The sequence below is a fragment of the Amaranthus tricolor genome, chromosome 16, assembly GCF_026212465.1.
Source record: "Amaranthus tricolor cultivar Red isolate AtriRed21 chromosome 16, ASM2621246v1, whole genome shotgun sequence".
Taxonomy (NCBI): domain Eukaryota; kingdom Viridiplantae; phylum Streptophyta; class Magnoliopsida; order Caryophyllales; family Amaranthaceae; genus Amaranthus; species Amaranthus tricolor.
The window spans coordinates 6669917-6742005 of record NC_080062.1 but is presented as its reverse complement, the minus strand read 5'-3'; the positions used below and the strand labels follow the sequence as shown (position 1 = coordinate 6742005).

The following is a 72089-nucleotide window of genomic DNA, read 5'->3' as shown; positions in this document are numbered from 1 at the left end:
TGCAATCTGCATCGACCCTCAAATCCATTCCAGACACTCAGCTCAGCCTCCATACAGACAGCGGCCCAGCAGCAGCAGCCTGCTGCTCTACGCCCAGCAGGTTTCGAAATTCCAAACCTAGTTTTTTTTTTTTTTTTTTTTCCTACATTACTTTTGATTTATGTTGAGTAGTAGATATATGTCTAATGTTGAGTTTAGTGGTTGATTTATTTAAGTTTGGTGCTTGATTTATGTTGATTTATGTGGAGTTCAATGGTAAATTTTGATTTATGTTGATGTATTTGAGTTTAGTTGTGTTTAGTGGTTGATTAATGTTGATGTATTTGAGTTTAATTGTGTTTAGTGGTTGATTAATGTTGATGTATTTGAGTTTGGTGCTTGATTTATGTTGATTTATGTTGAGTTCAATGGTAAATTTTGATTTTTGTTGATGTATTTGAGTTTAGTGATTGATGATGACTAGTAAATTTATCACAGTGTATTGTTGAGTTGAGCAAATGGATAATCAAAATGATGGAATTGATGGTGCTTCTATTCAACCTATTGAGCATCATATTCATGAATCATATGGGGAATTTGAGGGTAATGTTGATGTTCAGAATGAATCTACTGAACAAAGTAGTGCTAAAAGTAAGAAATTAACTTCAGAAGCATGGACTTATTTTGATCTCGTACATGTGAATGGTGTACAAATGGCAAAATGTAAGACTTGTAAGAAAATACTTTCCTACAAAGGGAGTAGTGGAACTTCACATCTTCATAAACATGCTAAAAAAACATGTTCAAGTAGACATTTAAACCTTGCATCTAATCAATCACAATTAAAAGTGAAAAGAGAAATCGATGGATCTACTTACTTAGCAGTTAATGAAAGGCCAAAGAAAGTGGTTTTTGATCAAGAAGTATCAAGGAAAGAATTGATGAAAATGGTGGTAATGCATGAGTATCCTTTATCAATGGTTGACCACATAGGTTTTAGAAACTTTGTGAGGAGTTTAAATGACAACTTTAAGATGATTTCGAGAAACACATTGAAAAATGATGTGATAAAAACGTACAACACCGAGAGGAGCTCTCTTAAAGTCTTGCTTGAGCGTAATGAGGGTAGAATTGCAATAACAACTGACATGTGGACCGCCTCTACTCAAAAAAAAGGTTATATGGCTGTGACGTCACATTTCATTGATGAAGAATGGGTTTTACATAATAGAACCCTAAGGTAATTTATTTTCCTTTCATTTAAATTTCATTGCCAAGTTATGTGAATTTTATTTAATTTTGAATCCATGTTGGTGTGTGAATTTTGTTTAGGTTTTGTTATGTTCCATACCCACATAACAAAGGGGTTCTTGCCAAGATATTATTGGATTGTTTTTCCCAATTCACCTTGGAAAATAAAATCTCTTTTATTGTTGTTGATAATGCTACCACAAATGATGCAATGATGAATGTCTTGATGGATAAATTAGAAAGTAGTTCTTTAATGTTGAGTGGAGATTTTTTGCATATGAGGTGTAGTGCTCACATTCTTAACTTGATTGTGAGAGATGGTTTAGATGTCATTGATTCTGCTATTTGCAAAGTTCGAGATTGTGTTGCATTTTGGATGTCTACTCCTAAAAGAATTGAAAAGTTTGAGGAAGCTTGTCGCCTTTTGAATGTGACTAAACCTAAAAGGGTGAGTCTTGATTGTAAAACTAGGTGGAACTCCACATATGATTTGCTTGACACTTGTTTGCCTTTTAAAGAAGTTTTTAATAAGTTGAAACTTCTACATAGAAGGTTGAATTTTGATGTGCCTAGTGATCATGATTGGCAAATGGCTACTCTTGTTTGTCAAAAGTTGGAAATATTCTACAAGGCAACTAAGGTTTTTTCTGGTAGAAATTATCCAACTTCAAATTTGTATTTTCGTAATGTTTGTGAGATTAAACTTGCATTAACTAAGTGGAGGGAAAATGACAATTGTGAGATTATTAAAAAAATGGCTGAGAAAATGGTAGAAAAGTTTGACAAATATTGGGATCATACTAATGAGCTTTTGGCCATTGCGGGCATTTTAGATCCGAGAAATAAGATGGATTGTGTGGTGCATTATTTTAAGAAACTCTATGGAGATGATGCCAATGCTAAAGTGGAAAGAGTAAGAAATACTCTTTATAATCTTTTCGATGAGTATAAAAGTCAATGTAATGTGAATGAAAGTTCTCCAGTGGAGACACAACTTGAGGATCTTGGTGATGAGGATGATTTCGCTAGGACTAAGAGACAAAAAATTGATTATGTGCCCATTAAAAGTGAAATTGATCAATACTTAGAGAGTCGTACTTTGCCGGAGAAAAATGATTTTAATATACTTGCATGGTGGAAGATAGACCAAACCTACCCAACTTTAAGAAAAATTGCCAAAGACATTCTTGCAATTCCTGTTTCATCGGTTGCTTCGGAAAGTGCATTTAGCACGGGTGGAAGGGTAGTAAGCGCTCACCGGTCTAGGCTTCATTCTCAAACAGTGGAGGCTTTGATGTGCTTGCAAAATTGGATGGTCGATGATGTCAAAGGTAATTTTATACTAATTTGCACATTTAGTCCATATTTTACTAACTAATGTAATTACATTTTTCGTTATTGAAGTTAATTTTGAAGGAACTTATGCTTGTTCAACTATCAACGAAGATGGTGAGGATGTGGAAATATTGGACAATCTTGATATGGTATTTATTTTGCGTTATAAATTTATAATCTTATATTGTAATTTTTAAATTTTTATAAATTGCATCTATTAATTAATTTTTTTTTGGTTTGTAGGATATTGACGATGTTAGTGTTGAAGAATTTTGACAAATTGGAAACATTGGATGATTAAGATTTAAGAACATGAATGATTGACGAAGTTATTTTGAATGTGTTTGTTGGATATTTTGAAGATAATTTTAAGTTGTATAATGTTTTTTATGGTGATTCATTGTGAAATTATATATATTATTAACATTAGTCTATTAAATATCGCTTTAATTGCAATCTAAACATATTTAAAAAAAAAAAAATTAAAACTGGACCCGTTTTGGACCCGGATCCGGTACTGGATCCGCAGTACCCACGGATCCGGATCTGGGTCTTGTAAAATTGGACCCGCGGATCCGGGTCCGGATCTGGATCCTGCTCTTGAAAACGGATCCGGATCCGGGTCCACCTGGACCCGACCCGGATCCGACCCGTTGCCATCCCTACCCCTGGGTCCGCCCCTAAATATATGAGGGCTTTTTAAACAATCTAAGGTATAATTTCTTTAACCTTTTAGTTTTTCAAGCTTCATGGTATTTTAGGGTTTATTCAAGCTTCAACCTTTGAACATATGTTGTGTATGAGTTTGTTTTTGTATATAAGTATGAATTTTAAAGTATAAGTTTATAATTTGAATGTTGGGTATAACTTGAAATGTTGTATATAAGTTTATTTTTGTGTAATATAAGTATGAATTTTAACGTATAAGTTTTAAATTTGGAATGTTGCATTTAACTTGAAATATTATGTAAAATGTCATTGTGTATAAGTTATGCAAGTATAAGTTTATAACTTGAAATGTTGTGTATATAGGTTTGTTTTTGTGTATTATAAGTATGAATTTCAAAGTATAAGTTTATAACTTGAATGTTGTGTATAATTTGAAATGTTGTGTATAATCATAGGTTGAGCTTTTATGGATTATTTTTATTATGTGAATCTCATTTGAAATATTGGTAATTTTACTAGTTGATGGATATATGATATAAGTAAGAATTATAGTATTGATGCATGTATATGAATTTTAAGTTAAAGGCATATTGAAATTGTGTTGTATTTGGTTGCAAATGGTAGTAGGTTGTATAAGTATGAATTTTAAAGTTTAAGGCATATTATTTTTGTTGTAATATTAAGCTTGGTATGTATGTGTTTTGTGTAATTACAGTGTTGAATTGCGTTCCTTGACATGCATCAAGTTATCAATGAAATGAAGGATAAGTTAAATCGTCGCGTTTCAACTGAATTTTTGCGTAAGGTATTTAGATTGTGTGTGTGTGTGTGTATATATATATATATATAAATGATGATTAATTTCGATGATGATTGGGAAAATATTGAATGATTATTAGTGTAATAATTATTATGTATATAGTTATTAATATTTAGTGGTGAATTAGTATAAAATGAAAAAAAAAAAAAAAAATGACTATATGTTGCGGTTCTCCTAGAACCACAACATATAGTCTCTTATATGCTACTATAATATTGTGTCATATGCTGCTATCATAAGTGTTGTGGGTCAAAACTGCAGCATATAACGGGGATAAAGCCGCAGCATATAAGCTTTTTTCTACTAGTGAATAAAAGAGAAAACATAACGAGTAAAAGAGTTCTGATCAAAGAGTAAGTGAGAGAATATAGAGAGAATATAAATTTTTCAGTGTCCTTTTTAATGTTAACTTTTAATCTTTTTAACACTATTATATTATATTTTTAACCAAAAAAGGGTGAGATCATATTCAAAATTAAAAATAGGACAAAATTTTTAGAACTGGTTAAAATATAAAATAGGACAAATTTAGTGAACTAAAAGAGTATAATTATTAAAAAAGATAATCAAAGTTAAAATCTTACACGCATATATAAATATTTTTTTACCTTTTTACCAATCGAATTACAAACTCCTCGTTGTAGAGTAAAATGAGCAAAATGATCTGGTATACTCTTTTTTGTATCCTTGCTCACCTAATATTTTCTTACCTAGTTACCTATTATTTATGACGAGTAAAAGTTTAATAGTCGCTCATCTAGGTATGTATTTAAACTAATGATAATTTTAGATCATGAAGAGATTGTGGTACGGTTTATTTTGATTTCAATGTAAGTGAACATTATAGTCACCAATTGGATTAATATTACACGCATATCTTGCATTATGCAATAATAAGAAACAATCACCGAGCATCAATGGTGATATTATATTAATATTAAAGGATTATTTTAACTTTATGAGGGGTAAAGATTTAGATTACATTACAAAATAGGTAATTTTGATTATATCTAATTGAAATATTTTTTATAAATTTATTATATTTATTTATTTTAGAAAATTATTACAAATTAGACTTCAACAAATTTACCTATTATGTAATCTAAATATATGCGGATGGGGCATCTGTTAAAATATCTCAACGATCCGTTTGATTGTTGGTACTAAACGATGGTAATGAAAATGATATGTAGTGTAAATTTTCATAAAATGTGATTCAAAATTTTCTATTATCACTTAATATCACATTTTCATATGGTAATACATTAAAATGAACTTTGTGAAGAAATGAGATAATTATAGGAGAACAAACATGACTATTTTACTTGTAAAGAGATTTGCTTATTAAAATTACACTAGTTTTTCATTACCATTATCATTTCCATTATTTAATACTCCATCCTATTCATCTTAAGTTTCCTATTTACTTTATGCACTTTATCCAATGTACTTATTTAATCCCTAATATATGTTATCATATATAATTAAAAATTATGAAAAGTTGATATTAATAAACTTTACATTAAAACGAATCAAATGAGATCCCACATGACTATATTTTATTTTATAAATTAATAATAAAATACAATTTAAAAATAATCAATAAATAATGTCTTAAAAATAAATGAGACACCTAAGGAAATATGTACTATCAAACAGATCGTAATAAGTAATATTATTCCCAATATAAAACTCCCTCACTAATTTATTTTTTATTTACCAATATATATAAATAGAAGGATGACCTATAAGATTTTGCACTCTCATATATTTGGACAATAGCATATTATTTTCACAATAATAAAGATCAAAAAGCATCAAGTGTATCTTTTCCCTTTATACTATACTCTCATCCTCCATTCTTTTTCATTCTTTGATTCCATCAAAACTTTTCTTTTTCATTCCTTCAAAGCTCTAACATTAATGGAATAATGTGAATTAACTAGAGATGCTTTACCCTAATCCCTTCTCTCTCTTTTGTGCTATCATTCTCTGTTTTCCTCTGGCTCTTGTTCTCACCATTACTTCTCATACTTCCACCGTTATCATCCCTTCCATCACTCACAACCGTGTCATTTTAGCAACCATTCTCCCTCCTCCACCACCACCATCTCCGCCACCTCCGCCGCCGCCATTCCCGCCACCTCCTCCTAAAACTTTTTCTAAACCCCAACCAAAATTATTTCAATCCAATAATAGCAACCAAAATACCAATGAAACAACTTCTAACAATGATTTATTTCCTAAAATATCATCGTCACCACCACCACCTCTACCACCATTACCTTCTGATTATTCAGAAGATATAGAGTTGCTCAAACGAGCTTCTCGGGTTAATCCTAACCCCAGAAAAGGCCACCCGAAAAAGGTGGCGTTTCTATTTTTAACTACTACTCCACTCCCATTTGCATCACTTTGGGAGCTCTTTTTTAAACAAAGTGGTAAAAAAGCTAATCAACAATACAATGTGTATATACACGCAGACCCTAAAGCCAGATACAACCATCCATTTACAGGTGTGTTTTCTAAGCGCGTCATACCATCTTCCAAACCCACGCGTCGCAATACTCCAACACTAATCACGGCGGCTCGCCGTTTGTTATCTCACGCGCTTTTAGACGACCCGGATAATTATATGTTCACACTTCTTTCGGGCTCGTGTATTCCTCTCCATTCATTTAACTTTACCTACAACACTCTGGTGAATTCCGACAAGAGTTTTATAGAGATTTTAAGCAATGAAACTACGGCATACGGGAGGTGGACAGCGCGTGGGGAATTCCAAATGCTTCCTGAGGTACCCTTTGAAGATTTTCGAATAGGGTCGCAGTTTTGGTCACTCACGCGCCGTCATGCGCGCGTGGTGGTGCAAGATGTGAGGTTATGGCGGAAATTTAGGATGCCATGTTTAACGGTTAGCACGTGCTATCCTGAAGAGAATTACTTCCCTACGTTGCTGTCTATGGTGGACCCTAATGGTGTTATCCCTGCCACGCTTACTAACGTCAACTGGGTAGGACAGTACGATGGTCACCCGCGGACTTATAATGTATCAGATGTAGACCCAGGATTGATCCGATGGTTGAGGGAGAGTAGACCAAGGTATGGTGATTTGGGGATTAACGGTTCTGATTTGGCTGGGATAGATAGGTGGGACCCGTTCTTGTTTGCTAGGAAATTTGCACCAAATTGTGTAGAGTCTTTGTTGAAATTAGCTAAGGGTATCCTCTTCAAAGATTAGGATGTCTCAGAAATCAAAAAAAAAAATGAAAAGAAAAGAAAAGAAAAGAAAAAAGAAAGAAAATGCAAGTGTGAATTTTTTTTATATTTTTAATTTTTTTTTGGTAAAGTTTAATTAGTGTGAAATGTGAATGAATATGTATTAGAAATAAAAGAAAAGACAAAGTGTTTATATTTAGTTTTTATCTTTCTATGTTTAGATATTTTTAAAGTTAAACTTTGTGCTTTTGAAGGAGTATGAGTATGAGTGAATGTAAATGACTTTTACTTGGAGGCCAAATTGGAATTTTAGATTGGCTGAAAATTTGTAAATCAATCTTGTAAAAATATTTTAAATGAGAAAAGTGGAAAATCTTGTCTTGTTCTAGTTGGATTAAATGCTAATTTTTTTTAGAATTTTAATTCATTCAATTCTCACTTAGTCTGTTTCCTCGCTTTTTATCTTTATAATCAAAATAAATGAGAAAAAGTTGTATAACTAGTTGAGTATTTTATGATTTTAAATAGGGAAATTCCATATTGTAGCATTCAGTTTTCATGAAACGCTAGTGGTAGCATTTTTGTAAGATTTTTCCACATGGTAGCATCTAGTTTATACACTATCTAACTGCCGTAGCATTTTCCGTTAAATTCTTGTTAATTTCCGTTTAATTCATCATTTTGTAAGATTTTTCCACATGGTAGCATGCAATTTTTGCTCCCAAATATTTAATTCACCATTTTAACGTTTTATTTACCGATTAATTTATCAACGCCCTTAAATGTTGTAACGATTACGTAGATATGTATTAGTGCTTGGAATGTATCTTTTGAACTTATGAAATGCACATTTTGAGCTTATAAAATGCGTCTTTTGAATTGTTTATTAGTGTTTGTAATGCACCTTTTAAACTTTATAATGCCAATAATTTAAATGAAAATAAAATTGTTACAATATTTAATGGCGTTGATAAATTAATCGGTGAATTAAACATTTGAGAGCAAAAATTGGATGCTACCATGTAAAAAAATCTTACAAAATAATAAATTAAACAGAAATTAACAAGAATTTAACGGAAAATGCTACGGCAGTTAGATAGTGCATAAACTAGATGCTACCATGTGGAAAAATCTTACAAAAAGTGTTACCACTGACGTTTCATGAAAACAAGATGCTATCATGTGGAATTTCCCTTTTAAATATTCATTGGTACATCTTGTTGGGTTTATTTTAAAATACTATTCAATCATCCTTGAATTATCCTTATTGTTAAATGATAATGAAATCAAAAATGATAGGATAATGTCTAAAACTCTAATTCAGACAATTAAAATAGAAATATGAGGCAAATTCATTGAGATGATACGATAATTTTTAAATATCAATTTTCAGAATTTTTACATCAATGTTGCTTAAAATCTTAACTAATTAAAAATTACATTGTCTTACGTAGAAACTCTAATTACAGATCTTATATTTACATATATATTACCTGAGAAAATAATACTTTTATAATTTTTATAAAATAAATTTATAGATATAAAATTCGAATTATACTTTTAAAAACAATGTAAAATTAAAGAAAATAAAGTCATCAAAATGAAACGTTGGAAGTGTATTCTTTTTAAGATATCGTATCTTATTAAATCGTGAATGATGTATGTTAGATGATTAAAATTGAATCGAGCAGTTTAAAGAACTGAGGGAATCACGAAACGGAGTCCTTGTATCCAGACCAGAATACTATACCTTGATTTTGGTGTGCCGTACCATTGTTCTTAGTTCAAGTTGCTGCCGACCAAATTTTAATGAAATATTTTTGGAGTGTTTGAAAAATTAGTTTATTGAGCAATTTTAGCTTATTTTGATGTAAATACAGGATTGAGTGGTCAAAGTAGCTATTAACTAATGCTAGTATTTAGTGAACTAGCTGGTTGAAAGAGCTTATTGATATGAATAAACTGTTTTTAAACAAGCTGCTCATAGCAACGACTTTAAAATCAACTGGTCTAATCAGCCACTGTAATCAGCTATCAACTATCAGCTACCAGCCGTTTGCCAAACACCCTTTGATGTCTTAAAAACTTCATTCGTTCTGACATACTCAAACTCAATTGTGTTATATTATGTTAGAAAATATCACTATTAATAGCAAATATAATGGAACGGAGATGCCGGTATATCCTACATCTCAAATCTCAACTAGAGTGAATTATTTGTAAATAGCACAGAGATTAAAAAATTGAAAAAGATTTATACAGCTTCATAGGGGGACCCGGCCATCCCTAAACCTATCCAAAGTTATTATGGTGAGCTCAAAAACAATAGATGTATAAAACTTGTGGTTTTCAGATACTTTTACGGTCCGTTTGGTAGATGATATTAAACAGTGGTAATGAAAATGAAAATTAGTGTAATCTTGATTGAAAAATCTCTTGTTATCCTAATGGTCATGTTTGTCCAACTTCAATCATCTCATTTTCTTTATAAATTTCATTTTAATACATTATCATTGGGAGAGATGGTATTAGGTGGTAATGGAAATTTGCAAATAAAAAAACTTTTTTGTGATCAAAATTTTATTACTATGAGAATGATATAAAACTTGTAATGAAATTTTACACTATAAATTATTCTCATTACCACCATTTAGTACCACTAACTAAACGGCCATTAGAGTCCTAGTGAGCCACAAACATGTTTGATTGAATTATTTTGAAATTTTTTTTACGTTTCTTTTTCAATATAAGTCCTGCTAATAACTTAATTTAGCTAAGTAGCTGAATATCTCAAAATGCTCTAAAATCTACAAATTCATCTTTCCAACCAAACAAAAGAAGATTAGCTATATAAAGGGGTTGTTTAGTAAATGATGGTTAGCTAGAGTAATTGGCTAATTTAATTAGTCAAAAATATTAGCTGATAAGTCAAATGTTTCAGCTAATTATCATAGAAATATTTAGTGAAAATTATTTATTTTTTATTAATTATTTATTAGAGATAAAATATTCAAAAATCATAAAAATATATTTTGATTTCAAATTTAAAAATTTATCAAACACTTTTTAGCTGATTATTAACAATAGGCCAATAAAAATAATTGATTGACAAAAAAAAAATGCACTGATGGAGATAATGGAACTTTTCTTCCTTCTACATATTTATCCAATGATTCACAGTGAGTGAAAAACTTCAATTGACTTGCATTTTTGATGTTATTGCGCTCTACTTATTGCGGTTACTGATTTGCCATACTTTCTATTTTATTCCTGTTGGGATAATTTATCCCACATCGATAAATTGAAAATGGTGTGCACACTTTATAAGCTATTAGAGACCTTCTTCCCATTGCCATATGGTTTTGGAATGGTATATATCTCCTTGGCTTATGAAGTGTGTGCACTTGTGTCCCCCCGTTAATATGCTGGCATTCACAATAAGTCCAGCCTAATTTAACAATTCCGTTTAATTTAAGTGATTTATTTTAAATGATAAGTAAATATTAAACAACTAAGAGCGAGTATTTTAACAACAAAAATAAATATTTTAGTTAATTTAATAAGACTATTAAAATTAATTTAAAATTATCTCATAATAAACCCTCTTAAATTAAATTTTTTATACACCTGTTCTCCATTTCTTTAGTTGCATGTCGATTCACACGTACAATAATAATGTCAAAAGCCCAAAACTTAGAATATACTTGCATTTCAACAGAAAATTGATATTTTTAATATTTTCTCTTTTCTTTATTTTTTTTGTTTTTTCTTTTTTGTCTAAATTGACGTTTTATGGAAACCGAAAAGTTCTAGTTTTGACATTAGACGGCCTATTCTTTCTTCACTCAGCCTTGAACAAAAAATGACAAAAATGTTTTGTAAATATTTCTAACTTGAAAGCAATTTTCTACCTGACTAATTGTAATTGGGTATCACCGTATCAGTTAAAACAACTTTTTTATTGCAATCTTCCTAGAGCTTAATAATTTCAGCCACAAATTATTAAAAAAAAAATAAAATATTGTAGGACAAAAAAATTAATCTTATTTGTAAACAGCTCGTCTTAAGATCGTTTCGCCATGAAATGAACCCATATAATTAGCACATTTCTTTAATTGATTACTTCACTAAATATACATGAGTTAGCCAAATAAAAATAATTTCACTATCGTTTTATTTAAAAATTTGTGATTTATAAATAGTAAGAATTGAACATTGATAAAGTTGAAGAAGAAAAATCTTCAATCTTTAGGTTACTTAAACCCATGATTATTGATCAAAAGATACTCTATGCACTACATACCCTCATTATACCCGGTGTGCTCAATTTAATTTAAAGCGTAGTTGAGATTCGAACTCGTAATTTTTTCGTTATATTGGCTAATGGTTAACAACTTAACACCTAACTCAATGAGATTGACATGTATGGCCCGTTTGGTAATCAGTACCAAATAGTAGGAATGAGAATGATTTGTAGTGTAAATTTTCAAAATATGTATCATGTTATTCTCATCATAATGAATCATAAAAAAGTTTTTTCTTCACAATTTCCATTACCACTTAATATCATTATGACACTGCATTAAAAGAAATTTTGTCAAAAAAATGAGCTCATTGTTGGAGGAGTGTAACAATGATCATTAAATTTGTCATGAGATATTTTAAACAAAATTATATTATTTTTTTTATTATCATTCTCACAATTTAATACCGATTATCAAACAGTCTGTTAGTATTTTCTCGGTGAACGAACTTGCAAATTTAAAGAAAATTCTAAAAAAGGTAGTACTCTCGCCTAAACCTTAAAGTTTTGGAAGTGCTCTGTTATTGGTTCAATAATTCAAAACACCCTGATTTTAGAGAAATGAAGCTGCAAAAACTGAAAAAAGTACATAAATGAAACTAAAACTTCCATGACTTCCATAACTGCACTCCAGCTTTGTTTGTTGTGTGCGTCACAATGGTTTGAACGCTCACAAATGTTTCTTTGTACTTTTGAGTTTGCCTTTTAAGGCGTTTGCTCGTCAATTGAGAAAAAAAAAAGAAAAAATTATATTTAATCGGGCGTCTTTCAATAAGATTGTGTCATAAAACAATTTGAGTTTTAGCAAAGATTTAGGTAGAGTCGTGCTTTTTAATGGAGTAATTATAGACTTTAATATAGAAGAGAAAGATAAATTAAGTTTTAGTTGAATATTAAAAGAGGGGCCACAAAAGGTCATGGGTCAAACTATATGGAACGAACAAAAATAGAATATGAAGCAAAATCAAGTGGATGGAGAGAGTATAAGACTTGGTCAAGCAAAATTGAGTGACATTTAATATATGCTTTCAAGAAGCTTGTTCCAATATAACACGAAATAAAATTTAATTCAATATGAGAAACGAAACGAGAAATATTAATTTAATGTTTGTAAAACTCTGGTTCAATTGAAGTTAAGATAGAGTCACGTTGTTCAGATACATTAATCATAAGTAAGAAATAAAAATATAATCTTAACGCTACTCAGAAATCCAAAGTCTTGTATCATTAACGTAAAACATAATATAATATTAACCGAATGAATAAAAATTCTAAACTAAAATATCTCATTCTACTTTAGTGTTTCGAATCATATTTTCATACCATTTTGAAACGAACGGTTCAAACTTCCAAACACAGTATGAGGTAAAGTTTCGCGTTTCACGCTTCAATGACTTGCTCCCTCCCAAACGAGTTACAAAAACTCCATACAGATTACTCGGAAATCATATCTTTACATTCTTCGACTCATACAACCAACTCCTCGTAATATATATACCAGTTCACTCAGATTCAAACTCGAATGTCTAATTCCGTTTATAAATTTACGAAAGCATGGAAGAACAAATTTATACTCGTAAAAGATACGTACATCTTCCATTATAGCATAAAGATGAAAGAAAACGCCTTCGAAAAAAAGTACTCAAAAGACAAATACATTCATAAAGCCCACATCAGTTTTAGTACATAGATCACATTAAGAAGACTAAATATGAAACCATCAAAAATTCCAATGCATTCCAGATAAACTTGCAAAAAAATGGCAGAGCGGCCTTGCAGCCAACTTACATCGACAGACTTCAAGCTCAAGAGATACGCATGCACTTTGCGAGGTAATTCGCCAAAGAACTGATCGGCTTTTGATCATCATCCAAGATTCCCGCTCCTCCACACTTTACCTTAATGCGAGCGAGGTAATCAGCTGGGACCCACGCAAAACTTAAAATAACATCCGTCTGCCCCTCACCATCAGGGCCTTGCAACTCCATCGACTTTTTTATCCATTCGGGATGATAAGTCACTCGATACCAAGCCGATGCCTTCTTTTCGTAAACCAAATTCTTCTCCTCATCGCAGAGGGGCTCAAAATCAGCACCAAGTTTATCAAAATGTTGCCTAAACTCTCGCTTTAAACAATTGTACGCGTGCTTGAGCTTCTCCTTGAGCTCACCTTGCTTTTTGCTATTCGACTTGGACATTGACCATATATGCCCGGTCACGATCTCCTCTTCTTTGCTGACTTTGTATTGTGCCAGAAGACCGCAAATTTGTACTACATAGGAGCACTTGAGAGCCCATGCTTCTTTTACGAAATCGTCTGAACCTAGAACATCGAGATCAGTGTCGTAAGTCACATCCTTAAGACTGAAGTTCGACTCAGAAGTAGGGTCGGTTTCTTGATCAAAATACGCATCCTTAATTCTCCTGTACAATCTACCGAGAATTCTGTCAGACTTGTAGGAATGGTTTTCGGGTTTTCCCATGAAATCCGGGTACATCTTGGGTTTTAAATCATTAGGCATTGTAACCACCTTTCCGGTCTTTGGAAAATCCACAGCCAACGCAGCAAGTTCTGCTAATTTAAGACAGTTTTCGTCCAATGCTCCATGTGGACTAAGGTCAGCATGAACTACATGGGCATTGCAGATTGTACCCAAGTTTTCATTAACCATGTTTTTAGTGAAGAAATCTATTATATCCTGTAGAAAATTCAAATAGTGTTTTAGAAATCAAATGAAAATTGTTAGAGTATATAACATATCCTGGTGCCTCAACCATTAGCTTAAGCTTTGGGTTGAGATGGTTCTTTGAAATGGTATCAAAGCCAACGTGACAAAAGGTCAGGGGTTCGAATCTCAACCACCCATCATTTATAGTGGAATATTCAGCGCTAGTTATGAAGAAGGCATGTGTTGCATCCACCCTTCTAACCCAAAGGGCTCGTGTGAGGGGGCGTGTTAGAGTATATAACTTATTCTGGTGCCACAACCGTTAGTTTAAGCTTTTGATTGAGATGGTTTCTTGACAAAAATTTAGAATAGTGTTGTAGAGCTAGACAACAAGAGAGAGAGATTACCATATGCGTCACTGGACGAGGCAATTTCCTCGCCACAGCAGCCGTATACTCCATCGGTATCCAGCTTCGCTTGCTAGGCGGGATGAGGCACGGATCCCAAGCAACGAAGTATAGATCACCATCTAAATCACTACCCGAAGCTTCATTTGTGTGCGGCCTCTCCCCCTTTTGAGGGAAGACAAGACAGTCAAAAAGATGATGCAACTTCGGAGAATCTACCGCCTCCAAGATTCTTACATCCCCAGGATGAAGGCAAGGATTTTTCGCCACAATAACCAGCCCCTTAACAATCTGCATATTGTTCTTCATTTCCGAAAATCTTGAACCGTGTTTCGAAAAGCAATTTTCGAGAGAAGGATTCGACACTTGAACAAAACACTGTCCTTGTTCAAGCACACCTTCCTCATCCAAGCACCCCATTAGCCACCTACCCGATTGAACGAATATTCTTGCCTTTTCTCGTAGATCCCCAAGCTGTGCTGCCCTAATGCAAGTAAGCATGCCGCGGAGATGAGGCTCAGTCTGTGGCTTAAAACCGGCACCCAACATAATTGCCGCTGTATTACCCTGCTCAGCGCATGAAGCTGTAAGGACATCAAAGGCTACTTCAGTATTCACCAGCATCTGATCAAGTTTCGATACCATCGTTTCCTGCATTCTCCAGAATACGTCATCATCAACCTGAAGCGCTGATAGCAAAGTCACTATTTGGCGGTTTAGAAACCCCGGCTGGAATCTTGTCCATGAACAGACTTCAACAACTCGGTGTTGCGAGTAAAACTTGTTCATGCTTGGCCGGAGATGAATCTTGATCTTTTCGTTCTTTGCAGGCCAGCACACCACAACACCTTTGCAACCTCCAAACCGGACCTGATATGCACAAGGCGGGTTGTCAGCTAATTGCAGTTTTTCTGCAACCTGAAGGGCAAGATCCGGTGTTATGATTCCAATTCCATCAGAGAAGACATAGTTATTCCTTTCGATGTCGGGGAAATCTGGGTCAACTTGGTCCGAAGACACTTCAACAGTAGCGTAAGTAGACGAGAAACACTGACCCATACGTGCAGCACACTTGGCAACATTCCGGTCGGTGAATCGCCCCATCCAGTTTCTAATGCTTTTTACAGTTAACCTCTCGTTCGTCTTGTCTTCAGCGAAAAACCAAGCAGAACGATCCCTCAACTGGTTCGAGGAAAACGCCAAGAAGGTATACATCCTTCCACACACAAGAAAACCTTGCTTTAAGAGAACATTCACCCTTCTGAAAACCGATGTTCTCTGGAGATAATTATTCGATGTCATCATCTTCACAATGGGAGGAGCATAGTACGACAGGACGTTCGAGTTCAGCATTTGCTGACCTTCATCCATGAACGTGACCCTCAAAAACCGATCGGATACATCTTTGTATTGCCTAAGAACCCGATTCGAAAGTTCCACTTCAGGTGGAACACAGTAAGCTTTCGTTGGGGTGATAATCAGCCTCCTAACTTCTACAATGTCAGATAACTTCGATGGTTCTTTAACCAACCTCGGATTCCTAAGCAACCAGTCTTGTACGAGCTTTAGCCGCTTGTAACCATCAAACACGGAGCGCTTGTAAGAACAGATGTGCTTTAAGGCAGCCAAGTTAACATCAGTTGATTGGGCTCTAAGCAGATCGAAGAATCTCTCGGATAGCTGGTGCGGATTTATGATACCCTTATGCACAACAGCATTAAGCATAAAAATGACTTCAAATGGAACACCCTTTTCATGTTGAACACAGAAGAACGGGTCTTTTATCGGCATACCAAAACCATGTTCATCCTTGACCTTAAGTCGCTGCTTCGGACGGTCAACTGGAACCCGTCGTTCTGTTAGATACTTTAAAGCTCTCTCGAGCCTTGGGCCATTTCGAGGTGGGATTGAAATTTTATATGAATTACACCAACCAATCACCCCATCAGGAGTGAAATCTGTTGTCCTTATCCAAGGATCATCATCATCTAATAGATCAAATGGAACCGACTCATATATATCGTCATCAGCTGTACGATAGTAGATCAAGGGAGACGAAGAAAGGTGCATCAAGATAACGAGTGATGAAATATCGGTATATCGTCTAATCTCGTTAATCTCTCTGACAAGAAATTCCATCTTGAAATCACATTTAAGTTTAGTATTTTTTCTCTGATCTTTGAATGCAAAAACAGTTTCCCTAGTGAAACAAAACTTGCAGGTTCCATCAAATGGATCGACAAGTAGATTCACCCCAGTTGGAGGTCCTTTCCAACCCACGATCATTTCGTCGCTACTAACAAGAGTCCCGATATCAAAACGAACATCAGTTAACTTATATGGGGTAGTCGTCCGCCTCCTCTGATTGATGCGGAAGGGGTTCTGAGGTCCTGAACTTACTTTAATTACTTTCCCATACAACATAAGATCCCCACATCCAGCTGCATTTAGAACCAAATCTACTGATTCAGCGGAAGCAAAGTGCACGAAAGCATGGGGCTCCACCTTCTCATAATCGTCAGCATTCTCTATATCTTCGGGATTTTGGATTCGAAAGTCTGGATACGACTCTAGAGGAGTCCACGACTTCTTCAATCTACACCTCCACACTAGCACGCCCAATTCATCTTCGAGGTAATCCGCAAACATTTGAGCGGTGATACCATCACAAAACCCACCAAAACTGAGTTGAGTAACAACTGAATCCCTATCCTTATGCTCTGATCCCATTTTACTAGAATATCATTTATTCTACTGCATAAACACCAAAAAAAAAATTAATGTATGCCCCTTTTTATCAAGATGTGAGTCAAATAACCACCAACAGAAAGAAAAATTCATTTAAATCACAAGCCAAAAGCCTCACATGTAAATTCCTAAAATTTAACAGTGTGGAGGTATAATTGTCAATAAAACAACTCAACCAAAAGTTTAAACTGATGGTTGAGGCCCCAGGTAGTCTAACACGGCCCTCACACGAGAGCCTTTTGGCCTAGAAGTGTTAATGCAACACGGGCCTTCCTCATACCTGTTGTTGAATATTCCACTTTAAATGGGGATAGTTGAGATTCAAACCCGTGACTTTTTGTCACGTTGGCTCTGATACCATGTCAGGAAATCAACTCAATCAAAATCTTAAGCTGACGATTGAGGCTCCAAGATATGTTATATACTCTAACAATGATAAGTACAGTGAATTCCATCTTATAGGTGCAAAATCCTCATATGTAAATTATTAAACATTCAAGGGTGTTTGATTTGGTGAAAATATTCATAGGAAAACAATTTTCCATGAAAACTACTATGCTTTCTGTAATACTTCACTGCGCTAGCTACATAGCGAAGTATTCGCCTTGCTGCACCAACACCAACGGAAAATGCTATATCGGACCTAGTGTGTGTAAGATAGTTCAAAGTTCAAACCTCCTACAATGCTACAATACAACCTTCCACCAGCATTGTCAATGCCATCGAAACACTGGAGCTATTCATTTATATTCATTGGAGTAGCCGAAACTTCATAATTTGTAATGTGAAATTTTTTTAAAAGATCATAAGCAAACTTCTCGAGAGCTTTTTAAAGAGGAGTTCGCTACTATAAAGAAACGGAGGATAGTATTTTCCAATGCAAATGTAAATGATAATTAATTTTCTCTTGTCTGCTTTGATGGAAAACTTTTAAGAGAATTATTGGTTTCCTTCCAATTTTGAAGGAAAACGTTTGCAAAGTGATGGAAAAATGCACTCTTTTCCATTTTAATTTCCTTGTTGAATCAAACAAGGGAAAATAGGTAAACAATTGTCCATGAAAATGTTTACCCAAAAACCAAACACCCCCCCCCCCCCCTAAATAAAGATACAATATTTCACATCTCTTGATTTTTTATATAATTTCTAAGTTGAATTTTTTTTTTCTAACTTAAACAATTGGCACAGAAAAATCAAAAATGAAAAAGGAAACGACTCATCCAAAATTACAGAGGAAAGCATATTAAATTAAATAAGAATTTGATGGGGATGATCATCTTTTTTCAAGAAATGGTTACCCTAAACATAAATCTATCAACATTTAGGAAAATAATTAGCTATATGAACAAACAATTGTCAAAAAGAAAGCAAAATCATGTCACAAACCATCAAAGTTACTGCCATAATTCAACAAATATCCAATAAAACCAAAACAAACCCTAAAGCAAGAAGAGAAAATCAAATAAGAAAATTACCCAGAAAATTAAACATAACAAAATGCAAAAATCAAAAGAAATGTAAGTAAAGATATGAAATTTTTCACCTGGGTTTTTAGAGTTGATCAAGAAAATGTAGGGTAGACAGAAATGGTGAAATGAAAGATTCTGAAAATGGAAAAAGAATGAAAACCCAGAAGTAAAAGTGTGGGAGTGGGACTATCAGTTTGGGAATGTTTTGGGTATCTTTGTAGTTTGCTTCCAACCTAAGATTAAGTGACTCTGAGACTGTGAGAACCGATTTCCCGCCCCCCATTAAGCCATCTCTATTGTACGGAGGTGTTCATTCCGGAGTTTGGTTTAATTATGTGTTTTTGATCGGTTTAAAATTAGGTTTATATTGATTTTTTTACATAATTATAAATTTATTTTTAAGTTAGTTTAATTCGTATTTAATTGCAAGATCGGGTGAATATCATTTCATTGGATTTATTTTGAATACATATACTCTCTTGGAATTTCAATTTTTGGGTATTTTGTCAAATGGACGTTGGTTATTGGTTTTTTTGTTGTATTGTTTGACCATTTATTAATTATTTGCTTTTAAGCTAATTGGATAACGAATTCAACTATTTGGGGAGATAGCTGATATAATTAATTATTGGGTTTTATTTGTTTATTAGAGGAAAATTGGTCAATAAACCAAAAGTCGTTAATAAAAACTAACAAAGTTAACGTTTAAATTTGACTTAAAAATTGGATTTTAAGCTGAATAAAAAATGGTCAAATAGGCTTTTTGCCCACAAAGGCAACCAAAAAGTCAACATATATTAGCTATTAGTGGTGTAAACCGTAAAGGATAGTGGTTTGTTTGGCAAATAGAATTAGTTTTAACTGAAGTTATTGCCTAGTATGAAAAACAGAAAATATTAATTGATCTGCTAGTTAATAATTCAATGAAAATATTTATAAAATCCCATGCAATACACGAATTTCTTAGCACAAATTTTTTAGTATATATATATATATATCACTCGATAATTGTGCTAGCTGGATATATTTAAATTTGTTTCTACTTCTATTGTAGAAAATGCATAAAATTTCCTTAAAATGAAATTTCTTGGAATACATCCATACAATGGATATGATATGCTTTTAAGATATGTATGAAAATGAGATAAACTATATACGTATTTAATTGGTATAATATCAAGAACAGATAATACATGATTATATAATTACTAAATTCATGAAATGCATGCACAATTACACAACATGCCATCTATACTACTTAATATAAAGCTATAATTCCTTCTTATTTCATAATTATAAACAAATACAAACATCATTTACAACAAAATTACGAATTCATTAAACTCTTTTCCTGCCTTCCTTTCTCACATATCTAAATAAGTTTAAAACATTAAAATTAACAAAAAGATGAGTGAAATAAAAAAATTAAAAAGGATAGTAATAATTAATTTTATAGTGTTTGCATTGGCCCTTCATCTTCAAATTTTCCAAACGCAAGCAACTCATGCTATTGATTTACTCATGTTTAATGACTTGAGAAAGGGAAAAAGCTTTTAAAAAATGATAAGTGTTATCCATGGAACAAAAATTAAACTTTTGTAAATTGATCTTAAGAAATTTTGTAATAAAATTGTAGCTTGCAAGTGTGCAAGAGATTCATTTTAATATAAAGTTTCAACAGAATTATGTATTATTGTAGATCAAACTTGGATTGGGCTATAAATTGTTCAAATCTAATCCGATTTACAAGTGGAGTTTTTAGAATTTGATTTTAGGTTTCAATACATCTATTCAGATTTATGTCTACTCAAACGCTATAAATTTATTGACTCTTATCAAACTCTAAGATTCTTAATCAGTTTTCTCATATCTTCCCATTTTATTTTTTAATTATAATGTGTTTAATAGAAAAATAATACCCGTTTGACTATGAAAATAGTATAGAATAAATATAACTATTTCATGTAAAACAAACAAAAATGTACGATATTTCATGAATGAATGATCTATTTCGTGGATGAGTGCATGTTCCATGAGCATGTGTTCTTTCACTTTAAGCTGATATTTCTGCAATAAAAGGAGAAACAAATGTAATATAGTTTAAACAACTTGACACATAGTTTAGCTTTGGCTCTCCTTAATAATTTATGATTTTAAAAAGTTTCATAATTTCACTATTTTATAAAGTAAATTGGATTGAAAGGAGTACTTAAACGAAATTATTCTTAAAATATTTAACATCGTTTTTAATAATGCTGACAATTTGTTTTCAAAAAATTATGTCGCAATCATTCTTATTGGATGTCTTCGAAAATCTGGTCGAAATGAATACTCATACTCCTATTTTCTCAATATGCACACCGAGAAAATATTTAATGTCGTATTTGCTGGTGTTATTGTGCTAACCTTTTTTCTCAAAATTAGTCCTTGCGATCACCCTTAAACGACAACTAGTTTGAAAATTCAGTAAATGAGTATTTATATGTTGATTTTCCTTACACACAAACATAAAAGATTTTTAACATTGTTTTAACTTGTGACATTATTTTTAAAAAAAAAAAGAATTTCGTGCTCACTCTAATAGGGCACCTAATTTGAAAATCCCGTCGAAATGAATACTCATATGTCAATTTTCCTGACATAGAAACTGAAAGGATACTTAAAGATATTTTTACCGATGTTAATAATTTTTTTGACACTCAATTGTATTCATTGTAAAGACTTTTTTTAAGAAAAAAGTAATTTTAGAAACTAAATTTAAAATTGAAAAAAAATATGTATGCATAAATTTAGAATAAACAATAAGTTTTAAAAATATTTAAAATTAAAAAGTTCAAATGTGACCTATGTAAAGTAAAAGTTAAAATTCATGTTAAATAGATCATCTCCGATCAAAGCCACATAAATTCGGCAACTATAATATTTACACTTGTTGATTTATCATGCTTATAGTTTCCCAAATATTCAAACATTTGTTTTTACTACTACTTCTATTAACTAATATTGTCCTATTTGATTGTTTGATATTATTCATTGATTACACTCTTAATTTGATTTTATTTTTAAGCTATAAATTAAACATAGTCAAGTGAGGTCTTGTTTGATTCATTTCGATGTAAATTTTATTAAAATCAACATTTATAATTTTTAATTAAACAAAAATTTAAAATATTTACGATTGAATATGTACATTGACAAATACAAAAAACTAAATGTGACAATAATAGTGAATATGAGGGATAACACCTTAAAAAAAACTACTTAATCTCTTTTTTTTCAAAAAACTACCTTCTATTAGCCAACGTTTGCAAGACGTTATCATTTGACGGAAACTGTTAATTAATCGTTAAGTCGAGGTTTGACTAAACACATGTTTAGCATGTGATGCCACTTTTTATTCCGCCATTATTTCTCTCTCATGAAGGTAACAGATTCCCCCTGTCATAAGGTTCAATTAGTTACACATCACATGCGAAATACGTGCTTGGTTAACTGTTGATTTTCGTCAAAAAGTAGATATCTTTTGCAAACATTTATATCATATAAGTAGGTTTTTTTTTAAAACAAAATAAACATTTATAAAATATATCATTCATTAGTTAATTCATCTTACAATTTTTTTTTAAAAATGCCTTTTAATCCTACATGAGACACAATTATTAAATCATCATCATCACCATCTAATAAGGCCACCATAGTCATTTATTCCTCTTTATCCACAATTTTTTTACTCTATTTGTTTCTCCTTTTCCCCCGAAATATTCTCATAATTTCTTCCCCCGAAATATTCTCTTAATTTCTCATCCTCCCATTTCATTCTTTTCTGTTTCTAACAAACTATGAAGTTCTGGAAAATCTTAAGCTACTTAATCTTGCAAACTCTTCCTGATTGGCGCGACAAATTTCTTTCTTACAAAGATCTTAAGAAACAATTGAAGCTTATTTACCCCATTAATGGCGATCATGATTCTTCTAAGCCTCTCAAACGACCTAAACTCACTACCGAAGATCAAAATAGTGACTCCGTTTTGAATGAAGTCAATAATTTTATCGCTCTTTTAGAGGCTGAAATAGATAAATTTAACACATTTGTTGTTGAAAAGGAAGAAGAGTATGTTATTCGATGGAAAGTAAGTCCTTTCTTTTCATAATTCTTGAATTTTACTATTTTTTTAGGGTTTTTATCGATATAATTGTGAATAGTGAATTTATTTTGCAGAATTTGAAATACTTAATTGCATGTAGTTGTAGTATATTAGTTTATTCATTTTTATTATTATAATTGTTATTTCATAGAAGTTGGCGGCAATTAAAAATGTCATCTTTGATTTTTATTTATTTAATTTTGTATGGAGAATCTTTGATTTTATCTTCTTTACCAAAAAGGTATAAACAGCATATTTTAATTAGGGCATAGTATTGATAATTGATTTCTATAATCAGGAAGTTTTTGTTCAGATAAGTATTTTTTTAATTGTGCTTGAAGAATTTTTAAATTGGTGACGGTTGCGTTTACTGTTTTCTTGCAACATCCATTTTTTATAGAAGGAAAGTGTTTTTGAGCGTTTTTTTGTAGGCTGTAGGATCCTTGCCGTGTCGAAAATTTCCTGAATTATGTGACTCCGAAGGAAGTTGTCACCTAGGTGAATGATTTGGGATCTTTCTTACGAGGTTTACTCTGGGGGGGTTGCTATAATCCTCGCATAAGAGGGCCCTTCACGTTACAACCAGGAGAAAAGGAGTAGTATATGTTTCTATTCTGGTAAAGGATATGAAGGATTTCGATTTAAAGGTTAGAGTTGTTAGAAAATTTAAATGAATGGAGTTAAAGGTTTCACTCGGACAAAGTGATCTATTAATTAAGGTAGCCGACCCAAATATTTTGGGATTAAGACTTTGGGATCATTGTCGTAGTGGTTCTATGTGATCGAATAGTGGAACTGTGGAAGTTGAGGGGACATGGTGATTTTAGTTGCCGCTGTGTGATCATTTTTTGTATTTTGAGGACCCACTTGTTTATGTTTTGAAGGATGTTAGTGATCGTTGCAATGTTTGGAACTTGTTGAGATATGTTTATCAAGAATGGGATGCATTTTTTGTTCCAAGTTCGGGAGAGACCCTTTAAAATAAACAAGCTTGAGAAACAAGGTAGGTGAAGATAGAAATGCCAGGGCTTTGAAACAAAGTTTCACTTTTCTCATGTAAACACACAACTTCCCATCATCAAGGTAGTTATTTGTTCCATGTAATTGTTGTCTTCACACTGTATTGATAACTTACGCAAGTTACTGGCCCAATTGTCTTCTTTCTTGTGATGTTGGACTCCTTTAAAAATGTTACAATACTTGATCTAACATTCCCCTACTAAACTAAAAGTCCTAAACTAACTATTACAAGCCAAACTAAATTCAAAATATTACAAATCAAACAATTTGAAATGACTTAAAAATAAAACACAACTAAAGTATTAAAAGTCTGAATTTAAAATAAAACAAGTTATAAATAAGTGGGGAATATATAGCCAGGAGCTTGTTATCATGAACTCATATAAGCGTTACCTTTGTGTAATGTTGTTGATGTTTATGGATATGATAAGCTAAGTATAAAAATATCTCCCAATGTTGAAGTATTGGTGGAACTTGACTTGCAACAATTTTTTATTGCAAGGTGTTGCAATATGTTTTAGTTGACATTCAAAGATGCATGACATCAAAATGGAAAAAGAAGAGTGAGTTAACTTTATTTTTGGATTTTGGTAAAGTAGCCTTTTTCTTTGTAGACTCTACTATTCGGGAAATTTCGTAGTTCATCAATGTAATTGTAGGAGCTCATGAAGATGATGCCAGCTAGTGTCATGTGACCTTTGGTGTGAGATTCTTAATTAGACAAATAAGTTTTTTGAGTCCGAAGAGGAATCTTTGGCATTTAGAAAGAACATAATATGTCAAACATATAGTTGTGGTGTATGATGGAGTGACAGATCAATCAAGTTTTTCTTAAAATAAGGATTGTAACAATTAATGATTGATGGAAAATTGTGATGACTTGTAGTGTAGGAGTGTTGTTTCTCTCTAGTTTTATGTGATTCTTTTTGGGTTGCTCCTGTTCCATGTGAATGTTACTGAGTTGCTTTTATGATTAGAACATTCTTAAAGTGATAAATCTATATTCTCTTTGCTTTATATTTTCTAGAGTGTCAAAAGGGTGTCTTTATGGAAAGTGGAATTTCAATTACTTAACTTGTTCCTTTAGTGAATGAGAAATCATCTTTTTTTTATAATAATCAAAGTGCATTCTGTATTCGTTTTGATCAAAGAAACCCCTTAACCCTCGAAAGGCCCTTTCATGATAACATGTGGGAGCATTCATCCATGCACACATCAATTCACGAGTTATTAATGCCTGGATATGGAACTTGGCCTGTGTTTGACTATTTGAAGATTTATTATTTCCTAGTAGTACAAGATAATGGCCACTTTATAATATATCGAGCTTACCTCCGCAGATTCCTGTTACTTGTGTTTTAAAACATGGAGTAACAATCCTTATAATTTGTTATTCTGAATTGCTAGGCATTAAATTCATTTATTATAAGTTTTAATTAAAATACATGTTCTAAAAAACTTGAATTTTTATGATAAAGTGGATATTTTTCATGTTAACATTTCACATTGCAATGCTCACAAAGCGTGCCATAACACATAAAGGTGCCGCTTCCACGACATTGTGATTGTTTCGGGCTTTCAGCAATTGCTACGACATCCGCAATTTTTCTATGATCCACAGTCCACCTTGGATTATGTTGGTCAAGCTCTAACAATATATCTTCAGTTCAATGTTTATAAACAGCATATACTCATGAATAGCCTCAAATTTTGTGACTACTTCAAATGATGTTGCTGGATATATGCCCTTTCCGTATCCTTAGCCTTGCTTTAGACAGGTGTTGTATTATTGTGAGTGGAAGGTTTGTAGCATGATTTCCCTTGATAGAATTTTCATATGGTGACCGTTATGTATTTGATTCTCGGTGCTTGCTTCTTTGTGTAAAGAAAGAAAAATGAGAGATATTATTTAGTATCACACTACATGTTAATCTAGTATTTCTTGGATCTTGGAATATCCATTCCCAAAAGCGGATCTCCTCTTTTTTGTCATTTCATTTACTAGTTATTTGAAGTTGGGCTTGTCTTGATGTGACAAATCATGCCTAGTCGAATTGTAGAAGTTAGTATTGTATGAATATTTGTCAGAAGCGTGCACGACCTGAACTTGTTTCATTTTTTTTTTGAATGCAATGTGCTTGAAATCTGACTAAAAATCTACTTGTAAGTGACCTCTATGTTGGGATGGTTCGACAAATTAAAAGATGGTGTGCACACTTTATAAGTTATTGGAGTCATTCTTTCCATGGCCATATGGTTTTGGGATGGTATATATCTCCTTGGCTTATGAAGTGTGTGCACCTCGTGTTTCCCCGTTATTATGCTGGCATTTACATTAAATCCAGCCTAATTTAACAGTCTTGCATGAAATTTAGTTCATCTGCTTACTAGTTCTCTTTGTTTATCATGCAGGAGCTACAAGACAGGTTGGCAGAGGCTAGGCACTCGAATGAGGAGCTGATGAGAGTTGGAAGGGAGGTTGTAGATTTTCATGGAGAAATGGTTCTGTTGGAGAACTACAGTGCCCTAAACTATACAGGTGTTTAAATCATCTTTTTTCCTGCCTTATATCTTTGAATTTTATTACTTACATATCAATTCCTTTAAACTTCCCCACTATGTTTTGTTTGATACAATGCTGCATATTTTCCTTGGCTCATCGACTGTTTGGTGTTCAGGTGCGGAGCAAAATCAGGACCTGTTTACTTATATATATAATTATTGAAAAAAATGGAGCCCTTTATTAACAATTTGAAATAGAGTTCAAAAAAAAAACAATTTGAAATAGAGAATATTCTAAATTGGTAATTTTGAATGGGCTAAGAACCACCCTTGTTGGTGTTTAGATCTCTTTGCTTATGATGGTTGAATTCGATGTTTTCCTCCCTTTGTATCGTTTATAATGTTTTCTGCTCTTGTAAGTTTCATTAACGAAAGCCAATATTCTTGGTTTCTTATAACTCAAGAAGGTAATATGTGTTTGAAATTTCAGTCTAGTTACTCCAGCCATTCTTTGATTGCTGTCTTGATTTCTTTACTTTAGTACCTCATGTGGTTTGTTCTCAGTTTCTTTTTAAGCACTCTAGGCTCTAATAATTACTCTCCTCGATGCTTGACAGAATTTCATTTTTGGTTTACTGGCCGTCTTTTAAGCAGTTTTTCTGTTAAACTGACATTTTTAAATAACCCAACGTCGCCCCCCTCTCCCCTCACAAAATTAAGAGTGATCAATGAATCTGTAGTTACAAGTTTATGTTCATTTTGGAGTTTTATTGATGTATCACAAGTCACAAGGGAAATAGTTGTCATGTTTGCATCAATTTCTCTGTAAATTTTCCTTGAATTTGTCAAATTAATATCCTTATCTCACAGTTATACTGCTGATGTCTATGCACATCACTATTTCCTTGCAGGTTTAGTGAAGATACTAAAGAAGTACGACAAGCGTAGTGGTAGTCTAATACGCTTGCCCTTCATCCAAAAGGTTTTGCAAGAGCCATTCTACACAAATGACACCATCTCCAAGCTTGTAAAAGAATGTGAAGCTACACTAGATCGTCTTTTCTCTCAAAACGAGCCACAAGACTCATCCCTAAAAACCGTAACCATCTCAAACGAAGCTTCTGCGTCAGACGCTGGTAACGGAAGCAAAGAAAGCCTGCTTACCGATAAAGACTTGCCTGAAATCGAGCATATGGAGAATATGTACATGAAACTTACTCTCTCGGCTTTACGAGCCTTAAAAGAAATCCGGAGTGGAAGCTCTACAGTGAATGCATTTTCATTGCCCCCATTGGACAGTAGCACGTTGGAGGACGAAACTTGGAAGAAAATTCCCTTCATAGAGCAAGCTGCCAAGTAGGGCAAGCCGGACTGCCGGAGCACTCCACTCTAGACCGCCACACTGCTTGATTCACCTGACCTTTTTTCTTTTTGCGTCCGCGTTTTGATTCGAAATTTTCACTAAGGGTTTGCGCGAGTAGAAAACTTTCACTATAAATGTTTCATGTACCATAAGCCCATTGACACTTTAAGGTTTCATCCAAAAGGGTGTATAAAAAGTATCTGAAGATGTTCATTTTGCTACATTTTGATCGTTATCTCACAATTTTCTACTTTTGTCTTCTTTTTTTTGTTAATGGATTCTTCTGTGTTGCAGTCTCATTGATAAGAACTGTAGAATTTTCCTTCACTATTTCAAAACTAGAATATCTATTATTTCTATAGGATTAAAGATTTCATAATCTTTTAATTTCAGATGATAATGGATTAAAGTAAAATGATTTATTAAATCATGTGTATTTTTTTAGTTTTTTTATGTGAAACTGCACATGACATTTTCTATCAAGGGTCAACTGCTTACAACCTCTTTATTAGGTCATTTAATAAATTGGATTAATGTAATGTTGTTTAGAATTTCAAGTTTGCACTATTTAATATAAGCAAAGACATTATATCAACAAAGGCGCCTGTAGCTCAGTGGATAGAGCGTCTGTTTCCTAAGCAGAAGGTCGTAGGTTCGACCCCTACTTGGTGCGATAATTTTTTTACTTTTTACTTTTTTTTTTTTTCTGTTTATTTTGTTTGTATTCATACAGCTTGTGCTTTACTCTTTAATATTTAATCATATTATCTTTAATTCCTATTTGCGTCTTTCTCATCTACTCTCCAACTAACTAATTTCTAAATTGTAAAATAATACATAAATGATCCATGATTATAAACATGATCAACTTAACCCTTTACCCAACTCATCCTCCAAATATAAATACACCTTTTCAGATACCAATGAAACATCGTTTCGTTCTGCTAGAATATACAACATATCTTGATACACTCTGCCACGTTCCATCATCCCGACTCAAAATATGTCTCTTATAGGAGAAGCACCAAATTTTCTCCAAGTCTATTCCGATGGAACTGTTAAGCGTTTTGCTCCGGACATTGCCATAGCCTCACCGGAATCTAACGACAACTACAAGTCCAAAGACGTAGTCATTGATCCATCCAAACCAATCACCGGTAGAATTTTCCTTCCTAACACACCAACCATAAATGCATCTACCCATAAACTTCCTATTTTGTTGTATTTTCATGGTGGTGGATTTTGTATTGGGTCAACAACATGGCTTAACTACCACATCTTCCTAGGAGACTTAGCTTCATTATCCCAAGCCATCATCCTTTCAATTGACTATCGCCTTGCCCCTGAGAATCGCCTTCCAATAGCTTATGCTGATGGTTGTACCTCTCTCGAGTGGCTTATAAAGAGTGCCAAAACCGAACCATGGCTTAAACGAGCTGATCTTTCTCGTGTTTTCCTATCAGGGGATAGCGCGGGAGGGAATATTGCTCATAACATAGTCATAAAAGCTACTAAGAGAGACGATCATGACAATGATCATGACTTAAGTAGTGTCCAAATCAAGGGGATATTATTAATACACCCTTATTTTGGTAGTGAGAAGAGGACTACCCAAGAAATGTTGAACGAAAGTAATGTAGAGGTTCAAATGAATGATATGTTTTGGAAATTAAGCATACCCGAAGGATCAAATCGCGATTATTTTGGGTGTAATTATGAGAAGATTAAGCTTAATCATGATGAATGGAGTTCATTCCCTAGGGTGGTCGTTCATGTTGCTGAATTAGATTTTCTTAAGGAAAGAGGAGAAATGTATGCTGATTATTTGAAGAAAAATGGTGTGAAAAATGTGAAATTGATTGAAGCTAAAAATGAAGGTCATATATATAATGTGTTTCATCCCAAATCAGATTCAACATCTTTGTTACAAAGGCAAATGGCTGAGTTTATTAATAGTTTGTAGGGTCTAATTAAACTAATTATTGCTTAATTGCTCTATAATATGGCGAATAATGTTATAATTGTGATGAGTTCTTGATTAAGTTGTTGGTTAATAGAAGGTATATGAGCATAAATGAGTAAGTAGACATGATATTCATTGGAAAGTTGGAATAATTACTATAAATTCGTTTGTAATACTTGAATCAAGCAATAAGATCTTAATGTGGTGAGAATTGAATATGTTTGAGATGGGATAAACATGTTGAAATTTTAATTTTTTATGCAAAATTATCATCTAAGGATTATGTAATAGGAGTAACATTTTTGGCTTTGCCCTTATGATTATGCAAGTATGTGGTTGATGTTGAGGTTGAGGTTAAGTTTGAGGTAGGTTAATTGTAGATTTGTAGTAGTAGTTATAAGACGCGTAATATAATATTATGGGTTTTAAATAATTTTTATTTAGTAGTCAACTTAAAATGAAACAAATGCAAGGAAGATAAACAAAAACAATAAAGATAAAACATAAATTTAACGTAGTTTACTAATAATGTGTTGGCTACGTCCACTGGTAGGGAGATATTATAATTTTTCAATATGTGAGGAGAGAATTGAATACATAATACAATTAGATGGTTAAGAGGGTTTTTATAGAACCCCTAAAAATCTAATCATAATAGATTTAGCTCATATTATCACAATCTCCACCTTGTGTTAAATGATCCCATAAAAACATATCTCAAACTAGATGCATAGATGATGCTAGACTCTCCCTCTGCCACCCTGATTGTCTCTAAATACCCAAATTGCTTTTATGAGTCCAAAATGCCTTTAATGGCCCTCAAAATCGTGTGATATTCAACAAGTCCATGTAGGTACACACATGGTGAATATATTCGCAGAATTTTTAGCAGTGCCAATCTTCATTCCCTTAATTCTCTCCTTAATTCTAAGGAAATGATGTCGTAAATTAATGTGCTTAGTCATGTCACGATTAGGGCTAAGCAAAGTTTTCAAATGAGATCGATTGATCGATCTAAAGTGATCGACCGATCGATCTCATCAAAATCTCCCAAAATGCTCATGTCAAGGTCCTCTTGCCTCCTTGCCTTCAAATGAGTGCTTGGGACTATTTCCTATCCTCAGTTTAGCTCTGTTCCCTCTCCAAAACCTCTGGGGGATTAGGGGCGCATCGTCCCTAACTTGCTTTGCTCGGGAAAAGGTGATCAATCCTGCAAAAACGAGAAAAACACAATACACCCTACACAAGGGCGATCAAATCCCATAAAACTAATAAGAAAGAACAACAACAACATGAGAATGTAAACTAAATAAGCATAAAACAAGGGTAAAATGAAGAGTTATCAACTCCCCCCAAGTAAGCCCTTGCTTGTCCTCAAGCAAGATGAGCATTAAAGCAATCAAGAAATCTCGCAAAATCACAACACACGCATGTAATAAGCATCCTTATGGCATAAATGATGAACACGCTTGCATTGATAAGTTGGCTTTACAAAAATGAACATCAAAAACCCAACCATAGTCATAGAAAGTACAAGAAGACACGAATACACTCTTGAGCAGTTGGGCTCATGGCTCTATTAACTTGAAGTGACAACCCGAGGCTCCCGAGCTAGTCTCTAAATGGCCCACACAAGACACACCAAACAACCAAACTGAGCCAAAGCTCCCAAGCCAATCACAAAGATGCAAGCAAACCTCACTATAGGTATATGCAATCCAAATGACAACCACACTCAAATGTGTTTAGGCATCACTCTTGCTCAACCTATGGCTCAATGTAATGTGAGCCTCTAACACAAAGATGTATTTGTGTTTCGTACCTCGGTACTCGGGGACTCAAAAGCTTGGGCTTCATTAGATGTAGATGGACCAACCGAAAAGATGTGAAATGATAAAGGCTAAAGTGTGGTGAAACAGAGGAAGGGTAAGGAAGGCTAAGCTTACAAAATGGGGTAGCATAACTAGCTAGTTAACCCAAAACAAACCAAAATGACCTATGATTTCACAAAACTTGGCATTTATTAACTACTAATAATTTTCTATACAAACTTTTGACCTTTATTTTTCTTTTTCTTTTTTTATTTGTTTTTCATTTTTTTTTCAAATAATATAAAAACAAACACAACGCTACCAAAAGCGGGTAGAGAAACCAAAGGGCTCTTAGAGCAATACAATACCAACTAATATATACAACCATATCTAAAGTTGAAATATCACCATGATATATACAAGTGATGACCTCAAGAAAAACTCAAAAATCAAAGATAAGCTAAAGACCTATGCCAAGTGTGATAAACCAACCATTAACATACCATCAACCAAACCAACTAGTATGCTACAAAAGGGGTAGGGTGAAGGTGAAGAAAAGTGTGAAAATAGAGGAGTAAGAAGGAAAGTGGAAGGTTCAAACGAGATATGAAAGAAAGTGGGGTATAATGTTGGCTAATATGGGAGTAAGAAAGAAAGGGAATAGGCGTGATCCAAACTAGCAACTAGATCCATACAATGCCCAAGTCCCTCAAGTCATGCCTAGTGCGCTACACATCAAACATCTCAAAAATAAGCATGTATCATATAGAGAAGGCTCAATCAAACCTCACAAACAGGTCATTTGTGTTTGCTCAGCATCAATGGCTGCGCCACTAACCCAAGTGCGCTTCGCGTTGCCTAAAGAGGGTCACCTAGAATCCTACTTGTGCCAAATCAAAGGAATGGAACTGCAAGTCAAAGAGTGACATCCATGCTCTCACACTCAAACAAAACCAAGGTCAGGGGTTTAAAAAGCAAAATGCATAAACAAAGCCAACTAATGCAAGCATATTACCATTATCAAATCGCATTCGAGAAGGGCATAAATAAGAAGGAGCATGCATAAATAAGAGCAAGAGTAATAGCAAAAGACATAAAATAAGAAAAATAAACAAACACGATAAATATGCACAAAAGAGAAAGTGCATTCTCCCCCAAGCAAGACCAAGCATCGTCCCGAATGCTTAACGATTCGAAAGAAGGTGCAAAAGGAAGGGGTGGCACACCCAAGCCAATAAGGATATAAAAGACCCTCTAAAGGGTGGGTGGGTAGGTTAAAAAAAATATCAAACCATGTCATAACAATCCAAGTAACCAAGCCTTCCAAAAAAAAAAAAGACACAACTCAAAAACATGAAAACTAGAAAATGAAATTTGGTTGGGTTGCCTTCTAACAAGCGCTTCTTTAAGGTCATTAGCTAGACCTTTTTCAATAAATATCTAGTTAAACCCCGAAGGAGTTTATCAAACTCACTCCCAGTAAAAGCAGAGATCAAGACATAGTAGATTAGAAGAGAATAGGCAAAGAAGAAGGCCAAAAGCAAGAAGGCACATAAAAGTGGCTTATCATTACATGATGAAAAGCCAAAGGAAAAGCCGACAAAAGGAAAAGAATAGGAATCAGTTGGTATGTCATGACATAAGTCAATGTAAGTCATAACATGACCAATCGATGGCAAGGCAATAAAATCATCAATATGAACATGAGCAGGAGTGGCGGGAAGCACATCAAAGTGACCAAGAGACATAGCGTAGAACTCAACAGAAGACGCAAAAAAAACATGTACTTGAGACTCATCACTTGTGATACCCCATATTTAACATGAAAAAGGATTGATAGACTACTCATATCAACAAGGTGCATCTTCATTTCATGGGCGCCCATTTGCTAAGAACTCCACAATTAAGCGTGCTTGGTGGGGAACAATCTTAGGATGGGTGACCTCTTAGGAAGTTTTCTCGGGTGCGCACGAGTGAGGTCAAAGTGCGCTGAAAAGACTTGTGTTGGTTTGTGGGGCTAGTCTACAGTCTCCATGAATAGTCACCGGTGGTTCGTTGGGCCGGGGTGTTACATTATTAATGTAGACATTAGTCTCTTGGTCACTAGGCTCGTATAAAGGATTAGAATGCACAAACATAGGAGACTCATTAATGTGAGGCACACATGGCACCTCATCAAGAGTCTCACAACAAAGTGGTGCAAACATACATGGCATAGAAAAGTCATGCTCAAGAGGCATAAAAACATGAGACTCACAAATGGGGATGGGGGAGGACTCATGAAAATAATGCTCAACATCACAAGACTTAACTATAGGAGGGTCACATTGTGTAATGACATGAGACTCACAAGCAACATGTGTATGCAAAAGAGACTCATCAAAGTAAAGAACATTATCATATGACATATAATCCTCCTCTAAATTCAAGCCATCACAAACCATATCCACACAAGGCTCATTGTTATAAGAAAGAGAAAGTTCACTAAGGTCTTGGGATATGGCCTTACACTTCTTAATAAGACCCTTAATAGAATTTAAAATTGTATCATTAGGGTCTAGCCTACAATCCATGAGTGGCAAGGGGCACAAAGAAGGAAGAAAGGACACTAAGTCATCATTCCCTATATTTAGATCACCCCCCAAGCCAAGACTCTCATAAGGACTCCTATTAAAATTGTTTATATTAACATCAACCCTTCGTGCCAAATAAGAGTGTTCAGTCTTGAAATGGTCAATGCAAGTCGGTTGAGGTATGTCAAGGGAGGGCGAAGAGTAGTGAGTGTTCATGGTAGCCATTTCCAATTCATATGTGTCCTTGGACAACCATTCAAAGAAGTCCCATGCTTGCTCAATTGGTTGAGCGAAAAACACACCATTATGCATACACTCTACTAAATTCCTATTTTCAACATTAAGGCCCTCATACATCAAATTACACATCTCCCACATTTCAATACCATGGTCACAAGGGAGAAAGTCACCGAGTCTCCAACAATACCTCCAAAAAGGTTCATGTTCAAATTGGTAAGTGAAGCTAGCCATTAAAGCAAACAAGTATTTTGTTTTTTTTTATATACAATCAACACCTATGAAAATCAACTTAAGTCTTACAAATCTCACTCCCCGGCAACGGCGCCAAAAACTTATTCACACAAATTTATCTCAAATAGTGAGTTACCGCAAGTGCACGGTGTTGTAGTACATACGAGTCGAACATAAGGAGTGGAATGCGAGACTTAAGGCCTCTTAGGTACTGGGATAACATAAGATATAGGTAGATGATGGTTAAACTATGATTGTAATTAACAAAAACAATAAAGAAAGAAAACACCGAGGTAGGGGCTGACTTACATACAATGGACTTCATATGACAAGTTAAGGGTCTACTTTGGGTTAATTGTAAAGGTGTGAATTCAAATACGAAGTGTAATCCGATCCTGGATCGGGCTTGGGATCACATCCGAGAATCTTATTCCCCTCACTCTCGTTCCCATGGGCAACAAATATCCAACAAATCGTCAATCCTTCCCTACTCTCGTAGGCGAAGGGTGAAACTCCCAATCTATAGGGTGAGTGCAAGGTTCAACTCTCGTTGATCCCTTGCCCTCAACTCCGATCATTGAGAGAGGTCGGATCTCCTAGAAACCCAACTCTCATTGGTGTTTAGAAGGCGATCAAAGTGACCTTAACACAATAAACAGAGTAACCCCCTTCTTGGGTTCACAATCAAATCAACATCAACTATTAACTACCAAATCAGTCCATATGCAAAGATTGGGTCAACCTAACCCTAAAAGACTACTTACTACTCATACTATCAATATATCTAGCAATGACAATAAATGCTAACATGATGATCAAGCAACTGAAATTAAGCAAAAACATAGTATAACTCAATAATGGTGAACATCACAAACCATTATGAGATTGCAAAATAACAAAGGAATAATGTAATTAAAGCAAGAAGGAATACACCTACAAAGTTTGAAGGTGATCGATAATCAAAGATATAAAACCCAGAAATTGCAATAGCTTCAACTCTCAACAATGGAGGTTGAGATGAACATAAACCCAAAATGGTGAGAGAATAGAAAGAATACTTGAAAGAATCAAAATCAGAAGATAACCTTGATTACAAATTAATTGAAAATGTTAAAAGATAAAATCTAGGGTTCTTTAGACTAATGAAAAATTGAAAACCATAGTTTGTATACGAACTCTTCATGTAGGATAGTAGTCTTGACATCTAGTTGCTTAAGTTCTTAAATCTTGTCGTGCAACTATTGCAAGTAACACCTAGAGGGAAGTGTGTCGAACCACTAGTGAGAAAATCTCATTATAGTTTACGCCTTATTGTTCTATGAACTCTCTTGCAACTAGTCTTGCCTTATACCTGATACCCTTAGGCGATGATTTTTCCTCTTTCTTCTTAAAGAGACATTTACAAGTAGCAATTTTCTGGTCAGGTGATTGTTTGACAAGTGATCACGTGTTATTTTTCTGTAAACTCTCCATCTTATCAATCATAGCAATAAGTCACTAAGTTGATTCAGATCCCACAAGAGCTTCTTTACAGGTGGATCGCTCAGATGAATCCACCTCCTCAAAAACTTAAAATGCACATGCTACAATATAAAACTTCATGTCACAATCCATTAATAATTAGCTTTATTATTTAATTTAAAAATGTCAATTTTAGATATTAACCTAAAGATAAAAGAATAATGATACTTCAATATTTTTAACAGTAAAAATAATAAAAGTATAATTGAACGGACATAGTAATAATTAGATTTTATAAAGTTTGAACTCACAATCAAAATCACACTTAACTACAAAAAAAAATCAAATCAACCTCAACCGTTAATTCCCATTTAAAATCATAAAATCTTGAACACAAATTTTTATACGAGACGATTTCACTAGAAGACATGTCTTATATTTAAATTAAATAGCCTAATAATAAAAGTTACTTTGAGGTCGTATCTCCCTGAGAAGGTGTTAGTATAAATCTTGAAAATTAATCCTGCCGCCACAAAGGGCTCAAACCCGTCAATTTCACATATTCTCTTTATATTAAACCCTTCGTTTTTATTTTCGCTGCCTTCTCTCATTTATCTCTACTACTATTTCCCCTTTTTCGTCTAACATTTTCCTTTGCAGACTTTTGATAAAACCCTAACCCTAGCTCGTCGAATTCTTCACTCGAAGGTTGGTTTTCATCTTTTTTTGCTGCTGTTTTAATTTCGATTGTTTTTTTTGGTTTTAATCAGTTCTAGTTGTTTTCTTGGGATTGAAAACCCTAATTTGGATTTGAATCTGAAAAAGCTAATATGTATTTTTTGTACAGAACTATGGGAGAAAACAGAGAAAACGAAGCTTACGAAGAGGAGCTTCTTGATTACGATGAGGAAGAAGAGAAGGTTCCAGATTCCGGAATCAAAACCAATGGCGAAGCTGGAAAAAAGTTCGTCTCTTTTTTTAATTTTTGTTGTGTATGTTTATGTAATTCAGTAATTGTATTTGATTTCTATTTAATGTTAAAACTTTCCTTTTTTGTTTGGAAGATTCGAATTTGTTTTTGTGGGTGGATTTCATTGTCTATTGTTGCTTTTCTGAAATTCATGAAATTTAGTCGTTTTGACAAAGTTTTAACTTAGAGTTTATGATTTTTTTTTGTGGTTACAGTGTTTAAATAATATGAATTTTTGTGGTTGAATTAGCAAATGAATGAGAATTTTTAGGTGATTCCAAAACTTTATTAACCGGCTTTGGTTGAAACAAAAATTTGTCTCAAAAAGTATTGTTCATTTTGTGTACTTCAATTTACTGTTAGAATATCAATGAACATGTCTTTTATCCTGTGTTGATGTAATTTACTGATAGCTTACACTATATAGAATTGATACATCTTGAATGTTGATGTTGATATATCTTGAATTGGTATAGATATAGTTCACTGATTGCTTACATTACTTTGTAGAATTGGTACTTCTTGAATGTTGATGTTCGTTTCTTGATCATTGTGTGCTTGTTTTATAGGGGCTACGTTGGAATTTACAGTTCAGGATTTAGAGACTTTCTTTTGAAGCCAGAACTTTTGCGGGCAATTGTTGACTCTGGTTTTGAGCATCCATCTGAAGGCAAGAGTTCTATTATAAATTGAACATTTTGTGGATTTGTTGGAATTGAAAATATAATTTTAATACAAGTCACCTACAGTTGATGAACTAAGTATTTTAAACAGAAATATAAAAGTATTTGAAACGGGGTACATGTTCATTAGCTTGTAGAACTTCTTCGATGATGTTATTGATATGTCATTAACATGATCAACTATGTATGTTATTAGCTCGGTCAACTATGTGTATTTTTAGCATCTGTTATGTGACGATTGAGCACGTCAACTCTAGTACCATAGTTTAATTAGGGTTTCTTTTGACTGTAAGCACTCATTTTAATCGGGTGTAGCTGTGAATGTTGGTCTCGAGGTGCAATTCTTGCTGTAGCTGTTGGTAGATGGCACAGTTATTCAACTTAACTGAGGATTTGCTCGATGATCCTTTGCAATTTCGAGCCAATAATGCTCACCTTTGTTTCTTATCATTTTTATATGTACTATTGGAATTCTACTAAAGCTTTGTTTTCTTACCAGGTAATTCACTTTTTCAACTGAACTTGAAGATAAAAAATGGTCTTATAAAGCTTTCAATTACAAGAACCAGGAGGTCATATTTTACTTACTGCGGGTTCCTTGCATCAATTTTTTGGTATTTCTTCAGTGCAACATGAGTGCATTCCTCAAGCTATATTGGGTATGGATGTGATATGCCAAGCAAAATCTGGTATGGGGAAGACTGCTGTTTTTGTACTGTCAACCTTACAACAGATTGATCCTGTAGCGGGACAAGTTGCTGCACTTGTTCTTTGTCACACCAGGGAGCTGGCGTATCAGGTTTGTGATAATGCTCTTCCCTTAGTCTGCTTTTTTGCTGAGAAAATAGTGTACAGCTAGCTTTTTTTGCTGAGAAAATAGTGTACAGCTAGCTATAACATCATCTGTCATATGTTAATTGCTGTAGATCTGTCATGAATTCGAGAGGTTTAGCACATATTTGCCAGGCATTAAAGTTGCTGTGTTCTATGGCGGTGTCAACATCAAAGTTCACAAGGACCTGCTGAAGAATGAATGCCCGCACATTGTTGTGGGTACACCTGGAAGAGTACTTTCACTAGCTAGAGACAAGGATCTCTCATTAAAGAATGTTCGTCATTTTATCCTTGACGAATGTGATAAAATGCTAGAGTCCCTTGGTATGTTTCTTGTGGTTTTTCTGATTTTTACAGTTTTTTTTATGAAGTTACGTCCTTCAACTTACTTTGACTGGGTGTTCTTTTAAATTTACAGACATGAGAAGAGATGTTCAAGAGATCTTCAAAATGACACCTCATGACAAGCAAGTGATGATGTTCTCTGCCACTCTCAGCAAAACGATCCGTCCTGTTTGCAAAAAATTTATGCAAGATGTAATAATCTCATGGCCAATTTTTATTGAATTTGAAGTCTTCCATTATGCCAGCTTACTGCAGAAGATATCTACCTAGGTGTATAGATGTTATTGTCTAAATTGCCATCTCACTCGATGGTGTACTTTCCACATCATCTTTCCTAATGGTGATCTATATTTGGGTAGGCTAGTGTGAGTATAAGTTAGGTTTTATTCGATGGTTGCACGAGATGTGGTTCAACATCGTTTATTCATCATATCCAGTTTAATTTTCTTTGTGATAACATGAGGGAATAAAAGTGTTTAAAAGTATCGGCATACCTGAGAGAAATGGTTGCGAGTGGTTGGGGTCTGGGCTCAAAGTTTAAAGTGTCATAATTTTGTGGAAGCTTAGCTATGTAGGTATTATGAACCATATTTGGTGAGTGAGGGTGGTTGTAAAGTGATGTGCTATATCAAGTATCTTCGAGGAGACATCTGTGGACTTGAGGGATCTTCAGCCTTCTTGATAATGGATTCCTTACGATTGAGGATGCCTCTAATATGATTTACTGTGATATTTCTTCCTTACAGCCGATGGAAATATATGTTGATGATGAAGCCAAGTTGACCCTTCATGGTCTTGTCCAGGTATGGGAATCATCGTGTGGTTTCTTTGAATGAATCTTGTCATGCCTTAGGGTTTCTGAACTATGTTTGTTTGCTCCGTAGCACTACATCAAATTGTCCGAGCTAGAGAAAAATCGCAAGCTGAATGACCTTTTGGATGCTTTGGATTTTAACCAAGTTGTCATCTTTGTAAAGAGTGTGAGTAGAGCTGCTGAGCTGAACAAACTTCTTGTGGAGTGCAACTTCCCTTCAATCTGCATCCATTCTGGCATGTCTCAAGAAGAGAGGTTTGTGCTTTTGAACATTCTTCATGTATTCAAAGCTTGAAGTTTTATTTACTTTGTGCTTCTTTTTTGTTTTCATCCATTTTCTGTTTTTCTGCTCAGTCTTGTAATTTGTTGGGTGTTTTTTTCCTGCTATGTGGCAAGATGTTTTTTGATGAAATCATTATTTTCAATTTGCTTATTGTGATTGAAATCGTTGCATATTATTTTCAATTTGCTTATTGTGATTGAAAGCTGCCTACTACCTGCTACTGTTTAGATAGCTGCTAATTAAATGTCTATTTCAGAGACTTTTACTTCACTGTGTCTAAAATAGCATGAGACTTTAGTTCTTGACTTTATATATCGTGTTGGATCTTAGATAGGTGCAACTCTCCTTTGTACTCTTGTTTACTTATTTATATTTACATATTTATGGCTGGGTTATTGAGAAATTCTTATCTATGCTATTTTTGTTCTTACTGATCCCATTCTTGTTATACACTCAGTTTTTTTTTTAATTTTTAATTTTTATTTATTTATTGCAAAAATAATAATGTTGAAAACGAAGTTGATTTGTATTGTTTCTAAGCATGATAATTAAGTGTATCTTTTTTTTTTTTTTTTTTTTTTCGTATTCCACATATAGTGTTTTGTATTACTCGTTTTTTTTTGTTGCAAAAATGATAATGTTGAAAAGGAAGTTGATGTGTATTTGTGCATAATAATTAAGTGTGCATCATTTTTTTCGTATTCCTCATAGTGTTTTACAGTCCTTGCTGTCTAATTGTAAATAAGTGACCTGATGCATTTTTTCTTCTATTTTTCTCCATTTTGTCGGCCAGGAGTTTACTTCATGCGTGTTCTGAATTTGACACAATTTAAACTAATTTAGTCAGTCTTGCTTAATTTGTTACATTTTCTTTTGGAAGTATACCTACATCCTCATCAATTTTCATTACACGTTTGTTCTCCCTCATCTCCCTCTACATTGCAGTTATTTATGTAAGATATCTTGTTTTTCTTCTCTCTAAACTTGTTATAAAAGAATGTAATTGTTGCAAATTTAAGGGTATAAAGTAGTTTTTATAAAGTAGTTCTTAATTATATCCTAATGTCTTGGCAATAATGAGCTAAAAGGAGAGAATAGGATGCCTTTTCGTGTGTATGTGTGTGTATATATATGTAGGTTTTGGATCACGTTAAAATCAATTAAAGTGGTGAAAACTGAAATAGGTATACAAATTATCTAAAAGATGCACATATTCGGGTGGCAATTTTGTAAATAATTGAACATTTGCTAAAAGGTGTACATACCTGTTTAAAAGGTATACATATTTAGTTGGCATTTTTGTAAAACAACACAAACTTCTTCATTCACAAAAATTTATGCACGTTTTAAGAAAGTATGTGCACCTTTTGCCACATCATGTATATTTATGTTTGGTTTTCAATTTTCACCACTTTAATTGTTTTCATCACTTTAAGGGTCCGTTTGGTTCAGTGAGCAGGAATGGAATGGTATGCAACCCCATACCAGGATGGTATGGATTCAGAACCCCATACCAGACTAAAACTGTTTGGTTCAATCCTGTAATAGATATTCAATCCATTCACACTGTTTGGTTCAATTATGGAATGGATTCTCTGTCCAGTTTATATATATATATATATATATATATATATAGATACATACATACATTTATTAAACACACAAATACATACACACATATTATGTTGCAAATAGATAATTACCACTAATTAAAAATACTAGTTCAATACATTTTCACTCAAAATGGTGTCAATACATCTCCACACAAAAAGATTCCAATATATGTTTTTGACAACCAAACACAAAGTCTACATAATTTTATAAGTTAAGCATTTTCATTACATCACTTATCCAAGTTAGGATGAATGAGGTTGATTATAAACTCTTTCTTCCACTCATCATCTGGGCATTGGTAAAAGAGTGAGAGTTCACTTGGATTAGAGGCCAACCTCTTGGAAGCTTCCAGCATTTCAAATCTTGTCAATCCTTCTATGCGAAGCAATTCACTAACCAATTTTTTTTTTATTTGGAGCCACAACCTCCGGCTTCTTCCTTTTCCTTGCTAGTTCATTTGGAGCCTTTTCCTTTTTGCCTTTCTTTGAAGAAGGTTCACTTGGAGTTGATTGTTTTGACTGGTTGACGGACTCATTATCATCAAATTCATCGTCTTCATCACTATCACCCTTATCCAGTTCAATGGTCTCTTTCTCTTGATTCTCAACAGCTTTGACAAAAGTCTCAGATTGCACTCCAGTAGCTCAATCGGCACCAAAGATAATTGACAATTGATCATAAAATGGAAAAGGAACATTCCATAATCCTTGAGCATTTCTGTGTTGCTGAAATTAAACAAGAATTGGAATAAAAAAAAGATACGTCATTTACAATATGTTATAATTTCTAACAAATTGTAAACAAGTCAAAGTATTTGTGTACCTTACAAAATTCTTCATAAGATTGCCTTTCACAAACAATCATATTCTTTTCATTATCCCAAGAAAAACCAGAAGTGTAAAACATTTCAGTTAGCACATTATATTTATCCTTAAACCATTTGATTTTTGATTCAATATGGGGAATAGCTTTCAACCCACACTCGGGAAACTTCTCATTCAATTTCTCCTCTAACTTATTCTTGAAACCACCTTTGAAACTCCCATCAGCTTTCCATGAAGGATCAGCACTCATCTCCAACAAACCATTAATCAAACACTCTTCCTCAGATTTATTCCATGATCGCTTATTTTTCCCTCTTCCACTTTGAACAAATTGACCAACATTCATCCTATACAACAATGATATATTAAAAAAAAGATTACGAAATAAGACTATTTTCTTATTTGCAAGATAAATTAAATAATCCAATTACACCATAAAAAAATATGTCAACACCATAAAATTCGATTACATCATAAAAAGGAACACCCAAACATAAGTCCAAATAAACTAAAGAAACATTTATGTTTGGCTACTATGCCTAAGTCTCCAATTATTAAACATATTTTGTGCTAAGTTATTCTGATAAGCAGTCCAAGCATCCGTAGTAGCTATTTGAGTAATCAAATCAACTTCATCATCTAGGCCCTCATCATCACTTTCACCTTCTTCACTATCGGAATCCCAATACATTGTGTAATCTGTTGGCATATGTTTTCGAATAAGATTGTGTAATAGTACACATGCTTGAACTATACGCCCATGAGTACGTATTGGAAAGAAGGTTGGGGTCCTAAGAATACCCCACCTTCCTTTTAATAGTCCAAAACATCTCTCAATAACATTCCTTGCCTTAGAATGTTTCATGTTGAAGTACTCTTCCGCACTAATTGGTTGTCAGTCCCCCCTCTCTTTAAGGTGATATCGATGACCTCTATATGGTGCTAAAAACCCTTCACAATTCGTGTATCCTGCATCTACCAAATAGTAGGAACCTTGACATATGGAAAAAAAAATAGGTCATGACATTGCTTATTGGACTCCACAATATAAAATTTAAAATCTAAGTATGATTACCTTGCGGCACTTTTAAACCATTAGGCCTAGTAATAGCATCTCGAAGGACACGACCATCATGAGCGGATCCTTTCCAACCAGGTTGAACATATATGAACTCCAAATTAGGGTTACATACACCTAACATATTCATAGCAATAGAACCTTTCCTTGTCCGATATCTTGCTCTATCCTCACTTGGCACATGAACACTAATATGAGTGCCATCTAAGGCTCCTAAACAATTCTACAAAAAAAAGTTAAGAGGGATAAGTTTTACAATAAACAAAGTGGATAGATTTTTAAATAATATAGATGAAATTATGTTATTACCTTAAAACATTTCCATCTATCCACTTCACAATCTTCTGTTATAGGTGTCGGCTTTTTTAGCAAGTGTGTATGTAGTTTTAACACGGCAAGAAGACATCGGTGGAAGTTTCTACTAACACTTTCTCCACTTCGAAAGAAATGACTTCCAATTGTCCTATTTTTCAAATGATGTGCCAACGTGTACAAGAATATAGCTACAATCTCCTCCAAAGACATTTCGAGTGCCATTTAAACCACCGACATCTCGGACCATCTCACAAAGGACATAAAAGGTTTTTCTATTCACACGAAGTTCACTTTTGTAGACTATATCACTATCCTTGATTAGTGCATCCAAGTGCTTTTGTCTAAGGTGTTTCTTCTCACTTTTGCTATAACGTGGTCGTTCAATTTCATAAACAATTACACCCATCATACACATCACCAAGTACATGAGTGTGACGACATTGTTAACAACCATGAGAAGTACAAGTAATTCAATTTGTCTCTTCTTCCTTCTTCTTACTATGGCTAATTGAGATGGAATCATTTTTGTGAATGTATATATGCATCATCAAATTAATCTAGCAATCATTACTATGGCTAATTGACATTGTTAACAAAATGAGCATTTGCATTAATCCAATACAAACTGAGCATCATCAATTTCATAATTCAGCAATCTCCAGTATGCTCCAGTACATATGTGTAAACCCAAATCCAGTATGCATCATCAATCAGTACATCCAGTATAAACTAAAGCCATCTCCAGTACAAAAAAATTCAGCAAGCAAACCCAACTCCAAATTGCTTGAAATTAATCCAAAAACGTCAAACAAACAAAGAACAATGTGTAAAGAATCAAACTTTAATGAATTATGAGATGAATAATTGAAAACCCAATTCCAAATTTCATACTTCTATTAAATAAAAAATAATTGAAGAACTTTTGTTATCTATGCTTATGAGCTATGGTAACTCATACTCCGGTACAAATTTGGAGGAAGTTTTTCCCGTTTACAACTTGGATTGGGTCAGGTCAAGAATCCTAGAAAATGCAAAGGCAATAAAAACTCGTTACCAATAAGCTTATCAACATGGATGTAGTTCCCATTCACAAAACAATCACACCTATATTGAACACAATTTAAGGTAAAAAAAAAAAACGCAAATTGCATAACCCAGAATGAGAATAGAAATTAAACATTAGGGTTCTAGCCAATTTTATGCATAAAGCAATAAAATAGCAAAAACCCAGAATCATAGACAAGTTATACCTCAAAACAAATTAGAAAAAAGGTACATACTTTGGAATTTCAGCGTACGGAGGAAGAACAGAGTACAGAGGAGCAGCGAAGATCAGCGGGAGCAGAAGCAGCGAAGAACCACAAGGTTGAAGGAGAATTTCAGAGAAGAACGGGAGAGGAAGATTGAAGAGCAGCAAAGAACTGTGAAACAAGGATTTTGAATTAGGGTTCTTATATGGGGGGAATGGATATTGAAACTTTGGGGGTTAGGAGGGTATGGGATATTAGGGAAAAGAATGGTATGAGAACCCTTTTGGGTATGAGATCCCAATGTAAAATTAGATAACCAAACATTGGAATGGGTTGTCATACCATTCCATACCCATAAAAATAACCAACCAAACACACCCTAATTGTTTTCACTTGATCCTGCCTCTCTCTCTCTATATATATATGTGACAAGTGCTTTGATTTTTTCTTAGTATGTCATATCTCCCAAATTGGTTCACTTCATACAGATGGAAGTATTATAATCCATGTAGTTGAAGTTCTTGCCTCTGGGTGATGTAATTTCATCCTTATAATCCATTTTCACCCCTTGTTCTGAATAAGTCAACCCAAGATTTTTTTTGTTTTTGCTGTTTTTCTTATTTCCGTTGATACATCATTTTCCTTTTGTCATGGGTTCCTTGTTTCACCACTGTTTAGGAGTTTAATTTTATCTGTGTTGTGAGATAACTTTTTCCTGTAGTTCTTGATGGTTCTCTGTTTCTTCTCTGATATAGTCAATGCCTGGTTCTTTTCATTGTAATTTTTAGGCTTGCTCGATACAAGGGATTTAAAGATGGGAAGCAAAGAATCCTAGTTGCAACAGATTTAGTAGGCCGAGGAATTGACATTGAAAGAGTTAATATAGTTATTAATTACGACATGCCAGACTCTGCAGACACATACTTGCATCGGGTTGGAGAAATTATTTCAGTCCTTTTTCTCCCAAAAAATCTGATGTCTGTTTGCTTATCACTTGTTGATTGCTCCTTTGTATTGCTGCAGGTTGGCAGAGCTGGCAGGTTTGGAACTAAGGGGCTAGCCATTACATTTGTTGCCTCTGCTTCTGATTCTGATGTTCTAAATCAGGTTGGAATTTTGCTTTGATAAGTTTATTTGGATGTTTATACTGTGGAGTGCTAAGGTTACAAAAAGGGGAACATTTCTTTGTATATCATAAGTAATAAGTTTTCAATATTAGCATCAGGCATGTATAGTTAGGATTTATTGCAGAGCTGACAAGCAACGTTGCACTGTAATTTAAAAACTAATGAGATGTATAGATATTTTAAGTGATAGATAAAATGAAATTGTAATTGTTAAGGGTATGGATCTAAAGAAGATTAATCTGACAAAGCACAAATATTGCCTTGTTTAGCCTAAGTCATACTTTAATGATTTTTTACAGGTCCAAGAGAGGTTTGAGGTGGACATCAAAGAGCTTCCCGAGCAAATTGACACCTCCACATACAGTATGTCCTCATTAAACCTAGATGTTTCTTTGATTTACTAAAATTGCACTTTATCTGATATTCTGCTTATGACTTCCTTTCTATTTCATTTTATTTGTGGATTCTTGCAACTGTTCGCAAACTCTGTTATGTCTTATGTTATGTGTATATTAAGACTGAGACATTGTAGTGGATTTGTGATAACCATGATGCATTATCTGAAATTGTTTAGCCTGTCTTTCCAGTTGCAGTTGTCTTTTCATGATTGTTTTTCTTATCATGTTAAAAACAAGCTTTAGTTTATTGAAAATGTACACATTGCAATTCATTTATCTTGTTTGTTCCTTGATTGTCTGCCATGCTTGTATGTACTTGTGTTGTGAAGGGGTATGCCAGATTCCATGTTCGTTGAGCTGTATATTTGGGTATCCTGAAAATAAGATTTTATAATAATAGAACTTCATGAGTTCTTATTACATACTATTGATGGTTCATGTCAGTTACACTTGTATAGCAACTACTATTCATTGATCAATTTACTTTTTTTTTTGTGTAGTCAAGTAGAATTTTGTTTGATTTGTTTCAATGCATATTTTTAAAACATCAACTATTTATAATTTTTTAAATTTAAAATTTAAATTATATATGCGAAACTAAAGATACTTGGGTTAAAGATATTAAGGGTCAGAGTGTGCTTTGGATAGCGTTGAATTAAACAAGATGCATAACAACTAATATGAACTTGATGATTTGTTTTGGCAATTGATTCTATTTTAATGTTGATTTTGGTTTTTGTTTTTTGGTTTGATTCGTTCCTCTATATTTTGATGTTTAGATTTTAGTTTTTGATTTGTGTTTAGCATGCCTTTCGACACTTGGAGGTTGAAAAGTTCTACTGTTGGTCTGATAGTTGGGAAGATGTGTGTACTATTTTGTTCTTCTCTTGGGATATTTATAGTTTTGTGGATGTGTTTTATGGAGCATTCCACTTGTTTTTTATTTGCTATTGCTTGTGGATCAATTTATATGGTGGGTGACTGGGTGCTGCTAGGGGATAATGCAGTGATGTATAGAAGAGTGGTGGTGGTGCAAGGGAATAGTGTAGTGATGATTCACAGGAGAATGGGGAGAGGAAAATAATTTTTCCCGAATATGGAAGAATATTTCTGTACGTACCTGTTGGCTAGGGTTTTTATTAGCCTTCAACATGGGAATTGGATCGTATCATCAACGCTTGTCCACTACCAGCACCGAGTAATGCGCCTCAGCCCTTGACAAATATCATTCTACATTTCTATCTTAATCCTCTTAGCCACCTTTAGTTATCATCCTGCTAAGGGATACTAATAGTATCAGATTTTTCTTTGTGTTTTCTATTGCTCATTATCTTTAGTCTAACCATAATCCAAATCATAGCATTTTGCCTTGTATCTCAAGTTCCTATCCTGAATTTTGTGAGTAGCATTGTTTTTGTTCTCTTAATTTTGTTCTCCCGCTTAGGCAATAAAAGCAAAACAATGTATTGCTTCATAAATTGAGAGTCTCATGTTGGTAGGCAATTCAATGTTTTGTTTCATAAATTGAGAATCTCACATTGGTATTAGAATTACTAGCTTCATGAATTGCATTCTATCTTAAACTGCTACAACAAATAATGGTTTGCAGTTCTTGATAAACCATTAAAGCAAATAGTAGTTTACCCTGCAAGACCACACGTTTTATGTTTCACAATGAGATAAAGATTCATAACTTATTGGTTCATGGAATATATCTGATTATCAATCGAATTTTCTTTGCAGTGCCGTCCTAAGATAGGTACACCACACTAGCAAAGCTTATGGTTGCATGCGGTGGAAATATCTCCGAGAAGATGGTGGACGGAATTAGAAGTATGTGCGGTGGTTTTTGCTTTGCTGAAGCTGTTGAATTCAGCAGTTTTTTTGTTGTCTTGAATTTCTGAAGGCATTGTAGACTCAAGTAATGGTATTGGTAGTTTTCCTATTGTCAGAATGCTCAACTATTGTGTTAATTTTAGAATGTTGTAGCTGTTATGTCTTATCAACTTTTGTGGATATATGTAGAATGTAGACATGATGGCTAATGCAGAAAAAAACTCATCTTAAAAGGTTTAGGAGTATCGGATTGTATTGATCTTTAGTGTCTTGAGAAAGTGAGCTTTATTCTATTTGTGCTGAGTTTCTCTTTTTGTCCATTTTGATACTGAACGTGATATTGTCCCTTAGACAATGTTACTATAAATAGCAAATTTAAAGAGACATAATTGTACAAGAACATAAGGATTTGAGGCTGTTTGCTTGTTGGTGGTTTTAGAGATGTTTGGTAAAATTAATTGAGTTTAGTTTAGAAATAGTGTTCTAAGTAGTCAAAATTTAATGTGAGTTACATATGGTAATTTCTTTTTAATTTTGGTTGAAAGTATGGTTTTTCAGCTTACCTAAAATATGTTTAAGTGTTTTTGTTTTGATTGTTGCTTGCTTTGACGTTATATTTTTGGCGGTTTATTGTTTGCTAATTGATTGTGTTGATTCGATAATAAATCTTAATTTGGGGAATTAATTTGTTTCGGTATAATTTTTGCAACTTCAATTTTACCGATTTGGTATAATTTTTGCAACTTTAATTTTACCGATTTGTTGTAATTGTCAATTGTTTTAGGTACCCTTTACCTCATCAACAAGCCTTTTGTTTTTTCAATTAGTAAAAAATTAAATAAAATGCCAATCAAATATAATAAATAAATTCTAAAAAATAAAAAATTTAACACAAAATTTAAATTATTCATTGGCAACCATTAGTAATCATAAATTTGATATTTAAATTTATAAATTTAGTTTTACTTGAATATTTAAGCTAATAACTATAGGATTACCTTTCTATTAATTTAATTTTTTTGTCCTTTTAATATAAAAACTCATAGTCAAGTATCACCTAATATTTCTAACTTTATTTGACTGAATTTATATTTTATTGATTTGAACTTATTTTTTCTAATTATTTTTCTATCCCATTGAAATTGTTAAATTTCATATTTATATGAGAACTTTTTAAGAGAAATATACTATATAGCAATCTTAATAGGATTTGAAAGTAAGATTTATTCTATTGTGATTCGTGAGGGGTTCAAATGAACATGTTACAAAATGTACATCTCTTCGTTGATTTGCATCAAAGAGAAAGATAATAATTTTAAGAAAGTGATAATAAATGAAGAAAGAGAACGAATTCTGTGGATGAAATTCAAATAGAGTTAAAATGTATAGATAAGATTAAAAGAAAGTGGTGGGCGGTGAGCCATTGTCTAAAATTAAAAATGATGCAAATTAAGTGGAACAGACCAAAATAAAAAATGTTGCAAATTCAGTGGGATGCAGGAAATAGGAATCTCGAGAATTTCATAACTCTTTTTCAATTAATTTTTTTAAGGAAAATTTGATTTCAAAGGTACGAACTTTGTCTCTTCTGCTTTTAAAGGTTTGAACTTTCATTTATTTTTTTTAGGTTCGAACCTTTGGGTGCCTCCGCTTTTAAAGGTTCGATTACCTTTTACCAGTTGAAATGGTATTTTTCATCCTTTTTTTCCCTTCTTTCTTCTTCCATCTTGTACTGGTGATCCCCTCCTTCTTTCTTCACCATTTTTCAATCCCTAAACTTTCTATTTCTTCACCATTTTAAGAAACTAACGAAGAAATCCAGGTACTAGTGATGCCATCTTTCTTCAATTATCGTTCCTTTGAAGAAGAAATCAAGGAAGAAGGATTTGAAGAAACTAACAAAGAAATCCAGGACACTGTAAATGTAGTTTTGAAGATTTTTATTGAGTATTTGTTAATTTTGAAGATTTTTATTTTCTGAAATATTAATTGTTTGCCATCTTTTTTCAAATGGGTATTTGTTTGTCATCTTTCTTTAAGTGCGTATTTGTTAATTTTAAAGATTTTGAAGATTGCTCTTTTATGAAGTTTTTTTTTACCATGGTCTGTTCATCATCTTTATTTTTTCTCCTTTCCTATCTTTTATAACTTCAATTGGATATTTATTTGTCATCTTTCTTTCCTTTTCTTTCCTCTCTTTTATAACTTCAAGATTTGAAGATTTCTGTTTTAGAATTGGGTTTTTACTGATTTTATAGTCCATTTAAGGTTTTTTATTTTCAGAGTTTTTCTTAAGTTCTCACATCTTTTCCCCAGGTTTGCTCAATTTCTGTTCTTATTCTTTGATTTTGAATAATCTTGAGCTTCAAAAGGTCTATTTCTCATAATTGCTGTTGCTTGCTAATGTTACTGATTGTTTATTCATCCTGTTTTTGTAGGTGTTGTTGCAATTTCATGTTTTTGAAGAATTTGTTTTAAAGATTTATAATTTGTTATTTATTGGGTTTTTTTAAGATCATCAAACAAGAAAATATCATCCTTATGGTGAAGATGCCATTGTTGAGGGATGAAGAAGACTTGGCCGAGTACAAAAATCAGATGCAGAAAACAAAGGGAAGAAGGTAACCTGATATTCTAGGTTACAAAAACCGGAGGAACCTTTAAAAGCGGAGGCACCCCAAAGTTCAAACCTTTAAAAAATAAAGGGAAATTATCAATGGTGCCCTTGTACTATTGAAAATTACAATGGTACCGAACTGCATTTCAGTGGTACCCCCAATTATATGGTAATTACAACCGTGACCTTAATGATGAATTTTCCGTTAAATGTCCGTTAAATTTGGAATTTAACCTAACCATGGTTAGTTTCTTCATCTTCTTCCCTTTTCTCTTTCATGGCTGCTCTTCTTCCATGGCAGCTCTTCTTCCATGGTTAGTATGGAATTACAAATTGCAGGAATTTGAGTTCAGTTCTTCAATTTCCATAGTGAATACCCAAGAATAAATGGAAAGACCAAAAGCTTCCATTTTTCGAAAAAGAAAAAAATGAAATTAGAAAAGGCTTAAGGCTTTTGCATTTATAATCTGGAATTTTTTTCGATTTATCGAATTTCAATATTCAACATTTCGGTATGAATGAATTTGCAATTTATATTGAGCAAATATATAGGGATTGAACAATTGAACCAAATATGGTAATTATTTTGCCCACTTTTTTAAATATTTTATTTGAATTGTTTGAAGATGATGAAGGAGGGATTGAGACCCAACTTTTCTTCCATTTTCTAATTTGACCGTTGAAGATTATTGGTGTTCCATATTAGCTTGACATCTGATGGTGAAGAAGGAGACCGATCGACGGTGGGTTTGTCGACGACTCTTTGATATTTTATCATTTAATTTATGCAACTTTTGTTGAAATTTTGATATTTTTTATTTTTTAATGTTATTCAATTTCTGGGTTTCAATTTTAGCAATTTTATGGGTTTAATTTATATAATTATTTGGGGTTTAATTTTTACATTTTTCTGCACTTTTTAATTTTTAGGTTCTTAGTTTATCCTAATTTGTCTATTTATTCTTGGGTATTCACTATGAAAATTGAAGAGCTGAACTCAAATTGCTGCAATTTACCCAAAAGTGAAAAAATACAGATTAAAAGAAAGACAAAGAATTTACCCAAAAATGGCATGAACTAAATTAGGGTTCATGTTTTACAATTTCACATTTTTTTTGAGGAATTAGCAACCCCATGGAAGGATTACACTGAATTTAATGCCGAGAAATTAGCTAATTTTCAGAAATTTAATGCCGAGAAAGAGCTTGTACTGGAATTAGGATTACACTGAATTAGAAGGAATTGTGGGGTTTTGTAAGTGTATTTCAAATGCAAAGATTCAAAGACTAATTCCATACTAACCATGGAAGAAGAGCTGCCATGGAAGAAGAGCAGCTATGAAAGAGAAAAGGGAAGAAGATGAAGAAACTAACCATGGTTAGGTTAAATTTCAAATTTAACGGACATTTAACGGAAAATTCATCATTAAGGTCACGGTTGTAATTACCATATAATTGGGGGGTACCACTGAAATGCAGTTCGGTACCATTGTAATTTTTCAATAGTACAAGGGCACCATTTATAATTTCCCAAAAATAAATGAAAGTTTGAACCTTTTAAATCGGAAGAGACAAAGTCATACCTTTGAAATCAAATTTTCCTCTTTTTAATCATTTCAATTCCACAAACTTAATTTCATTAAAACTTGAAAAATAGAACAAAATGATGAATATATTAATGAGTTAGACATGAGACTTGAGGTGAAACAAAATCTTGTTTTCCTTGGGCATTTTCACAAAACGCAATGGTTTGATTAACCGAAGGATTTGAAGAAGTAATGTTAATATTTTCCATTAAAATGCTGGTGCAGGGTATCGAACTGCTGCAATTTAGAGTTATAGCCGCCATGCTTGATGAACTTCCATGGAAGCCTTTATATGTCACGCTTTTAATCTCCACGGCCGATTTCTTTCGTATGTCAAGAGAAAAAAAAAAGGAAAAGAAATTAAAATTACATTACAACAATATTTCATTATCCCGATAACTTATAAATTAAATAGCTCTGATCTCACGTAGGTGGGATTTGAGACTTGAATATGATAGAATATATAGTGTATCCATTTGTTACCTTTTAATCGAATTATTTTCTTGATAAGGTACCAAAAATCAATGTTACGGATTTGAATCTCATCTACCTTTTTTTCAAGTGTAATTCTTAATGACAAGCATGAGGTACCTAAGGGTTTTCGTATGAGTGAACATGATATAATGAAATATATAACATGTATTAGGGCTTCAACATTAGTTATGGTTGATTTGACTTCTTGGCATGACCCTTTAAAATGGTATCAAAGAGAAAACAAATTATTTTCAAAAAAAATGTAAATATTTGGTAATAAATAAAGAGTTATGTAAATAAAATTAAAAAAGAGTTAAAATGAATGGATGTAAGTAAAAAAATGGCGAGTCATTATTAAAAATAGAAATTATATAAAAAAAGTAAAATAACCCAAAATAATTATAATTCTATAAGTATATGATCAACTTTCATTTTTATCATACAAAATATGTCATTAATTTATACGCCCTAGCTCCTGTCTAATATTAATTAATACTCATGTGTTCTCTTTGAATTGCATCAAAGAGAAAGTGGGTAAATTTTTAAAAAAAATGATAATAAATGAAGAGAAAGAGTAAATCATGTGGATGAAATTGAAAGAAAGTTAAAATGTAGGGATGAGATTAAAAGAAAGTGGTGGGTCATTATCCAAAAATAGAAATGATGCAAATTAAATGGGACGGACCAAAATGAAAAATTATGCAAATTCAATGGGACAGAGGGAGTACACCCTAGCTCCCTTCTAATACTAAATTCCTATTTTTTTTTACAATATTAATCAATTAGTTTTAATTTATATAGTATTATTTATATTGTATATGTTTAACATAGTCAAACAATTTTTTTTAGTTAAAGATATTAAAGGTTGTCCGATTGAATAATTATATTGGATGAAGTGAAAAACAAAAGAAAAATTAATTATAAGGCAAAAGGAGCGTGTATATTTGAGTATCTAATAGAAGTATTATTATGTATCATATTCATTAAACTAAGATATATTAATTTGAGTAGCTAATATATGTGATATATTGATTAAATATTACATTAATAAAAAATAGATGAATGACTTTGAAAGAGAAAAATATATAGGTGTTAAATAATATTTTTTTGAAATGAGTGTTAAATAATACTCCCTCCTATTCAACTTAGGAGTCCCATTTGACTTTTTACGGATTTTAAGGAGAGTCAAACGTGGGACCCTAAGGGTAGGAAAGAGAGTGGTATTATGGGTTTTTTAATGTAAGGGAGGAAAATTAGTATGGGTAATGGAGGGTATAATTGAAAATAAGATAAAGTTACTAAGGGCATAAAAGTCAAAAATCCATACTGTCATGGTATCACTTATCTAATTTATTTATTTATTTAAATTATTAATGTCATATTACCATAATACCCTTTTACCTTTTATATTGACCATGACTTTTTATTCAATGGACTTTTCTTGAATTCTCCAAATTCCTTAGTTGGCCCATGAGCAAGTGACCCTCAAAATACCATAACTCCCTCCAGGAAAGTAACCTCCAGATTGACCCAACTTCCCATTCATCCCTCATTACTTGGTTCTCCTTCTTCCAAGGCTGGTAACTGCCCACTACTTCCATGATATTCAACCTCCTCTCTGAAATAACTTCCTTCTTCACCATTATAAATAGGGACAACCATCAAAGAGGAAGGGATCATCTAAAAAATAACCCTCTTAATATCTCTACTCACACTACATTTCATTAGTCTACCCACATACAAGTCATCTCAACCCAAATATCTCTGCTCTTGCATTCAGTCTATAATCATTTTGTTCATTAGATCTCACATCTTTGTTCTAACTTGAGCGTCGGAGGGGTTTTCCTGGAGATCACCCCCGGACAAGGCTAACGCTTTGTGTTGCAGGAATTCAGGTCGCTTCCTTCCACGAATCGCCGCTCCTGATAACGCTTCTACTAACGATATTTCAAGTGTTTTCCACTTCCTCGTTTCATTACCGAAACACATACCAAAAATAGAAATGGGACAATTAAGGTGACTTGACCATAAAAGAAAATGGGACACATAAGTTGAATAGGAGGGAGTACTAGTTTTATGACTTATTTAATTAGTCGAATTTTAGATTTTAATCACATATGAGAACTTTTTATCCTAAATGTTTTTTTATAACAGGTTAGACTAAGAAAACTGAGTAAATTAAATGAGAATCGAACAGCCATAACATTTTCTAACAAGTGATACTTGCTTATTAATCAATACAAAAATCATTTTTCTGACCTAAATGTTTCAGAATAACTGAAGGAAAAAAGATTGTTAGATAAAAATCAAATCTAAGACCTATATTAAAAAGTGATATTTAATTTTCGTTTGAGACAAAACCCGATTTTCTAACCTAAATGTTCAAATAATGGAACATAGGAGTTTTAACATGTTAAATGTAGTACTAGTTTTCTTAAATAGTTTATGCATCCAAATTCCAAATGTTTTCTTAATTAAGACAAAGTTCAATTTTCTGACCTAAAATATTTCAGAATAAAAATGATTAGATGAGAATCAAAATTACACAAAGTTTTACCTGATTGGGACAGCCACCAGGACCAAAGCAATAATATTGATCAATGATAATTGGGTTTTTTACATCTATAAGAGGGATATCTTCAAAACTAATATTTCTTGCATAACCTGATCCACCCTGTGTAAACAAATTACATAAAATAAAACCATACTTTTCGAAAATACAAATAAATTAATTAATTATTTTTGATAATATTAGAAAATGGACCTGCCATGTCTTGATTCTAGCACCATTTGAACTTCCATTAAAAGTACAATTTCTTACATAAATTTGTTCAACCTTGGCCATTCCTCCATTTTTTCCCAAGCTTCCAATACTTCATAAATAAATAAATAAATAATTTATGTGTATCTAAATTCACTAAACACATAAAAAAAAAAAACAAAGAAATGTTAAAACATGAAAATTAGACTTTCAAATACTATGGAAATATAAAATAAACTTCAATTGTGCTAGGAAAAATATTACTCCTTAATCCCTTCAAAAATAATACTGATAGTGATATTAAAAAAAAAAAATCAGATTAATAGCAATCTCAAATCATAAAGGGACAATTGATCACAAACCTTATTCCGTGACCTGGTCCACACATAATCCCAGTAATATTAATCCTTGATGTCCCATCTCCTATTGCTATACAATCATCACCTAATTATATGATTAAAGATTAATAATTCATATTAAAGAAAAATTTATAGAAAAAATTAACATTAATAATTTAATTTTTTTACCCATTTACTGTAAATTATCCTAAATTTAAATTATTTTCTTATAATCAAATCTTTGTCTTAGTTCACTATCAGCATATAAAATGGAAACGTTGACAATAACAAAATAATGGGAAAAGGTTGGATTATTAGACTAAATACAAAGGTTGAATTATTAAAAAAGAATTTAAAGGTGATATTATTTACAATAAATGGGTTAAAAGTTGAATTATTAATTTAAAATTTTCATAACTCATATAATAAAACAATATTCATGAAATTGAAATAAAAAAAAAACCTGTTCCAATATTAGAATCAGTAATTTGAACTTGAGTTGAATAACTAATGTCAATTCCATCAGTGTTTTCACTGGTTTCTGGAGCAATTATCTGAAGATTTGATAAAATAGAATTGTTGCAAGAATTAATTGCTAAATGGGGTCCTGGACTGTCTTTATTTGTTATTCCTTTTAATTGAAGCCCATTGCAATTTTGAATTGCTAAAACCTGTAAATTAGCTCAAAATATTAGCTAAAAGTATTGGCTTAGTCAAAAGTATTAACTGAGTTGACTATCTGCTAAAAGTATTCGCTAATTTACTAGCCGTTAAACTAGCTATTCAACTTTAATGTTGGCTTGGTTTATTAGCGAAAAACAACTCAAAAAAAAAAAAACCCACCTATTATATTTGCTAAAAATAAAACCATTTATTGTTTATAGATCTTCAAAGCTCCTTATAAATCAAGCAATTAAGAATAACCAGTAGTTTTGTATATTTTCAGCAATTGTACCGAACAAATAAGCTTATTCAAAATTAACATAATTGAATTTATTTTCATCGAATTAAACAAAAATTAATTTATTTTTGATAATTTCTCGTCAAAGAAAGTTAAAGTTTTGGCCTATAGGTTAAAGCCTTAGAGGGCCAAAAATGTTATCTAAACAAAAAAACTACGTGGGACAAGATTTGATCACAAGCCTTTAGTATGAAAACTATACACGTCTTAACTACTAAACGGTAATTATTTGCTATAATAGTTAAACAATATTTACTTTTATATAATAACCTAAAAATTTTTAGTTGACTTAAACTCCATTTAAAGCAAAATGTCAAAAGTAAGTTTAAAAAAAAAAAAAAAAGAATGAAAAAAACCATTAATTTGTATAACACATTCTAGGAATAATTGTTCTCTCCACTTTAAAACAATACATCGAATATATGTGTAATCAAAACAAAAATTAATGAGGTGATTAGAACAGTTCCTAAATAACTTTATGTAAAGGTATAGATGAGTTTTAAGTGTAATTACCCTGGGATGGTCGCACACATCATCCTGTAATTAATGATCAAGAGTTTAATTAGTCTATATATGTTGATGAACTAATGCAATATGTAACATAAAAATACTTACCTGTTTGATAGTCGGTATTAAATGATGGTACTGGAAATATATAGTTAATGTAATTTTAGTTTGAAAATATCTTGACAATTTTAATGGTTAATACTCGTTATTTTTCAATCATCTTATTTTCTTCATAAAATTTATTTCAATACATTACCATTTAAAAAGGTAGTATTAGATACTGTAGAAAAAAAGGTGGTGTTAGGTGTTAATAGAAAATTTTAAATTTTTTATGATTAAAATTTTGTTATCATAGGCGACAAAAGTCATTTCTATTACCACTTTTTAGTACCAACAACTATATGGACCCGTTATAGTTTATAAAACAGTGTTTCGTCTCAATCAAGTTGTTATAACATTATGTTTTATCTAGAGTTTTTTTATGTAGAAATATAACAATCTGACTGAGACGAAGGAGTAATTTTAGCTTTTAATTGAGAAGACATACGATTTGAGCATCATGAATAGAGGAATCATGATCATCATCATGATTCCACCAAGTAGAGCCTTTGCCATTAAGCAATCCTGATCCATCTATAATGAGGTTTTCAATGTCTTTAAAAACTATCCATGAATTAGCTTCACAATTTTTCCATGCATCGCGGCTATCCGGTGCCCAAAGTGTTCCTTCTATCTGTCATTAATTAAGGACAACAATTACTAATAACAACGACTCGTGTTTGAGAGAGTTTGAGAGAATGGTGTTGGAGTATATAAAATATTCGGAGGCTTCAATAATATCAGAAGCCAACGTGATAAGAGGTCATGGGTTTAAATCTCAACCACCCCTTATTTAAAGTGGAATATTTAGCTCCAGCTATGATGAAGTCCTGTGCTGCATCCACACTTCTAGCCCAATAGACTCTCGTGTGAGGGGGTGTGTTATAGTATATAACATATCTTGGGGCTTCAACTATAAACTTAAACTTTTAGTTGAGTTGGTTGCTTGACAAACTTATTCTTTTGTTTGAATTGTTTCTTAACAATTGAGTCAAAGCTAATTATTTTAATTGGTAAAGATATGCGAAGTTCATAACATTACTTTGAGATCTTTCAGAAAAACCAACATCACTAAAAGTTATGCTTATGGATCTATAATTGAGGCGTTAAAATATATATATTATACTATGCTCCTTACATGAGAGTCGTATAGGCATAAAATCTCCTTTATATTTAGGATTAATAATTCCACTTGAAAAACAACAGTATATGAAAGCTAACTTATGATTTGAGGCTTTAAGACATATTATGTATGAAAAATGGAAAAAACGTTTAGGGTTTTGACTAAGGCTGAATACAGTTTGTATTATTTTTTTTTGAAGAGTTACAAGTATGGTTTATATACACTAATCACCGTTCTAATCTAGGAAGGAAAAATAAAGACTAAATAATATAATTCCTAAATTACAAAATATTCTGATTTTCTATAATATATTCTGATTTCCTATACTCCCTCTCAAGTTAGGTCGTATGGTTCAGCGAGACCTAACTTGCATATAGCACTGTCAAATGATTCCGAAGAAACTGCTTTGGTGAGAATATCTGCAAGTTGTTCCTTTGAACGAACAAACGAAAGATTGATGATCCCTTCCTCGAGTTTCTCTTTGATGAAATGCCGATCAATTTCAACATGTTTTGTGCGATCATGTTGCACTGGATTACCGGAGATGCTGATGGCTGCTTTATCATCACAAAAGAGATTACAAGGCCCTTTCTGTAGAAAGTTTAATTCTCCTAGAAGCTTCCTAATCCATAGTACTTCGGTGATACCCTTCGCAGTTCCCCGAAATTCTGCTTCTGCACTAGACAGTGCTACTACTTTTTGTTTCTTACTTTTCCAAGTGACCAAATTTCCCCCGACAAGGGTGAAATACCCTGATGTTGATTTTCTGTCATCTCTATCACCAGTCCAATCTGCATCTGTATAGGCTAGGAGATCCAAATTATCATTTTTACCAAACAGGAGTCCTCTGCTACTTGTACTCTTCAGATACCTCAATATTCGCATTACAACAGTCATATGTTGAACTTGTGGCTTGTGCATGAATCTGTTGACGACACCAACTGCATATGCGATATCAGGTCTAGTGTGAGAAAGATAAATGAGTTTCCCTACCAATCTCCTATAACGATCCTGATCTGTCGGTTTCTCCCCTGCAATAATTTGTAACCCATGGTTTGCTGCGATGGGTATGTCTGCTGGCTTACAGTCAAGCATGCCAATCTCTGCCAAGAGATCTATGATATACTTCCTTTGACTAATGAAAATTCCCCTCTTTGATTGTAGAACCTCAATACCAAGAAAGTATTTTAGACTTTCGAAGTCTTTCATATCAAATTCACCTGACAGTTTTCCCTTTAATTCCCGTATCTCATCTGCATCATCACCCGTGATCACCATATCATCCACGTAAATGATTAAGCAAGTAATCAGATCTTTTCTTTTCTTGAGAAATAGTGTATGATCTGAATTACTTTGTTTGTACCCGAACTTCTTCATAGCAAATGTAAACCTCCTAAACCATGCACGAGGAGATTGCTTGAGGCCATATAGAGCATTTTTGAGTCTACACCCTTCTCTTAGACTGTATGTTTCCGAGAACCCTGGGGGAGGTTTCATGTACACTTCTTCTTCTAGTTCACCATGTAAGAATGCATTTTTCACGTCGAATTGATGTAAGGGCCAATCTTTATTTGCTGTAATCGAGAAAAGAACTCGGATAGTATCAATCTTTGCTACTGGTGAGAATGTCTCAGAATAGTCTACACCATATGTTTGAGTGTACCCCTTTGCTACTAGTCGAGCTTTGTAGCGTTCGATGGTTCCATCTACATGGTATTTGATAGTAAACACCCATTTGCATCCTACTGCCTTTTTCCCTTTAGGTAGCTCACATTTTTTCCAAGTCTTATTTTCCATCAGGGCCGATATTTCCTCCTCCATTGCTTTCTTCCACTTAAGATCCTGAAGGGCCTCTTCAACATTTCTCGGTATTTTATTGGAGTACAGAGAGATGTTAAAGGCTAATGTTGTCTGAGCTAAGGATTCAACATCGTTTCGGTCTATAGGGTATCGAGATCTTTTTGCTTCATAATCTGGATCATATCTTTTTAGAGGAACACCCCTTGTACTCCTTGGAGGTAACTCATACCTGTTAGACAACTCAGTACTTTGTTCATTATTAGTTTCAACATCGGATTCTGCATCTTCAGTCGTAACATTATCAATCATTACATTATGAGAAATATTACCAATTACCTCAGGAGATTTAAGAAAGTCAAGATGCTCAGGAGCTGGAGTGAACTGAGGAGTAGGAGAATGAACAATCGTTTCAGAGGCAGTGTCGGTGGTGTAACCTACTTGCTCTTTTGGGTCTATCCTACTAGGAAATATGAGCCAACTTAGATCCTCACTATGGTTCTCCCCTTGAGATCGAAGCTGGGAAAAGTAGTAGGAGTCCTCAAAGAACTCACAATCTAAAGTCACATACATCCGATGGACATGGGATCAAAGCATCTGTACCCTTTTTGGGTGGTTCCGTATCCCAAAAACACACATTTGACAGCACGGGGTTCAAGCTTGGTCCGTGTTCGTGTGGGAAGATGAACATGCACAACACACCCAAATACTCGAGTGGGAAGAGAATGTGAAGAGGGAACATCAAGGTGGGTTTTAAGAGTGTTTAGGGGGGTTTGGAAGTGTAAGGCTTTGGTAGGAAGGCGATTGGTTAAGTAAGTAGCAGTGGCAAGAGCTTCTAGCCAATATGATGCAGGAACCCGAGATTCAAACATGAGGGAGCGAGTAATTTCAAGAAGGGTTCGGTTTTTTCGCTCAGCGACACCATTCCGCTGAGGGGTATCAGGGCATGTAGTTTGGTGTATAGGCCATGATCATTAATAAATTGTTTCATGTTTAGATTGACATATTCCCCCCATTATCAGAACTGAGAATTTGAGGCTGAGTGTGAAACTGGGTAACAATCATGTTATAGAAGGTAACAAAAACATCAAAGACTTCAGATTTGTGTTTTAAAACATATACCCAACTCATACGAGTGCAATCATCAACAAAGAGAACAAAATATGAAAAACCATAAGAATTGAAAACAGGAGCTGGGCCCCATACATCAGAATGCAATAGCACAAAAGGTTTATGAGTACGGGATAAGCTAGGAGAATACGAATGTTTGTGACATTTTGCTAACGCACAAGATTCACAATTCAAAAAATTATTACAGCTATGAAGTGATGGAACAAGACGTTTCAAATAACAAACTGATGGATGTCCAAGACGTTTATGCCATATCCTTAGTTGGTGATTAGAAGATCCATGAGCAAGCGATGTATGACCTTTGTGACCCGCCTCATCCACATAGTATAATCCTCCTCTCTCAGTACCACGCCCAATGATCGCTCCTATTTGAGCATCCTCCACAGTACAACCATTAGATGTCATGAGAACAGTACAATTTAATTCCTTAGTTAACTGACTAATAGACAGGAGTTCATGAGTTAATTTAGGAATTAAAAGACAATTTTTAAGATGTAAAGACGGGGAAATATCGATTGGTCTAGCTTTAGTAACATCAACAAATTCACCATTGGCAGTTTGAATTTTATGGCGAGGAGTATGTGTGAAAGAGAGGAGATCAGTTGGTTCATATGTCATCGTGTCAGTCGCCTCACAATCAAAAATCCATGTCGAATTTTTTTGCTCACATAGTAATCCCTTATTGTTATTTAAGGTGGAATGGATTTATTTATTTGGTGGGTTGAGGTGTGGGGGTATCCGAGTATTTGGGTGGGAGTAGGGTTATTAGTGTCCCTATAAAAAGAGCTAATTTTGGTAATACCCCACCGCTCCTGTCTCTCTCCTGACCCTGCTTTCTCTCTTTCCTCCTGTTTTTCGCCATTATTAGAGTCCTTTCCAGACTCTTCTTTGCTTCCATGACTGCTGGTTTATTTTCCCGTACTACTTGCATTACCTGTCAGATTATGGAGATCGACGGTGGGCTCTTGAGGTGTTTGCTGGTTGTCGAAAAACTCAGTAGCAAGGTGAGCCTTGCCGCCGGTACGGGAAACCGTGGCCTTGGTGGCGGCTCTCCGGTGCTTATGTTCTTCCCACACTCCGGGTACCATATTAGCTTGAAACATCCTTCTTTTGTGTGCTTTGTACCTCCACAGTGAGTACACTTAAGGTGGGTCCGATCTCCATTATCATGCCAGAATGAAGTTTCTGACCGGCTTTTGATGGCAAGACCTTTACCGATCTCTGAAGGACTCGTTCCTAGTGATGAGGTGGTACCCATGATACCACGTCGTGCTAGTTCTCGACGTATCATGGCGTACGCCATTTTGATTGTGGGTAAAGGATCTTGATTTAGCAAATCACGACTTTCTTTATCCAGATTTTCGTTTATGCCAGCCAAGAACTGATAGAGCTTCTGTCTCTGGATAAATGAATTAAATTGTGTGATGTCCTCAGAACACTTCATCGGATTTGGCATCCGACGATCGATTTCCTTCCACAGTGTATTGAGTTTGCCATAATACACTTCAATTGATTCATTGTTCTGTTTGAGACTTGCTACTTTACTGCTTAGGTCAAATATTTGTAACTCGTCCCTTCCCCTACTCAGGAGAGTCTCGATCCCTTTCCAGAGATCCCATGCCGTAGTGTAATCAAGAAATTGATTCACTAGATCTGAGTCAATATTGCCTATAATCCATGATAAAACAACCGAGTCCCGTTGTTTCCATTGTAAGTAATTTGAGGCTGTGGGTTCCGGAGGGGCGTCGATGATGTGATTGAGACGTTCCCTTCTTTCGATTGCAATCTGAATGAGTTTACACCATTTGGTGTAATTTTGGTATGTTAATTTTTCGGCTACTCGAAGGTAAGTTGATTGTGGTTCACTTGTGGGATTATTCTGTTTGGTAAGCTGTTGAAAGTATTGGAACATTTGTTCCATTTGTACAACTGATATAAGTTACTGGTTGTTTTGGTTTTTGTTCTGTGTTTCGTCTTCCATTGCAGGTAAGGGTAAAAAAGGTAGATGATGTTGCTGAAAGAAATGTATCGTCCCGAAACTAACCTTTGGCTCTGATACCATGAAAAACGGAAAAAACGTTTAAGGTTTTGATTATGGCTGAATACAGTTTGTATTATTTTTTTTGGAAGAGTTACAAGCGTGGTTTATATACACTAATCACCGTTCTAATCTAGGAAGAAAAAATAAAGACTAAATAAGATAATTCCTAAAATACAAAATATTCTGATTTCCTATAATATATTCTGATTTCCTATAATATAGAGCGTTATGTTCCCACACACAAGAGCTCTACAGAATAAAATTATAAATACAATACAAGTCACCATCATAATATGCATTATAATTCCACATGAAAGAAATGATATTAATTAAAACCATAATTTTTCTTCACCATCTCAACCAAAATTTAATCTTTGGTAAAAATGATCCCTTGACAAGATCAAATCCCGTCTACAACATCTATGAAAAATATAATTAATTCTATTTTTTATTGTATGCCGTAATTAAACAAACATAAGATTAGTTATTAATTATAATAATGAAATTAGGGGAAATAAATTACATGAACAAAAAGTGTTAATAAAACAAGAGTATTGGAATATATAATTACCTGAACATGAAGGCTAGTGGATTTGCAAGGACCATGAAAAGAAATAGGAGTCAATAAGAAGGTTTTATCCGCAGGTATTATAAGGGTTGGAGTTTCATCTGTAGCACCACATACAGCTTCCCATGCTTTCAAAAATGCCTTTGCAACATATAATATAAGACTTATTGTCAATCTCACTATATAATCGAGGAAACACTAAGTACGATGTACACACTTTATAAAATAAGGATATATCGTCCCAAAATCATATAGCTGTGGGAGGAATGACTCCAAGTACTTATAAATTGTGAATACCATTTTTAATTTATCGATGTGAGATGAACCATCACAACATCGAAATTATAAATAGAATTGAACTATAATTTGAGAAAATATATCATTAAATTCAAATAGTCCTTCACAATATTAAAATAGGTTTTAATTAGTGAAAATTATAAGTTTTACTGATGTTGACAGGTATTTGTATTAAACAAAAATTAAAGGGGAATTATATAAATCAGAAAACTTTCGTTTTTGTCAATAATAATTGTTTTTTTTCTATTCCTTTTTTAGCTGCCAAAAACAAATAAAAATTATTTTTTTAAGTAATAACTGAATTAATTTTATTTGGGTTAACTTAAATTGTGACGAGTAAAAATTATAATGGTTGATAAAATTATCAGAAATGATATATATACAATCCGTAAAGCTATATACAAGAACCTAAAATTATAAATATTTAGTAACAAAAAAGCAAAAATTATAATATAATTAACTATATGCAGTTTTAAGGAATGTATATGTTCACTCCGGCCCTTTGAATTTTTTTTAATATATCCAAAAACATCTCATTTTAATTGGTATAAAATAGCAAATTTTGGAGCAAGGGAGTATGATTTTCTAGAAATATTAAAATTTAACTTCTTCATTTAATTCTATTAGCCCCTCCATAGCCATCCTATTCCCACAAAAAAGATTTACCTAAAAAATTACTAATTGTTACTTCATATAATTAATTAATTCAACTCATTTTTATTCCCAAATTATGTTCATCAGATGATAAAATGTAAGTATTTATAAAAATAAAAATAAAAATAAAAACATACAGGATTATCATCATGTTGGCCATCTCCAATGGCTCCAAAATCAATGACATTAAAGATTGATGCTTCAAGAAGACCAATTCCATGATCATGACTGCGTATGCCTAAAACAAGCTGCAGAGATACTTGTAATAGAATACACACAATTCCTAAGGAAATATAATATTCCTGCGTTATGAATGAAGTAGTATTAACACCCAAATATTAAAAAAAAAAAATTTCCGGTAAAGTACAACTAAATATTATGGAAATTAAGATTTTTTGTAGTGAATAATTATTTCTAAGTTGGAGAGTATTAGAGTAAGTAAAAATGTAAAATCTGTAAGAATGATTCGGGTTGCCTTTCTCATTAAGATTAATTTCAATATATACAAGATTGCCATTATACTTTAGGAAACTAAATATTTTCCTAATATTCTACATAATCACAAAGATATACAAAAATATGCAAGAAATCAAAGAGATATTATTCTAAGATATTCTAATATTCTAATAATGATACCATGTAAGACTAACTCGGGTTGCCTTTCTCATTAAGATTAATGTCTATATATACAAGATTGCCATTATACTTTAGGAAACTAAATATTTTCCTAATATTCTACATAATCACAAAGATATACAAAAATATGTAAGAAATCAAAGAGATATTATTCTAAGATATTCTAATATTCTAATAAAATCAAACAATTTATATTTCTTTTCTTACAAGATTATAGTTTTGATTGAATTCTTTCACAATTATATATACTAATCAACTTAAGTGTCGTATTTAACCGGATACATTTAGTAATGTACTATTTCATTAATATCACTAATTGTGTGGCATAAAAATTGTAAAAAAATGATATTAATTATCTTTGCGCCGAGACGAACTAAACAAAATTTAACATGATTGTGTTATAATATAATTATAGATCAAGAATAAAACACAAATTTAAAGTAATTAATAAATAATATTAAAATTCAAATACGACATAAAATGATAAAAGTTGTAATCTATTACATATCAAGCATATAGCCCTAAGTACAGATGCGGTGAAAATAATAAAAAAAAAAAAAAGTAATAGTGAATACTAGTTGTTATTCTATTCATTTCTCATTACTTTATAACTAATTTTTTATTTCTCTAACAATTATATTTTATTAATTTCCAATCTAACTCCTTGGTTTTTTTTTTTAGTTTGACTTTTATTCTCTCCTTAAAAATTTACCCTCAATTTAAACATGCTGATAGGATAAATGAATTCCTTCTCCCCGTTTACGTGTATTAGATTCTTGAGCCTGACTCCGAATTCAAACATAATTTAGAAGGAGTGTTTATTAGGCTTGGGAAAAAAAATATTATTTGGAAATAACTATTGTTTTTAATTTTTATTTTTTGATTATTTGACAATAATTTTAATGAAAAACCAGGGTGTAAAAACAATAACTATTGTAATCCCTATATAAACATTTTTCCCCAAAATTAAAAGAAACCAATATTTTACTACTCTTTATTTCTCAACATTTTAATATTCACTTATTAGTTTACTGACTTTCCATTAAACCAAACACAATAATTAAAGCCAAATAAATACCATGAGTAATTACAATTCAAAAATAATTTTCATAATAAAACCCTAAATTTCGTAAAAAATATTTTCCTCCGAACCGAACATCCATTAAAAATAGAGGCATCAATTCATGCGTCATTAATATTAATAATATAAAAAAACTGAGATGTATAAAATAAGAGATGTTAGACTTTAAATAAATGCAAATGACCATAAGAGTCTTACCATTATTTAAGCTCGGCACAATATAATAATAATTAATTAAATAATTGCTAAACGAAAGACAAAAATTATTTATTTTGAATAGAGTACTACTCAATAATCATCCTCTAACCCATGCTACATATTTATAGCTTTGAAATAATATTATTTTAATATGATTGTGTATTGTAATAAGTTTTAAAAAATAAAATTTTCTTAAATTAGTTGTGTTTATATTATATATACAGAGTAAAATCTGCCTTTTTATGATTATATTCTATATTAAAATTTTCTGGAAGATATTATTTTAAGTTGATTTTGATTAAGAATCTGAAAGATAAGGTTTGGTCTAACAAAAAGAAAGCTCTGTCAAGGAACCAACTCAATCAAAAGCTTAAGCTAATGGTTGAGACCACAGGATATGTTATATACTCTAACAAGCTCAAGCATTTGAGATTATTAATATCTTTAGCAGGGTAATATTTTTCCTTTCTTGGATTTATAATTATTTTCTTCCAATTTTTGATTTTGTGAATATTATATTGATTTTTTTTGGGTTTAAGATCCAAAAATATTAATTGGGCACATAATAAAGTCGAACGAAGTTTGTAACTTGGTCAAGTCTAAGTCAAAGATAGCGCATGAAATAATGTAGACGGTTTCGTCCAACTCACGAGCTTCAAAGATTTTAAAAAATGAATCCATATGAAACAGTTGCAAATCTAGATTGGTAGTATATATAACCGGAAAAAACACTTATTTTTTTTTATATATGATGAACTAACTCCACTAATAAGCTTTAAGCGTCCGAATGTTTAACTTGGATTGTTTTACATTTTAGTTTACAATTTACAAGATTGATTAATTGATTTTACTATTATTAAAAAATATTAAATATATTTTTGAATAAATTTTGAATTAAAACTATAAGGTTTAACAATGGCTCCATAGCTCAGTGGTAGAGCATTTGACTGCAGATCAAGAGGTCACTGGTTTAAACTTGGTTGGACCCTTTTTATTTAACAAATCTTTTTTCTCGAGTTGAAAGGCTATTTGGCAGTGCTCTTTTTTATGGGTATGAATTTTCACCTTTTTTTTTCCCCCAGACCATGGTAATAGTTTTTCTATGTGCGAGATACACTGGGTATGATGATGATGAATTTTAAAGTTTAGCACTTTTAAGAATTACAGTCTCAATGTTTTTTTTTTTGCGAATTACAGGCTCCAAAGTATCAATATCTACAGCGTTTCAGGCCAAATCAGAATTCTGACCACTTAACCTAAAATGACAACTATAAAAATAGACGAATTCCTATGAATTATTCTGAACATTGTAAACTTTAATATTTTTGTGGTTGTATTTGAAAAAAACATCTGTAATTCGTAAATCCAAGACGTAAACTTTAAAATTGTTATTTTATACAATTAAGAAAAGACGATATGTTTTGGAAAGAACTAGGGCAAAATGTGGATAATAAGAGTATGTTTAATGAAACATCGCCAGCCATATGTCCTTATCCAATTTAGATGTTAATTTATTGGTGTTGGAATACTTTATTACCTTTGATTTGAACCTGAAACGAAACGAAAAAAACGTCATACCTACAAAACGTAGCATAATTCCAAGCAAAACTGTTAAAAAGTTAGGCATCATTTATTCATTTATCATAATTTTGTGGTTGAATAATTGATGTTATATGGGCTAAATAAAACTATACTATATTAGTTAAGTAAACTTCAAATCAAAATCATGTAAATTCTTTTTTGTTAAAATTTGAGGCTCATGAAAATTAAATAATGGACAAGTGCTAAGTAAATAGGTTTTTTTGCAAATCACCATTGGTTAGAGTTATTTGCTATAGCTAGTTTGGACGGTTAAAAAGTATTAGTTGATAAATCAGCTGTATGGAAAATTTTGGTAAATATTAATTACGTTGCTAGGGGGGGTTCTTTTTCCTAAAAGAAGTGAAAATATCATACTCATTCTCCCAAGGAGGGAATAAAGAGAGATGCACGCAGTCAAGAAACACCCCAACTGATACCTGCGCCTAGTAGGGGTCGAACCCCAAACCTTCTACTCCACATGCAGATGCTCTATCTATTAAGCCACAAGAATTTTCGATTAAAACATGAAAATTTTAAAATTATATAGACTGAAATGAACTTTAATCATAGCAAAAAATTATATTTACCAAATATAGTTGAAGCTTCCTTATAATTACCCCTTTTTTTAAAAAAAACCAAGTGTTTTTGACTCCATAGATTTGCCTTCTAAGTCTCCAAAAAAAGCACTATTTGAATTAAGATAGCAAAATATAAACACACATACTAAAAAAGGATGAATATGAAATTATGAAAGATAAATAGTAGTGACATTATAGTATTAATTAAATTTATTAGTCTACTAAAGATAATAGTTTAAATTTAGGTTTGATTCATTAACGTTAGATTACAAATATGTTATCCCAACTATTTACCTATAGTAATTTTTGTTACAATTATGCACTTTTTGAATTATATAATATGTAAGGGGCCAAAGCCAAAATTACAAAGGATCACATTTTCGGCTAAGGGGGTTGGGCCTCTGCCGGCCCATGGTGTAGCTTCACCCATGAAGTCAACTATTTAGTGAGATGCATAGTATTTTAATTAATGGTTGTTGGTTGTTTATTATAGGAAAAAAGCAGGCAAACAAGTCTAAAGCTATTGAAAAAAGCTAACAAAGTTATTGTCTAAATTTTGGTATAAAAGCCAGCTTTTCAACAAGCTAAAAAGCCATTTACAACACTTTTTTGGCATTTTAGCTAATCAACAAATTAAAAGCCAAGAGTAACAAAAAAGAATCCAAAAATCATTTACCAAACAATCTCAAATGTCAAAAGTAAAAAGTCAACAAAAATGTTAATGAAAAAGTCATTTGTCATACCCCTTATTGTAATGCAACTAACATTCATTCTAATTGTATTATTTCTTAATTGATAAAAGAATTAACCTAATAAAAATAAATGTTGAATTGAAATATTGAGCTAAAATAAAGTTAAAGTTTTACAAATAATATTTTACGTCCTATGTGACAACATTATTGAGTTAGATTATTAAAATCTTTTCTAACTCCGAGCTATAAGAAAATACACGCACACCTTAATAGGTAAAGAAAACCTTAAATATACTTTTATAATCTCTTTCTCAACGTGTGTGTGTAAAGGGTGAGTTACAACTTACAAGAATTAAAAAATATAGAAAGTGTTTTCATGAATAACTTGCTAAGGTTTTAAGAAACATCCTACTAAAAGAAGTTTGATATTTTAATGAAAGAACCCTTTAACTTTTGACTACCAGTTCACCACACATGATATTTGCATCTCAATTCACTTTATTTTTATTTCATAATTAGGCTTTGAATGAAGACAAGCCCTAGAGAAATTGATTGCTTCCTTAGAGATAATAACATACTTTGTCATTTTTGGCTTAAAAGATACCCAATTAAGTACAGAGCAAAAATTAAAAAATTCTTTAAAGATTTGTGTAATTTCAAAAATTATATTTTTTTAATAATTTTGTATTTTTAAACTCTTAATATATATTACATGATTTAAAATTAAGACCACCAAATTTTCGGAACACTGTGCAATTAAACATATTAAACATGCTACAACCAACCCTGTTAATCCAGTTATTCTTTGTCAGTAGTGCTAGTTGATCTTTTTGCATGATCATGTTTTCATACATCTTGCAAGTGTAACTGTTCTTTCTTGCAAAAACAATTTGATTTTAAATTTGGAAACGTTGAACATTGATACTAGAGTTATTTATGGACAAGTTGCTTTTTAGATTCCTTCTATATGCTCTATTAAACAAATGAATATGTGTTAGAGTATATAATACATTCTGAGACGTAACCATCAGCTTAAACTATAGTATATCCTAAGGCCTTAACCAAAAAATTATATAATGGTTGAGGCCACATGATATACTCTAACAGGTATGGAGTGAGAATGTTCATTAATAGCGATAAAAAATAATTATCCGCCGCTAAGAGCCCTTCCATTAACTACGAAATAAATATAAAAAAAGGTGGTGAATTATCTAATCAAAAAATTACATGCATGTTTTCATATAAAAAAATAAAAAAATAGTGGATTATACATGCATTTTTGTTGGCTCAGCCCATACTAAAACAATTCTCCCTACTTAAACGACACAACTATTATACTCACTCCTATTCAGCTTATGTGTCTCATTCCTTTTAGGGTCAAGTCACCCTAAATGTTCCATTTTTATTTTTGGTATGTAATTTTTACCCTTATGCCCTTACTTGACTTAACATATTTACATTTATGCCCTCATTAAACCCAACTAATTTACCCCTCTTATCTTAAATAATCAATTAAACCAACCTAATATAAACACTACTTAATCCTTCCCTCCAATTTAAACCCTAACCCTACCAACCCTACCCCACCCCACCCCACCTCACCCCATCCCCTTTCATTTTCTTCTTCGTGTTCTTCTCTGTCCTCTGGTTTCCTCCATTATTAACTCTTCCTTAGAACCGTAGATTTGGGTTTGTGCTCTTCTCTGTCCTCTGATTTCCTTCTTCGTGGTTTCTTGTTCTTCTCCTTCATCTCTCTTTTGCGTTTTTCTTGGTTTTACCTAGCTCTATCTTCATGGAAAACCCCAAATTGCTCGTTACCTC

The 72089-nt window shown here is 32.8% G+C and overlaps 6 protein-coding genes and 1 non-coding gene across 8 annotated transcripts; 5 read left to right on the top strand and 2 right to left on the bottom strand.

The window, feature by feature from the left end:
- Nucleotides 1-5807: 5807 nt before the first annotated feature.
- On the top strand, nt 5808-7660 carry LOC130803238 (glycosyltransferase BC10). Its single transcript, XM_057667414.1, has one exon. It carries the CDS (start codon nt 6003-6005, stop codon nt 7293-7295), a length of 1293 nt encoding a protein of 430 aa, XP_057523397.1. The 5' UTR covers nt 5808-6002; the 3' UTR covers nt 7296-7660.
- Nucleotides 7661-13117: 5457 nt separating this feature from the next.
- On the bottom strand, nt 13118-19179 carry LOC130803236 (RNA-dependent RNA polymerase 6). Of its 2 annotated transcripts, none has more exons than XM_057667412.1 (3): nt 18944-19179; nt 14653-17406; nt 13118-14275 (listed from the first exon to the last, which is right to left on the bottom strand). In XM_057667412.1, exons 2-3 carry the CDS (start codon nt 17380-17382, stop codon nt 13382-13384), a joined length of 3624 nt encoding a protein of 1207 aa, XP_057523395.1. In that variant the 5' UTR covers nt 17383-17406; nt 18944-19179; the 3' UTR covers nt 13118-13381. The 2 variants fall into 2 exon arrangements, with proteins under 2 accessions (XP_057523395.1, XP_057523396.1); XM_057667413.1 differs by having other exon boundaries at nt 14653-17403.
- Nucleotides 19180-22588: 3409 nt separating this feature from the next.
- LOC130803235 (SPX domain-containing protein 1-like) lies at nt 22589-28134 on the top strand. The gene is made up of 3 exons (XM_057667411.1): nt 22589-22999; nt 26447-26573; nt 27448-28134. The coding sequence occupies exons 1-3, from the start codon at nt 22709-22711 to the stop codon at nt 27894-27896; spliced, it is 867 nt and encodes a 288-aa protein (XP_057523394.1). The 5' UTR covers nt 22589-22708; the 3' UTR covers nt 27897-28134.
- A 365-nt stretch (nt 28135-28499) lies between these two features.
- TRNAR-CCU (transfer RNA arginine (anticodon CCU)) lies at nt 28500-28572 on the top strand. Its single transcript has one exon. It is a non-coding gene; the product is annotated as a tRNA-Arg (tRNA).
- A 276-nt stretch (nt 28573-28848) lies between these two features.
- Nucleotides 28849-30150, top strand: LOC130803234 (probable carboxylesterase 17). Its single transcript, XM_057667410.1, has one exon. It carries the CDS (start codon nt 28903-28905, stop codon nt 29860-29862), a length of 960 nt encoding a protein of 319 aa, XP_057523393.1. The 5' UTR covers nt 28849-28902; the 3' UTR covers nt 29863-30150.
- A 6578-nt stretch (nt 30151-36728) lies between these two features.
- LOC130803233 (DEAD-box ATP-dependent RNA helicase 15) lies at nt 36729-48808 on the top strand. The gene is made up of 12 exons (XM_057667409.1): nt 36729-36886; nt 37026-37142; nt 37718-37818; nt 38458-38630; nt 38758-38989; nt 39084-39202; nt 39757-39813; nt 39895-40079; nt 45977-46121; nt 46212-46295; nt 46615-46678; nt 48457-48808. The coding sequence occupies exons 2-12, from the start codon at nt 37030-37032 to the stop codon at nt 48465-48467; spliced, it is 1284 nt and encodes a 427-aa protein (XP_057523392.1). The 5' UTR covers nt 36729-36886; nt 37026-37029; the 3' UTR covers nt 48468-48808.
- Nucleotides 48809-52840: 4032 nt separating this feature from the next.
- Nucleotides 52841-70854, bottom strand: LOC130802477 (probable polygalacturonase At3g15720). The gene is made up of 11 exons (XM_057666495.1): nt 70847-70854; nt 68955-68967; nt 65640-65750; nt 64555-64692; nt 58384-58525; nt 56788-56997; nt 56349-56430; nt 55990-56098; nt 55783-55899; nt 54662-54859; nt 52841-53074 (listed from the first exon to the last, which is right to left on the bottom strand). Exons 1-11 carry the CDS (start codon nt 70852-70854, stop codon nt 52841-52843), a joined length of 1362 nt encoding a protein of 453 aa, XP_057522478.1.
- Nucleotides 70855-72089: the final 1235 nt, after the last annotated feature.

Bases quoted from the DNA above. Each gene is read 5' to 3' on its own strand.
- LOC130803238 (XM_057667414.1), top strand. From the start codon at position 6,003: ATGCTTTACCCTAATCCCTTCTCTCTCTTTTGTGCTATCATTCTCTGT.
- LOC130803236 (XM_057667412.1), bottom strand. From the start codon at position 17,382: ATGGGATCAGAGCATAAGGATAGGGATTCAGTTGTTACTCAACTCAGT. The intron at 14,276-14,652 runs GTAATCTCTCTC...AATTTTCTACAG, and splicing joins CTCGTCCAGTGACGCATATG to GATATAATAGATTTCTTCAC.
- LOC130803235 (XM_057667411.1), top strand. From the start codon at position 22,709: ATGAAGTTCTGGAAAATCTTAAGCTACTTAATCTTGCAAACTCTTCCT. The intron at 23,000-26,446 runs GTAAGTCCTTTC...TTTATCATGCAG, and splicing joins AGTATGTTATTCGATGGAAA to GAGCTACAAGACAGGTTGGC. The intron at 26,574-27,447 runs GTGTTTAAATCA...ATTTCCTTGCAG, and splicing joins CAGTGCCCTAAACTATACAG to GTTTAGTGAAGATACTAAAG.
- LOC130803234 (XM_057667410.1), top strand. From the start codon at position 28,903: ATGTCTCTTATAGGAGAAGCACCAAATTTTCTCCAAGTCTATTCCGAT.
- LOC130803233 (XM_057667409.1), top strand. From the start codon at position 37,030: ATGGGAGAAAACAGAGAAAACGAAGCTTACGAAGAGGAGCTTCTTGAT. The intron at 37,143-37,717 runs GTTCGTCTCTTT...CTTGTTTTATAG, and splicing joins AATGGCGAAGCTGGAAAAAA to GGGCTACGTTGGAATTTACA. The intron at 46,296-46,614 runs GTTGGAATTTTG...GATTTTTTACAG, and splicing joins ATTCTGATGTTCTAAATCAG to GTCCAAGAGAGGTTTGAGGT.
- LOC130802477 (XM_057666495.1), bottom strand. The intron at 58,526-64,554 runs GTAATTATATAT...AATTAATGACAG, and splicing joins CCACTAGCCTTCATGTTCAG to ATAGAAGGAACACTTTGGGC. The intron at 54,860-55,782 runs GTAAAACTTTGT...ATAATGGTGAAG, and splicing joins CTGGTGGCTGTCCCAATCAG to AAGGAAGTTATTTCAGAGAG.